Source organism: Trichomonas vaginalis, chromosome IV (assembly GCF_026262505.1).
Source record: "Trichomonas vaginalis G3 chromosome IV, whole genome shotgun sequence".
NCBI classification, from domain to species: domain Eukaryota; phylum Parabasalia; order Trichomonadida; family Trichomonadidae; genus Trichomonas; species Trichomonas vaginalis.
The window spans coordinates 8,734,823-8,802,406 of NC_067206.1; the positions used below are offsets into that span (position 1 = coordinate 8,734,823).

At 30.3% G+C, this 67,584-nt stretch overlaps 25 protein-coding genes and 2 pseudogenes across 27 annotated transcripts, besides 1 other annotated feature; 16 read left to right on the plus strand and 11 right to left on the minus strand.

Moving 5' to 3' along the window:
• Positions 1-1,585: 1,585 nt before the first annotated feature.
• TVAGG3_0054130 (calcium-binding protein family) lies at positions 1,586-1,750 on the plus strand (the record flags this gene model as incomplete). Its single annotated transcript, XM_001307795.1, has 1 exon — positions 1,586-1,750. One exon carries the CDS (start codon positions 1,586-1,588, stop codon positions 1,748-1,750), a length of 165 nt encoding a protein of 54 aa, XP_001307796.1.
• Positions 1,751-1,956: 206 nt separating this feature from the next.
• On the plus strand, positions 1,957-2,091 carry TVAGG3_0054140 (uncharacterized protein; the record flags this gene model as incomplete). Its single annotated transcript, XM_001307794.1, has 1 exon — positions 1,957-2,091. One exon carries the CDS (start codon positions 1,957-1,959, stop codon positions 2,089-2,091), a length of 135 nt encoding a protein of 44 aa, XP_001307795.1.
• Positions 2,092-2,305: 214 nt separating this feature from the next.
• Positions 2,306-3,492, minus strand: TVAGG3_0054150 (histidine acid phosphatase; the record flags this gene model as incomplete). The annotated part of the gene is made up of 1 exon (XM_001307793.2): positions 2,310-3,488. One exon carries the CDS (start codon positions 3,486-3,488, stop codon positions 2,310-2,312), a length of 1,179 nt encoding a protein of 392 aa, XP_001307794.2.
• A 399-nt stretch (positions 3,493-3,891) lies between these two features.
• Positions 3,892-6,339, plus strand: TVAGG3_0054160 (CAMK family protein kinase family; the record flags this gene model as incomplete). The annotated part of the gene is made up of 1 exon (XM_001307792.2): positions 3,905-6,307. The coding sequence occupies one exon, from the start codon at positions 3,905-3,907 to the stop codon at positions 6,305-6,307; it is 2,403 nt and encodes an 800-aa protein (XP_001307793.1).
• A 120-nt stretch (positions 6,340-6,459) lies between these two features.
• On the minus strand, positions 6,460-6,594 carry TVAGG3_0054170 (uncharacterized protein; the record flags this gene model as incomplete). Its single annotated transcript, XM_001307791.1, has 1 exon — positions 6,460-6,594. One exon carries the CDS (start codon positions 6,592-6,594, stop codon positions 6,460-6,462), a length of 135 nt encoding a protein of 44 aa, XP_001307792.1.
• A 330-nt stretch (positions 6,595-6,924) lies between these two features.
• TVAGG3_0054180 (uncharacterized protein) lies at positions 6,925-7,336 on the plus strand (the record flags this gene model as incomplete). The annotated part of the gene is made up of 1 exon (XM_001307790.1): positions 6,931-7,065. One exon carries the CDS (start codon positions 6,931-6,933, stop codon positions 7,063-7,065), a length of 135 nt encoding a protein of 44 aa, XP_001307791.1.
• Positions 7,337-10,132: 2,796 nt separating this feature from the next.
• Positions 10,133-36,057: a mobile genetic element.
• Positions 10,872-11,211, plus strand: TVAGG3_0054200 (uncharacterized protein; the record flags this gene model as incomplete). Its single annotated transcript, XM_051221120.1, has 1 exon — positions 10,872-11,211. A coding segment is annotated over one exon (340 nt), but the record flags the coding sequence as incomplete, so codon positions are not given.
• TVAGG3_0054210 lies at positions 11,800-12,469 on the plus strand (annotated as a pseudogene). The gene has a single exon. A coding segment is annotated over exon 1 (670 nt).
• Positions 13,700-14,359, plus strand: TVAGG3_0054220 (uncharacterized protein; the record flags this gene model as incomplete). The annotated part of the gene is made up of 1 exon (XM_051221121.1): positions 13,700-14,359. The coding sequence occupies one exon, from the start codon at positions 13,700-13,702 to the stop codon at positions 14,357-14,359; it is 660 nt and encodes a 219-aa protein (XP_051106107.1).
• On the plus strand, positions 14,423-15,292 carry TVAGG3_0054230 (phage tail repeat-like family; the record flags this gene model as incomplete). Its single annotated transcript, XM_051221122.1, has 1 exon — positions 14,423-15,292. The coding sequence occupies one exon, from the start codon at positions 14,423-14,425 to the stop codon at positions 15,290-15,292; it is 870 nt and encodes a 289-aa protein (XP_051106108.1).
• Positions 16,107-16,769, plus strand: TVAGG3_0054240 (uncharacterized protein; the record flags this gene model as incomplete). Its single annotated transcript, XM_051221123.1, has 1 exon — positions 16,107-16,769. One exon carries the CDS (start codon positions 16,107-16,109, stop codon positions 16,767-16,769), a length of 663 nt encoding a protein of 220 aa, XP_051106109.1.
• TVAGG3_0054250 (uncharacterized protein) lies at positions 16,967-19,279 on the plus strand (the record flags this gene model as incomplete). The annotated part of the gene is made up of 1 exon (XM_051221124.1): positions 16,967-19,279. The coding sequence occupies one exon, from the start codon at positions 16,967-16,969 to the stop codon at positions 19,277-19,279; it is 2,313 nt and encodes a 770-aa protein (XP_051106110.1).
• Positions 19,847-20,134, minus strand: TVAGG3_0054260 (uncharacterized protein; the record flags this gene model as incomplete). The annotated part of the gene is made up of 1 exon (XM_051221125.1): positions 19,847-20,134. One exon carries the CDS (start codon positions 20,132-20,134, stop codon positions 19,847-19,849), a length of 288 nt encoding a protein of 95 aa, XP_051106111.1.
• Positions 26,345-27,259, plus strand: TVAGG3_0054270 (annotated as a pseudogene). Its single transcript has one exon. A coding segment is annotated over exon 1 (915 nt).
• TVAGG3_0054280 (keratin-associated protein family) lies at positions 31,525-32,492 on the minus strand (the record flags this gene model as incomplete). The annotated part of the gene is made up of 1 exon (XM_051221126.1): positions 31,525-32,492. A coding segment is annotated over one exon (968 nt), but the record flags the coding sequence as incomplete, so codon positions are not given.
• A 1,859-nt stretch (positions 36,058-37,916) lies between the features above and the next one.
• Positions 37,917-38,132, plus strand: TVAGG3_0054290 (uncharacterized protein; the record flags this gene model as incomplete). The annotated part of the gene is made up of 1 exon (XM_001306806.1): positions 37,917-38,132. The coding sequence occupies one exon, from the start codon at positions 37,917-37,919 to the stop codon at positions 38,130-38,132; it is 216 nt and encodes a 71-aa protein (XP_001306807.1).
• Positions 38,133-40,353: 2,221 nt separating this feature from the next.
• Positions 40,354-41,544, plus strand: TVAGG3_0054300 (glycoprotein 38 family; the record flags this gene model as incomplete). Its single annotated transcript, XM_001306807.1, has 1 exon — positions 40,354-41,544. One exon carries the CDS (start codon positions 40,354-40,356, stop codon positions 41,542-41,544), a length of 1,191 nt encoding a protein of 396 aa, XP_001306808.1.
• An 846-nt stretch (positions 41,545-42,390) lies between these two features.
• Positions 42,391-42,525, plus strand: TVAGG3_0054310 (uncharacterized protein; the record flags this gene model as incomplete). The annotated part of the gene is made up of 1 exon (XM_001306808.1): positions 42,391-42,525. The coding sequence occupies one exon, from the start codon at positions 42,391-42,393 to the stop codon at positions 42,523-42,525; it is 135 nt and encodes a 44-aa protein (XP_001306809.1).
• Positions 42,526-42,842: 317 nt separating this feature from the next.
• Positions 42,843-43,644, plus strand: TVAGG3_0054320 (TFIIS zinc ribbon domain-containing protein; the record flags this gene model as incomplete). The annotated part of the gene is made up of 1 exon (XM_001306809.1): positions 42,849-43,619. One exon carries the CDS (start codon positions 42,849-42,851, stop codon positions 43,617-43,619), a length of 771 nt encoding a protein of 256 aa, XP_001306810.1.
• A 59-nt stretch (positions 43,645-43,703) lies between these two features.
• On the minus strand, positions 43,704-45,140 carry TVAGG3_0054330 (WD40 repeat-like family; the record flags this gene model as incomplete). The annotated part of the gene is made up of 1 exon (XM_001306810.1): positions 44,139-45,104. The coding sequence occupies one exon, from the start codon at positions 45,102-45,104 to the stop codon at positions 44,139-44,141; it is 966 nt and encodes a 321-aa protein (XP_001306811.1).
• A 305-nt stretch (positions 45,141-45,445) lies between these two features.
• Positions 45,446-46,101, minus strand: TVAGG3_0054340 (uncharacterized protein; the record flags this gene model as incomplete). Its single annotated transcript, XM_001306811.1, has 1 exon — positions 45,541-46,101. The coding sequence occupies one exon, from the start codon at positions 46,099-46,101 to the stop codon at positions 45,541-45,543; it is 561 nt and encodes a 186-aa protein (XP_001306812.1).
• Positions 46,102-46,452: 351 nt separating this feature from the next.
• Positions 46,453-47,049, minus strand: TVAGG3_0054350 (GTPase protein; the record flags this gene model as incomplete). The annotated part of the gene is made up of 1 exon (XM_001306812.1): positions 46,453-47,049. The coding sequence occupies one exon, from the start codon at positions 47,047-47,049 to the stop codon at positions 46,453-46,455; it is 597 nt and encodes a 198-aa protein (XP_001306813.1).
• A 665-nt stretch (positions 47,050-47,714) lies between these two features.
• Positions 47,715-49,433, minus strand: TVAGG3_0054360 (voltage-gated chloride channel protein; the record flags this gene model as incomplete). Its single annotated transcript, XM_001306813.1, has 1 exon — positions 47,715-49,382. One exon carries the CDS (start codon positions 49,380-49,382, stop codon positions 47,715-47,717), a length of 1,668 nt encoding a protein of 555 aa, XP_001306814.1.
• A 2,318-nt stretch (positions 49,434-51,751) lies between these two features.
• On the minus strand, positions 51,752-55,265 carry TVAGG3_0054370 (protein localization to nuclear inner membrane; the record flags this gene model as incomplete). Its single annotated transcript, XM_001306814.1, has 1 exon — positions 51,822-55,250. The coding sequence occupies one exon, from the start codon at positions 55,248-55,250 to the stop codon at positions 51,822-51,824; it is 3,429 nt and encodes a 1,142-aa protein (XP_001306815.1).
• A 68-nt stretch (positions 55,266-55,333) lies between these two features.
• On the plus strand, positions 55,334-56,414 carry TVAGG3_0054380 (uncharacterized protein; the record flags this gene model as incomplete). Its single annotated transcript, XM_001306815.1, has 1 exon — positions 55,499-56,377. One exon carries the CDS (start codon positions 55,499-55,501, stop codon positions 56,375-56,377), a length of 879 nt encoding a protein of 292 aa, XP_001306816.1.
• A 276-nt stretch (positions 56,415-56,690) lies between these two features.
• Positions 56,691-59,200, minus strand: TVAGG3_0054390 (regulation of response to stimulus; the record flags this gene model as incomplete). The annotated part of the gene is made up of 1 exon (XM_001306816.1): positions 57,207-59,057. One exon carries the CDS (start codon positions 59,055-59,057, stop codon positions 57,207-57,209), a length of 1,851 nt encoding a protein of 616 aa, XP_001306817.1.
• A 6,799-nt stretch (positions 59,201-65,999) lies between these two features.
• Positions 66,000-67,278, minus strand: TVAGG3_0054400 (spectrin binding; the record flags this gene model as incomplete). Its single annotated transcript, XM_001306817.2, has 1 exon — positions 66,000-67,193. One exon carries the CDS (start codon positions 67,191-67,193, stop codon positions 66,000-66,002), a length of 1,194 nt encoding a protein of 397 aa, XP_001306818.1.
• Between the last annotated feature and the right edge of the window lie 306 nt (positions 67,279-67,584).

Genomic DNA, 67,584 nt, shown 5'->3' on the forward strand with positions numbered 1-67,584 from the left:
TATGTTGAAAAAAACGAACTTTTATTATCTCTTCGAACTGTTTATCAATTCATGCTTTGGATCAATAAGATTTATATAGTTACAAATGACCAGTATCCATTTTGGCTCAATCTATCTCATCCAAAGATTAGCATTATTTCACATAGTCAACTCTACGGAGAAGGAAAAACGTCATTCAGCAGCAATTCGATACAATTCACATTGAATAAGATTCCAAATCTTGCAAACAAATTCATACTTGCGGATGATGACTGTTTCTGGACAAAACCTATCGAAAAATCTTTCTACTTTACAAAAAACAAATTAAAGTTCAGAATATTAGATTTTAAAGGGGATGTATACGATACATATGGTCCTGATGAAACTTGCACAGATGATAATGATAATTTATTGATATATCACAGATCTATCATAAAAGCATTGAACCTAGTCAAAAGCAAACGAAAATTAGCTAAAAATCCGAAATTTGGCCATTCCCATGTTCCAATACCTTTGACAAAAGAAATTTTTGAAGAAGTAATCCGAGAGTACAACGTATCTCATCTGAAAGATATCCAATTTAGGCAATGTGGAATGGTTCAATTTCAATCACTTTTCCTTTACCATGCATATGCTACAGGAAGATTAGAAGACGCGCATTTTGATTACTTTGCGTCTTTTAGAGGGGAGTGTTCAGAGCAAGTGATTTCCATTATTAAACGTAAGGCAAGGGATGCATCATACTGCTTAAACAATTGTGAGGTTCAATATTTTCAACAATTAATTGATTTTTATCCAGTATGTGAATACGAACTTAAATTTTAGAAAGATTTTGGAAGATATATTCTAAAATTCCAATTCAGAATTACGTATCATAATACAACATGATGCAATCAGATTCATGATATAGTTCAACTTCAAATTATCTTATTAGATTATTATCTATATTCTACTATTTTGGCAAAATACAATTTAATAATAAGAATAAACTATTTCTATACATTCTAAATGCATTAATGGATCAATTCGAATTGTGTTATGTGACATGCATATAGATAAGAAAGCATACATTATGACAATAAACACATTTAATTTGGCAATTATTGTTTAAATGTATATATATATATTTGAAATAAATTCAATTAAAGGTGCACTTACCTTGATTTGACATACCTCAATTTTTTTGACCCCGACAACATTCGAAGATATGATACAACATTATGCATTGAAATTCCTTATATGCATATAATATTAAATTGGAAAATGAAAATATTGTTTATTAATTGAGAATATGGCCTCACTAATGCACCCTTAAGGATGAGTTCTCATTATGAAAATGAGGTTATATCCGGCTTTATAGAACATAGTTGTGATATATGGTAAAGTTTAATATGAAAATCTGATAATAATGTATATGTTTTCCCTCTTCTTTTTGGAATATTTTCTCAGATATCATATATAATTTCATTGCTATTTCATAAAAGTTGGACGAAAAGATAGTTATATTGATGTGTTTTAAAATGCCAAAGACAAATTGATGTATTTTCTAACTTTGAATGGTGAATTACCCCTAAACAAAAAAATTTCCAACGAACATTATTCAAAAATGACTGAGGAAGAAAAGAAGAAAACCAAATTAACTCCTCAACAAATAATGGAAGCAAAAGACGCATTCGATTTCTTCGATCGTAACTCTCATGGTAAAGTTAGCGAAAATGAACTTGTTACAGTCATGAGATCTCTCCGACAAAATTCATCACAGAAATTTTGATTTAAAATCACGAATATCTTGTGAACACATTACAGTATATATATATAGTAATATTATCATTTATGAATATTCATACCTTTGATTTCAACGAAAATTCAAATTGAGAGTTGTTCACATTGAAAAAATCGAATAATTCAGAAAAATCGCCGCTGTGTAAATTTTTTGACACCTCTCTCATATTAAAGCAATCACATCATTTCTTGATAATGAGTAACAAGAGACAAGCAGCACATGGTAAGCAGAACGCCCATCAGAACCAGAAGGGCAAGCAAGCTGCACAAGCCGCAGCACCAGCCGCCGCTGCCACAGAGCAGAAGCCGGAAGCTCCAAAGGCTAACTAAACTAAATTAAACTATTACACACAATTGTAAATAAACAACTGATTAATATTCTTTAAATTCTTTCTTTTGTTTTGATAATAGTTTGCGGAATTACTTTTATTGATTAATAGCATTGGTTAATATTAAATTCAGTGTTTTCTTCAAAGATTTGATATCAAAAACAAAAAATAAATAAAATAACTAACAACTTTAAATACAAACAAATCTAATATGTGGCGTTACTGGTTTTCTGGTCTAATATCCATAGATTTCATGAATTTTTGGATATTAAAACCACAATCTTTCTTCAAGTCGGGCATTGTCTTTTTAGTGAACTCTGCCATATCTTTCAGAGGTATCTCAGTTCTTGAACCAAATCTCGGAGGCTTCAAAAGCTTTCCGTTATAAATAAATCTAACAATGTGTTCTCCATCTTGTTTCTTCCATAATTCCATGAGAACATAAGAACCATATGCTGGACCAACCTCTATGTCCTCATTTAAGTATGCCAAGAGGCCGAAAATGTTTCCATTATGGCCACTCCAATGAAATAGCCTTATAGAAGACATTCCATCAGCTCTCTTGATGAACTGGTTCGTAATCTCTGCAAATGGGAACGAAAATATTAAAGAATAAACTTTTTCGCTTGTAAAAATGTAAATTTGTCTTTTTGCCTTTGCAATTGCGTTTTCATCGAGGGCGTCTATATCAACTTCGGCTGGTAATGGTCTTCCATTGCATCTTGTAGCCATAACTATATCAGGTACAACTTTACTTTTGATATTAAAAATTTTTGCTGCATTTTTAACAGCTGTTTCGTTTTGAGGGAACAAACTATTAACAGCAGGGTCTTCTTTCATGGCATCTATATTCTTTTTAAGGTTTGGACAAACAGCCGAAGCTCTTCGAAATGGATCTAATGATTTATCAGCAACATGAAGAGTAATTTCGCTATGATCAGGATACAGTCCTTGTGCTAAGGCCATTGCCGAATGTATTGTTCTATGAGTTCCTGTAGATCTGATAAAATAAGTATTATTATCGTATCTCTCTGGTAAAAACTTCAAATCTCTGATATAAACATTTCTGATATATCTACCGAGGTTCTTTAGTGCAGAATGACCAACTTCAGTGAGTTGTCCGAAGTGACATTCGCCACCAAAAATTGATTTTCCGTATGCAACATGTACTTTCAAAGGAGACTGCTCTGGAATCGAATAATATCTATATTCAGTGTTTTCGCATTTCCAAATTGTTCCGTTCTGGTTGTAGCCGTGGAGTGGAGTTCTTGCACCGTGTCTTGTTAGGATTTGAATCTGCAACAAGTCGGCATTTGGGATAGGAGAGAATTTCCACTTACTTGGTTCGCACCAAGTAGCGTTAAAACAGTGAATAAAAGATATGAAAAGAGCTATCATGAAAATTTTGTCAGAAAATATTGTCAATTAGTCACTTTTTGATCTTTTGGATAAATTTTGTCTAATAATATAGCCTTTAATCAATAAAACTATAAAATGTAATGAAAAACAAATTTACTGTATCAAGTAAAACACACTATATCATTGAATGATCAAATTTGAAAAACATTTTAGATGGATTTCAATATCAATGACATAAAATGCTTTTAATCATTATATAAAAGATATACTCGAAATAAATAGTGCTTAACAAATCAAATTTCAGAAAATATTTTTTTAAATCTTTGAAAAAATCTCAATTTCTGGTTTGAAATCACTGGCTGGATTAATCAGTTCATGAATATTAACACGAATGAATAACAAATAATAAAAAACAATAACGAAAAAATTTCTATCACTTTTTTTCTTGTTTATAAATGAATAAATACACAACAATTAAGGTACTTGGCGAGGGCGGTTATGGAAAAGCTCTTCTCGTCGAGGCGAAGAGCGACAAGCAGAAGTATGTTGTTAAAGAAGTTCGCATGGCAAACTTGAAACCACAAGAAAAACTTGATGCGAAGAAGGAAGTCGATGTACTTCATGCTTTGAACCATCCAAACATCGTCAAATATGTTGAGTCTTTCCAAGAGAATGGAAGATTATACATCGTAATGGAATACGCTGATGGAGGCGATTTATCACAATTAATCGAAAGACGAGGAAGAAAATTACTCAGTGAAAGCGATGTTATGCACTACTTCATTCAAATAGCACTTGCACTCAAATACATGCATGATCGAAAAATTTTACACAGAGATTTGAAAGGACAGAACGTATTTTTATGCAAGAACGGAAAAGTCAAGCTTGGCGACTTCGGTATTGCCAAGGTTCTCGATAGTACTGCCCAATTATGCAAAACACAGATTGGTACTCCATATTATTTATCACCGGAGATTTGCGAAGGCAGGAGGTACAATTCGAAGACAGATATTTGGTCTCTTGGCTGCATTCTTTACGAGTTATGCACACTCCACCATCCATTCGATGCTTCAAACATGAATGCATTACTTGCCTGCATTATTCGTGGCAGATACTCTCCGATATCAAGCCAATACAGCTCAGATTTACGTAATCTTGTTAGCCGCATGCTTACAAAGGACACAAAACCACGTCCTTCCATAAATCAAATTATTATGTTACCATTTATCAAGAACCATCTCGAAGAATACCTCGACGATACACTCCTCAGGTACGAACTAGGCCATACCATCATCCATGGCCGCAAACCTCTCAAGGCTCCCACAATTATTCTTAATAAGGACGAAAAGAACAACAACGACTTAGCTCCCATACCAGAAGGTACTCCAGAGAAGAAGCAGCATCCACCTGCACAATCTCCACAGCAGCCGCAACAACAAAGACCTTTACTTCCATTCGGACAACCGCAAAAACCGCAACGTATCGATTACAGGCGTGAACACGGTCCGATTGTTTTACCACCACGCAAGAGCGATGCCGACAAAGCGAAGGAAGAAGCAGAGAGGAAAGCCAAAGAAGAAGCCGAGCAGAGAGCGAAAGAAGAGCAAGAAAGGAAGAAAGCAGCTTTAGAAGCAGAATTAGAACGTCGTAGGAAGCAAGAAGAAGAGGAGAAGAAGCGTGAATACGAAGCCAAGAAGCAGAAGATGCTTGAATACGAAGAAAGAAGAGCACAAAGGAAACGAGAAGCAGAAGAATTCATCAGAAAGAAACGCGAACAAGAAGAGAAAAGAAAACAAATGGATGAAGCTGCGAGAAAGAAACACAGAGATGAAATGATCGCACAAATGAACAGAAACAAAGAAGCAGAAGATGAAAGACGCCGCAAATTCAAAGAAGACATTGAAAGAAAGAAGAGAATTCAATTGAGAAGAGACCAAAAACCACAAATTGCTGCTTCAGATCCAACATTAGATCCATCATTCCCTCAGCAGAACCAGCCTGACCAGAAGAAGGAAGTCTTGGGATCCTTCTACCAGGCAAACAAAGAAAAACTTCCTGCTTGGGTAAACAAAAAAGAAAACGTGGCAAAACCGTCAAGACCACCACGTACAAAAACTCCTCTTGCAGAAAGACCTCCTTTCGATCTCGGCGATCCAACACCATCCATCCTCGAAGGCAAGCCTGAAGAAGAAGAGCCAGTCAAGAACTCTGTCGAGATCACAGCGGAAGAGCGCAGAAAGATCTGGAAAGAGAATTTGGCCGCTAAGAAACATAACGTTGCTGCTGCAAATGATGTCGTTGTTGGTGTCGAACCCGATGCTCCTTTGGATATCGAAGTAACACCAAGTATTGCCAAGTCTGATATCTCTGCTGAAGAAAGAAGAAGAATCTACAACGAGAACAGAAAAGGATACAAAGAAAACAGAAATAACCACTTGAGAAATGAACTCGACATGAAAATGGACAACATGTCAGAACCGCCGCCAAAAATTGAGGATGACGATGAAAGTGATAGTTTCGGATTTTCTGATAATGGTGATGACTTCAATGATGAAGAGGACAATGGAGAGGCTCTCGAAGACTCTCTTAACCTGGCTTGCTCTTTGAGAGACGCTTTAACTGTTGTCGAAGGAACAGATGATTCATTCGGTGATTCCGATGATAACGATGATGACGATAAACAAAATCAATCTTTGACAATTGATGAAGTCAATCAAAAATTGGCTTCCCTCGCATCATTCGATGATATTGAGAAGTACAGAAGAATGATGGCACAGGATGGAGCTAATGTTAGAGATATCCCTCCATGCATCTATATTTTGTTGCAGAAATTAGCTTGCTTAGAAGCAAATAATTAATAAGATTTTAATTTCTTCTTTGATTTGTAAAGTATTCAAAATTTTATTTGCTCAAATTATTTTTATACATTTTTTTTTCTCCTTTAAAAATCAAAACTAATTAACAATAGTTAAGTGTTTACTTACAATTGTGTGTAATAGTTTGGTTTAGTTTAGTTAGTCTTTGGAGCTTCTGGTTTCTGGTCTGTTGCAGCGGCGGCTGGGGCTGCGGCTTGTGCAGCTTGCTTGCCCTTCTGGTTCTGATGGGCGTTCTGCTTACCATGTGCTGCTTGTCTCTTGTTACTCATTATCAAGAAATGATGTGATTACTTTAATATGAGAGAGATGTCAAAAAATTTACACAGCGGCGATTTTTCTGAATTATTCGATTTTTTCAATGTGAACAACTCTCAATTTGAATTTTCGTTGAAATCAAAGGTACGGATATTCGTAAATGTTAATATCACAGCATTATGTAATTTGTTCACAAGATATTCGTGATTTTAAATCAAAATTATAATATCTGTTATCACAATACCATCTATTTTCATATTCATATGAAATTTATATTAGCAAATTTTTGATAAGTATTTTAAAAATTTTTATAGCGTTTATTTATTAAGTAATCAGATCATTTCTTGATAATGAGTAACAAGAGACAAGCAGCACATGGTAAGCAGAACGCCCATCAGAACCAGAAGGGCAAGCAAGCTGCTCAAGCCGCAGCCCCAGCCGCAGCTGCAACAGACCAGAAGCCAGAAGCTCCAAAGGCTAACTAAACTAAATTAAAATATTACACACAATTGTAAGTAAACAAATGATTAATATTCTATAAATTATTACTTTTTTACTCATGAGTAGTAGGATAGGATGGGCTTTGTGACTTTTTTTGTTACATCTATATATAGACGATGCATTAAAATATATTTATTTATAAATCATTAAAAAATTAACATTAATTTTAAAATAATTATTTTCATGAATAAAAGATTCACTACCATAATGAAATAAAAAATAAAAATTTTTTTAAAAAATAAACTTTAAAAAGAATTTGATGAGTTCAACATTGAACTTTAAGAAATTAATGATTATTTGAATTTATGATATCAATTATTTGATTCATTCTTTCTTCAATCTCTTCTATTCTTTTTGTTAAATCATCAATTTTCATTAATGAGGTGATTCTTGATTGAGGAATAGATTTCAAACTAACCACTCCTTTTATTTTTGAAATTTTGAATCCATCAACTTTAAACATTTTATTCAATTTACATGTTGTCAATTCTTCAAATAATTTTTTATTATTAGCATAATAGTCATTAAATTCTTCAACAGATGAAAAAATTTTTATTTCAGTAATTGGTTTAACAACGTTTATTTTTTGTTGAACATTTTCACTTTCATTTATTTCTTCCTTCTCTGTTTCATTTATTTTTAAAATTGGTTTCATTTATCATTAAATAAAAATAAGAATATAAGTGATGAAATATATTTTTTAATTAATATTAAATCAGAAATGGCGGCAGGATTCTTTAAAAAATTATGGGATGGAATTAAGAAAGCTGCGGGTTGGGTTCATAAAAATATTATTAAACCTGTTGCAAACTTTTTGGCACCAGTAGCGAAAACGGCAGGAACTATCATAGGTGGAGTATTAGGTACTAAAGCAGGTAATCCAGCGATGGGAGCACAAGCAGGTAACGCAATTGGTGGAATTGCTGAAGGAATACTTAATAAAATAGGGGGTAGATAGTGGAAAAATAAATTATTTTTATCTTAGTATCGGTTGAAGTCTTTGATAAACTTTTTCTCCTTTATTTAATATTTCTCTTATTGGGGCAGCTTTTGGTGTTATTGATTCAGCAACGTCACTAATTGCTTCTTTATTCTTAAATATCCAATTTGCTCCTTTCTTCATTGTTTCCCAAACTTTATGCGCTCCTCTTTTTACTTTATCCCACAGTTTCTTAAAGAATCCTGCCGCCATAGTTGATTATTTCATTAAAATTAAAAATTCATTTTCATCTTTTAATTTTGATTTTTTATTTATTAATAAATGACGACTAACTATTTGGTGCCAAACACTAAACCGATTAATGGAAATGTGTTTCATTCATTCGAAAAGATAAATGAAATATTCGCAAAGAATGACGGTAGAAGATATTATAGAGAACTTGAAAGTTCATGCTATGACTCTGATGCTCCATATTTTGATGATAAACAAACTCATTTAAGAATTACAAATACGGCTCATGATGTGAACCAATTAGGTGACACATATATTAAACGCAAAGTTAAAGCAACTCTAGTTTCAAATAAAGCTTTCACATGTGATGCCGCTTTTAAATGCATGCGTTTATTCGTTGGTTACAAATCATCAAATCAAAGCTTTAAACAATTAGAAGTAGAAACCGAAAGAGGTGATGCCGGTTATCTTCAATGGATTGCGCCCGTGAATCTTTCGCATTTGCAACATATAAACCAAAATCAGAAAGGAAAGTTAAAAAGTTTGTTCATTCGTTATATAATAATGTTCAAAAATATGATAACTCAGTATGTGGTAAATATATTGACCCTTCAGAAGTTTTCAAGAAAGCAAATGAAGAAGTTGATGTCACTTTTGATATGATTATTCCGGTAAATGATTTGTTAGCATTTCAGGCGTTCGATGATTATCCTAAATCATTTGGTGAAATCATTCTTAAATATTATGTTTTCAGGGATACTTTAGTATTTTGTCAGGTTGACCCGTTAAGAGTTGCTGATTTACAAAATTACGTTTATGAAAAGATAACTGATGAAAATTATGAAAAGATTATGAATCATGTTTATAAATATGATCGCAAATTCCAACAAATCGGACTTCCTGCCAAATTAATTACAAGCTTAGCCGCTACATCTGCTGACGCAACAGTTGATGACGTTATTATTTCATGCACAAAGATGGAAGTTTTAGAGGATAAATGCATTACACCAGGATACGGTTTAATTGAAGAATCAGTTAAAGCAATACCACGTTTATTCAGTAAGGAAGATCCATTCATGATTCCAGCTCAACATATTGACGTTCGTTCACTAAATGGAGGTTGCATCACTCCTGAAGGTATTAGCTCAGATTTCTCATACGCTCTTCATAATGTTACAGATGTTGTGTTAACATTTCCGAAGAATGCAATGCAAAGAACGGTTTTAGAAAATCCAATGCTTCGAGGTCTTCAGGTCACTATAGATTCCAGAAACTTCCCCGATCAAGCGATGACCACAGTGGGTGACATATTCTTTACACGTATGCTTCAAGCTTCTGATTTAGATGGAGTGAATGAATGCACAGAAGAATACGAGGACTCATTAACTAGACCACTGAATGATGATGATGGCACGCCATTAGCTAGAACATGGAAAGACCAAACTTCATTCTTATGCACTATTCCAGTTCAACGTGATGGAGCGGGTATATTCTTTGATGGATTAGAAACTTTCAACTCACAAGTTACAGTACAAGTGAAAGCTTATCCAATCATTCAGGGTGAAAATGACACTTACTGTTCAAAGGTGACAAATCCTCCTCAGGTTTGGTTTACTAGGACTACATATTGGACATGGACACCGGATGAAGGTTTGAAATATCATCCAACAGGTACACCACCACAGTATAGAAGTTCATATGATGAAATATTGATGAATAGAAATGTTTAAAATTATAAATTTATTTTTGATTAAATGGATTTAAATTCATCCACCCCTTATGAAGAATTAGCGGGAGTATATAATACATACGTAGATGATATGATTAATGAAGCATTGAGTGATAATAGAAATGCTCTATCTAAGGAAAAATTAATGAAAATTCCATATTCTGAATGTTACTTAAATTCAATCACTGCAGCAATTGGTAAACAAATAAAGGTAAAACATTAACGATATTAAAACAAATTATCATTATTGCTAACACTTCCCCCATTCACATGTGTTAATTTATATCAACCGTTCAGGTTCACCTTCAGATGATACATTTGAATCTTTAAAGCATTTAATCAAAATTCCAATTATTTATTTATCACAAGAAGAAGCAGAAGATTATTTAAAAAACTTTTTAATGTATAAAGAATTATATAATACAATCAAGAAGCAAGGATTAGAGGATAAAATTATTGATAAACAACGGGATGAATTATTTGAAACACTTTCTATTTCAAATTTTGATAGAGAATTTTTGCATTCACTCATTTTTCTAGATGATGCAGTGAAATCAAAACTAATAACAAATGAGAAATCATATTTTAATCAGTTATTAACTCAATGTCGACACATTCAGTGTTCATTCTTCATGGCTGTTCAATACTTCAAAGCATTAAGCACAAACATTAAATCAAATCTATCAACACTTTTCATTTTCAGTGGGTTTAGTCGTCAACAGTTGAACGTTATGCTTTATCAAGTGAATTTACCAATGAGCATTAATGAACTTTACACACAATATCAGCAATTAGGTGAACATGGAAAAATAATAGTTGATTTAAATAAAGGAGTGTTAAATTTGATTAACTTTTTATAATTAATTTTTATTTTTTATTTATAATTAAACATGACAGAAATAGCAAATCTTCTACAGGTTCCATTAAAACAAGGAACAAACAAAAAGGGTGCATATAATAGAACTATGAAAGTTCCTGATGGAATGAAAGAATTAGTTCATATTGTTGCTGGTCTTCAAAAAGATGTTAAACAAATGAGAAACGTTTTAACATTACCAGAAGCTCAAGCATATGCCAAACGTCATGGTCCAAATTGGGAAGCACACGAAGCAGACATTACGGGTCCAAATGGAAAACCTGATGGTATAAATGAAGTTTTCGTTACTGATGGTCAAGGTAATATTAAAGTCATAAATGGTTATAAATTAACTATATCTGATTATCCTAAACGTAAAGCATATAATGAACGTTATCCTATGCAATTTGATGAAAATGGAAAAGCTGTTAAACAATACATTGGAGAAGGTGAAAATGGTCCAATTAATTCATACCGTCATAATCCATATTCTTATTTCAATGAAGAATTAAATGCTATTGAAGAGGGACCGGATGGATTACCACGATATTCTAACCAGTTTGATGGTCAATATGCAAATATTAGACCTGAAATTTCAGCTAAGAAATTCTTTAAAGTTGCTTTATTCGATCCAGTTTTCGCAAATGTTAAAGATGAACTTAAACAGCAATTCCAACCAATTATAGTAGCAAGAATTGCATCAGGTGCTTTATCTCAAGCATTCAAAGATTTAATTAAGAAACCATTATATCAGCAACGAGGTTTAACTTATGATTTAGTTAAGGAATCAGATAAAAGAAAATTTGAGAAATCAATGATTATAAGAATGCAATTAATGAATATATTAAGTCTATTAATTTCGATGAAAATGAAAATCAACTTCATGAACAAATACAGGGAATAATAGATTCAAAAGTTCCAGCAAAATAAAAGTTTAAATATATTTTTTTATTCGATTATAAATGAGAAGACGTTTCACTAGTCAAAAGAACACTAACGCAAAAGCAGAGATTACGGTTGGTTATAACGTAAATGATGATAAATCACGAATTATTCAAAATGTTAAAGTTAATGTTAGCCCTGAATTAACAAGGTCAGCAACTCAACCAAATTTATTAACTCGTGACTTACCGAAAAAGGAGGAGAATGAAGAAAACCATGAGATGGAGACCCAATCATTTTATCTGAACCCGGTAAAGAACCGTTGAAATTCCCACTTATCCAACATACCCCCCGCCTCTTTCATCAAACATCGAGAACCCATATAAAATAGACATTAATTCAGAATTAATGAAAATTTACCGTGATATAATAATTAATAATTATGATTCAATAATAAATTTAATTGATCAATCCGGTTTAATTATTTTACCTTATGAATCATTAATTCACATTATCGCCATTCTTTGTGATGTTCAAGATTCAGACGTTAAGATTCAATTTTTCATAGATGATGAGGTTTCATGCTGCGGAACAGTTGCAAAAATAAATCCTATAAAGGATATTAGCACAATTAAGATATCAAAGAACGGAACAACAACTGAACTTCATTTAACATATAATGATATTTATAATAAAATAGTTGATGAATATAAAATATCACTTGAAAAATTCTTTGTTAAGGCTATTTAATATTCAAGCATTAACATTATCGAATAATAATCCTTTGAATCATAATCAATAATAATTGACCTTTCACCAGTTTCTATCGTTTGTTTTATTTCTTTTTGTTCCCCACTATCCGGATCGGTCATTGTAATTGTTTTTGTTATAGTATCAGCTTTATCTTTAACTTCAATCTTTTTTCCATCGGGATATTTAAACCAAAATTCCAAAAATTCGATATTGTCAATCTGTTCATATTTTAATCTATCAATTACATTTTTAATACCATCTGAAAATCTTATGAAATGGTCATTATATGGGTTTGATTGAACTAAATTTGAATGAAGTGAAATATAACCTGTTGATGAATATGACATTGACTCATATTTTCTGAAAACACTAAAATTTATAACATGAATGAATTTCTTATTCGTTGAATTTATGAATTCTTGAGGTAATCTTATTCTAGTTTTATTTATCACTGGAAAATAACGCTTTACCATATTTTTAATCGTAATAAAAATGTCAATTATCAATATTATTTCGAATAATAACTGTGAATTAAATTTAACAGTTAGCGGAATTTATAATGTTACTCTCGTTTCTGTGAGTGGTAAATTTAATCCCATTCTTTTAGACCCTTCAGATTATATATCATTTATTAAAGATGACCTTGAAAAAACGTATGATATGTATATAAATAATGTGATAACGAAATGGGATATTAACATGATTTTAAGTTATTTAAATGAATCATTTATCGTATGGTATGAAGAAAATTTTAAATCAAAACCTGATAAACTTTTTGAACTTGATGAAATAAATAACCTTATTAAATTCCCGCTGAAAATTAAATTTTGTACTCCTCATTTTCGTTCATTGTTGGGGATATTAAATTTTGAAAAAGATGTTGGGGATGTTTTGTATTCTGACACTGGTTCCAATTTCATTTTAATCAAATGTGATAAAGTTAATACCCCAATGAGATTTTCACATCAAACATTAGACCCTAACTCTTACCCATCAATACAAAACATTTTATCCATCAACTTAAACACATTTTCTTTATCATATCCATTTCAATTATCTGGGAATTCATTTATTCTTCATTCAAAAGATTTATCAAATATTAAATTTAGAATAACTGACCTATTTGATTGTGATTTAGAATTCATGAATGAAATATTATGGCAATTTCAAATAGAAAAAATAGCTGATGAGATAACGGATTAAATATTTATTTTTAAATCATAATAAATGATTAAACAACAGCAACCACAACAACTTAAGGCACAAAACACCCAGGTCCTTCAGACCATTACATACGCCATATATGCATATAATTCAAAGACGGCAGAACAAACGCAAATGTTGAAATATGGAGATTTGGAGATAGTATTGAAAAATGACCGTTTCGAATTCGTTTGCAAAGGTGGTGCAGTGATATCAAATATAAAAGAAATTTTATTTATGAATTCAAAAATTAAAGGAATAACGGATGATATAACATCAATTCCACCAGAAGAACAGAGATATTACGCATTAAATGCATTTCCTAAAGTTTTGAAGATTGGAAGATTTAATTTAAATGAGGAATTCATAGAAGGTTTCCTAAATGACATAATGAAGAAGGCAGATAAGGAATATGTGGATGAAAAAGATAATGAAATTAAAGAAAGGGTTGAATGGTATCATGAATGGACATCAAAGATTTTAAAAACTAAAGCCGATACAGGATGGGTTTCAGGATGTTTAGACCTTAAAGCGGATAAAACATATGTTAACGATGAGTTAAATAAGAAGGTAGATAAGGAATATGTGGATGAAATATACCAAAGTTTGATAGGAACAACGAAAAATATTGAAACTATTGTTGGGGATGTTTCTGTCTATGAAGAAAACAAATATTTTAGATGAGAGTTTGTACACTCCTTAAAAAATGGTACACGGTGTAAACTCATTCCGAAAAATAACAATGAAATGTATGTAGGCTATATAAAGAATAATGGTACACAAGTTAAAGTTCCATTAGACAACAACTGCTACTTAAACTTATATGGAGACGAACAAAAGAAATATTTAAGAGTTTATGAAATGGCAGGTATGACGTTGGCTGACCCAGCTCCAGCACCATATTATTATGACTATGGAGATGACGACAGAACACCACATGTAGATGAACAAAAGTTAACATTATATTTAGATTATTATAGATATAAAAGATATAATGCAATAGAAAAAACGAGAATAGTATATTATTATACAGATGACAGAAATAAATATTATAGTCAAGATTTTACCTACCCTGAAAACATAAGATTATATTATAAAAAATATTCTGACACAAACCAGAAGAAACCTGAAATAGTTGCACTATATCTTAAGTTCAAAAGAGACAATCCTATAATATCTCATATGTTTGATTTAATGAACCCAGTAGGTTCTATTTATACATCTATGGAAGCAAGAGGTCCTCAAGTAATGTTTGGTGTTGGTGCATGGGAACAAATAGTCGACAGGTTTTTGTATTGTGCAAACTCTTCAAAGGAAACAGGTGGAAGTAAAACAATTTCAGGTGAAAATTTACCTGCACACAGTCACTACATAGATTTAAGTACATCTCAAGCGGGTTGGCATAAGCATAGATATTGGGATTGGTCAGGAATGACAAAAGGTAAAGGATATGATGTTAAAGATGATGTTAAGTTTGCTATAAATTGTTACTGGGATGACACTCAGGGAGAAGGAAACCATACACATTTCGTTTCAGGATATACACAAACAACGGGACAAAGTAAAGAATACATGCCACCATTTATGACTGTATTCGCATGGTATAGAGTTCATTGAACGGCATAATTTAAATTTTTATTTTTATAGAAATGACAAAATTAATTAAGCCAACTATTTCTAAATTAATGATACCAATGAAATCATTTCATGGAGTACTTATCCCAGGTTCTTCACAATTAGCCGGGGTAAGTGTTGTGGCTCAAGGTGGAACATTAGCGAATCCATTCAAATTATTAACTAAAGATGAATTTAATAAAATGACCCAAAAATAAATGTTTACGTTAATAAGGAAGGCAGTTATGAATTATTTTTGAAGAACTGAAGGTGTCACCAGGTCATTTAACTTCTCTGAAAAAGTGTGACAACATGACATTTTGACAACAACACAGGAGGAAGGTATTTATGAATTATTTTTGAAGAACTGAAGGTGTCACCAGGTCACCAGGTAATTTAACTCATGACATTTTGACAACAACACGGGTTATTCAATAATGACTTATTTTTGAAGAACTGAAGGTGTCACCAGGTCATTTAACTTCTCTGAAAAAGTGTGACAACATGACATTTTGACAACAACACAGGAGGAAGGCAGTTATGAATTATTTTTGAAGAACTGAAGGTGTCACCAGGTCACCAGGTAATTTAACTCATGACATTTTGACAACAACACGGGTTATTCAATAATGACTTATTTTTGAAGAACTGAAGGTGTCACCAGGTCATTTAACTTCTCTGAAAAAGTGTGACAACATGACATTTTGACAACAACACAGGAGGAAGGCAGTTATGAATTTTCATGTATTTTCTCAAGATAGAAAAATAACGTTAGTTTTATTTTTTCTAACTTTTTATTTTGTATGTAAGAACAGTAATGTCGGTCGAAGCAAAAACATTCACTAACAAATCTAATGGTGAAACATTCACAAAAGGCACTTATAACGGTATTGAAGTCTTACGTAGAGACAAGGATGGTTACATTAATGCAACAAATATGTGTAAGCAGTTTAGGAAAGACTTTAGAAAGTTGTTGGAAAATAAGTCCTGGGAAGAGGATTATAAGGCATTTTGTGAAGAATATAGCAACCGTCTGAATTCCGACGGTTGCTTTTTATACAAAATTCATGCAGGAATTCCTGATGAAATCAAACAGGTTAGAGGAACGTATGTAGACCCAAGACTTATAAACTATATAGCAATGTGGGCTTCTCCAAAATATTGCATAGCAGTTGGAAAAATTATGGATTCCATAGACAAGAAAGTTCATGAGAAGTTAGATGAAGAAGAACTCGAAGATACAGTAGAGAATGCTAAACCTTTGTTTGAAGAAGAAGTTAGAAAAATGTGCGAAAAACAATTAGAACATGAACGTGAGATATGTTATGGTTATAGAGATTCTCCATACGAACTAGACCAATGGGAACAAGAAAATTTAAAGAGAGAATTTAGAGAATATGAACTCGCTAAGATAGCATTAGAAGCTGCAGAAAAGAAGTTAAAAGCTTGGGGTCGTTTTGTACAAAAATATTGTGAGTAAATGTTTTCAGGTTATTCAATAATTAATTATTTTTGAAGAACTGAAGGTGTCACCAGGTCACCATGTGTCACCAGGTCATTTAACTTCTCTGAAAAAGTGTGACAACATGACATTTTGACAACATTTACGAAAATTTGATGCAGTCCAAAAATAAAGTTAGTTTTAAAATTATTTTTATTTTTTTTATTCCTATATAAATGACAGCAACAAACAACAACAGCAACTTTATCGTTTCTGATGAAAAAGTTATTGATTCATTAGCTGAGGAATTAGTTGTGGCAGAAACTAAAACCCTCAACGAAAGAATTGGTGAAAACAGGATTGATTTACATAACTACCTCAAATATGATGGAGGAAGAGGAAGGAAAACTGGTATGGCTTTATTAGTAAATAAAATTTCAAATTTAACGATTATAGATGTTGATATCAATAAATCGTACAATGATGAACTTAAAGAAACAGTTAGAAAAGACATTTTATCAAAACTTTCGGATAAAGATGTTATCGTTAAAACCGCATCAGGAGGTCTTCACATTTATTGCAACACTAATTTCTTCTATTCAACCTCAAACAGAATGATTAAATGTTATTCTTGCAATGATTATGATATTGACATAATGACTTCAATGGCTGATTCAAAGCGTTCTTTAGTGGTTATGGCTGAATCAAGAGTTCGCAAGAATGCAACAGAACCAATCAATACATACTCATTCATTCGTGGAAGTTATGATTCAACATTAACTAGAACAGTGAATGATATATTAAATGATTTGAATATTAAGGTAAGAGTTGAACAGAAGAACGAAGAAATAAAGAGTATAATGAATGAAAACAAAGATGTAAACATTGACGATAAACTTGCCCAGAGCATAGTTGATGGCATCAGTGATTTTGAAGTACATAATGACGGTGGAAACATGAATTTGGAAAAAGAAGTTACATTATTCACACTGTTTCAAGCAATTAATTCGTTACCTAATCATTTAATTAATGAAGCATACGATAACGTTTATAACTTCTGCAGTTTAACAGAAAATGCTAAAAGTAATTTTGAAAAAGCACGTAGTAGATATGCACATTTAATGACTTCTCCATTTGTTTTAGTGAAGATTCTAAAACTTTATCAAAAGGAATATTATGATGAATATGTTTTACCTTTATTACGTAAGCCAAAAATAACATTTGATATCAAACTTGATGACTCGTTTTTGATAACAGATATTAGACGCAAGGCTGAAAATCATCAGTATAAAAACAGTTCTGAAGTAATTGAGGATTTATCACGTGTAATCCGTTTTGTAGATTGTGGAAATAAATATTTCATTCAAAAGGACTATAATATTCATGATAAAATGAATCAAATATCATTCGTTCTTCAATCAAACATGAAAGAGTCACTCAAAATGATTAAATTATTTAAAGAAGAAGGTAAAACAACAACAGCATGGGATGTACTACTAAATCAATTATCCTCATTAACCGTTAAGGGTGTTTGCTTTAAATCTGATTCTCCAGATGTTTTCTCAACGTTTCAGGGTTATAAATACAACGTTCTCGAAAAGCCCGATTACTCAAAAATTGAGATGTTTATGAATTTCATTAAAGAAGCCATATGTGATAATAATGATGAAGTGTATAAATACCTTCTCGGCTGGATTGCATCAATGATTCAACATCCTGGAATCAAGAATGAAACAGCAATTATTTTGAAAGGACTTCAGGGAACAGGTAAAAACAGATTTACAGACATTATTTCTGAACTTCTCGCTGGTTATTCATGTAAAAACATTACTGAAATAAGTGAGCTAACGGGTAATTTCAACTCAGTAGTTGAAAATAAAATATTTCTTGTACTTAATGAACTCAAGAATGTAGGTGAAGACAGACTCGCAAACTTCAACGCTTTGAAATCAATTATAACGGATAATGAGATTAGAATTAATGAAAAGAATCAACCCAGAAGAACTGCTCAGAATGTTGCAAACTTCATTTTCGTAACTAACAACGTTTACCCTGTCAAAATTGAAGTTGGAGACAGAAGATACGTAGTTTTAAGAGTTAATGGTAAATTCAAGGGTCAATTTGATTACTTCAAGAATTTGATGAATTCATGCACTAAGGAATTTTATGATAATTTACTGACGTATTTTATGCAATATGACCTTTCATCATTTAATGTACGAATCATACCGATGACTGAAGCCAAACAAGATTTAATTGAATTATCAACAAATCCTTTAGATGTATGGATAAATACACATTATGATGAATTGTGTACAGGTATGACGTGTAAAAATGCTCTATTCTGCAAACCATCAGACATGAAAGACAAAAACTTTCAAATGAGTATTAAGGATAAATGTGATAGGAAACAGATAAGAATAGATGGTAAACAAACATGGTGTTATGTTTTGAAAGAAGAAATGAAAGGATTATATAAACAGGTTGAACCAAACGATAATGAGGAATCATTTACTGACGATGAAATACCTGTAAATGAGGCAGTATAAAGTATGATTGGAATTTATTTTTGCATTCTCTTGTACCTGTTGTCAAAATGTCATGTTGTCACATTTTTTCAGAGAAGTTAAATGACCTGGTGACACATGGTGACCTGGTGACACCTTCAGTTCTTCAAAAATAAGTCATTATTGAATAACCCGTGTTGTTGTCAAAATGTCATGAGTTAAATTACCTGGTGACCTGGTGACACCTTCAGTTCTTCAAAAATAATTCATAAATACCTTCCTCCTGTGTTGTTGTCAAAATGTCATGAGTTAAATTACCTGGTGACCTGGTGACACCTTCAGTTCTTCAAAAATAATTCATAAATACCTTCCTCCTGTGTTGTTGTCAAAATGTCATGTTGTCACAAACTTTAGAACGGCATAATTTAAATTTTTATTTTTATCATAAATGAATACCCCACAAGCTCAAAATTTACCACGAATCATAACAAGGGAGGAAATGATAAAAATGATGCAAGAATATGTTAAAAATAACAAACCACTAAAATTGAGAAAATGCGGTTATGCAGTAATGATGGAAAGAGAGATGTTGTCAAAGAGGAATAAAAATTAAATTTGGATTGAGTTTAAAAATTCATCTTTATTAAATTCATCTCTTCCAATCAATTTATTTATTCTATTAAATTCTTTTATTTTTGCTTCACTCAGTTTAAGGATTGAACGGTAAGTTTCTAACTTTTCGATTATTTCCTTATCGTTTTCAATTACTTTAGTTTTATGGGCATCAACCCCACCGCATTGTGGCTTCTTTTTGTAATAGCATATTTTTGATTTAATTCTGTTTAGTTTCTTTTTATATTCGTCGTCTGGACTCTTGACTGCTTCGTTGTCACTCATTTCTTACGAAATAAAAAAAATTAAATATTATTTAAATATAATGGAGTAATAAAATAAATCGGAATTTCTATTAATTTATTGTCAACTTCAACTAATGCATTGCCGTTAATATATCTAACAAATTCAGCTATTGTGTCAAATCTTCGTCTTCTTTTTGTCATTGATTTATTAGTTTTTCCATAATCGAGATGAATCAAAACTTTATCCCCTTGTTTAAAATTCATGAGCCCCGAATTAATTTGTTCACGTTTCACATCATTCAACCTTTCCATTTGCTTTCTAATATATTCCCATTCTTTTGAAATATCATTTTTCATTTTCACTGGTTTCATGTTTATAGTTCTATGCCATGTATTATTGTAATAATATACTAACTGTTGTATGATGGAGTCATGATTTCCATCCCAGTATATCTGACCGTTAACCCCTAACGCATCTCTAAGAGTTCTCATTACCGCATCAACTATTTTATTATGAAACGTATATGGAGAGGATGAAAAGAAAAAATTAATTTGTGGGAAATAATGAGTCATAGTTACCTGAAATCCTTTATCACCATCACCCCTTATATTATCTACTCTTTCATGATCTAGTAAGTATTGAATAGCTCTTCTTGTTTCCTGTTCTGTTTTCCCTTTCACTGGAATGCAATATAAATATCTAGTGTTAATGTTAATGGCAAATAAATAAGTAACTTTTCCTTTTGAATATTCCAGATGATCGATTTCGTATGAATATGGATATGGTGCAAATGAAGGGCGACTAAATTTTTCCTTTAACGGTTGAATTTTCGGGTCAATTGGTTTATTTAATATCTTGAAATCCTTTTTAAAATCTTTTTGCTTCTTTAATGTTTGAAATGGATATAATAAAGTGAATGATGAAGGATTAACTGAAGGAGAAGGCGGTACTGTCGTTGGAGGTTTTAGTGTTGCAAGTGGTTTAATTTTATCTGCTTTGATTTTGGATGATGAAGTTTTGGAATTCATTCTTCCTTTCATTAATTCTGGATGTATTCTATTCATTTGTTTTAAATATGCTGTATATAAAGGTTTGATATACTTTCCCGCTTCGAGTTTATGTTGAAGGATGAATTCCAAAAGTTGATCTTCATTTAAAAGTCGGGCTGAATATGGTTTAACTAATGAATCATAAATTAAAGCTTGTGCTTCATTTATGGTCTGAAGAACCTGGGCGTTTTGTTCCTTTTGTTTTTGTTCCTTCTAATAAAGAATCCTTACATTTTTGAATAATTTATTTTTTATTTCGTAAGAAATGAGCGTCAAAACTAACGACGTTAAAAAATTAGGATTCACAAACGAGGAAATAAAGGATATATTAGATGAGATGTGTTATGAAGTTAGTAAATATTATTTAAGAAATTGTCAAAAATTTGCCGAGTTATTAAATGATTTAGATTATGATGGAAAAATGAATAAAGATGATGTTATAAATTTCATATATCTCACATCTGAAGAAGAAAAACCTAAAGAACCCGATGTTTTCCCTGAATATTATGAAGAACGAATTAAAGATGATGATGAATACGATGAAATTGAAATTGAAAGACTGGAAAAAATAAGAGATGAAATAGATGAAAAAATTAAGGAATTAAGAGAAGTTGAAAAATATAATGAAAATGAAGTAGAGGGTTTAATGAATATCCCAGCTTCAGAATCAGAAGTACAGAAATCTCATGAAGAAAGATATAAAAATTATGTCTCAGAATCAACACAAAATTTATTAGATGGTGAAATAGATGAAACACTTTCAGAAGAAGGTACTAAATTTATTTGTAAACATAAGTTACAATTTATTGATAATGAAGAATACCCTTGTATCCTACTTTCACCCCCTCTCGATTCTGAGAAATTCAAAAAAGCTCTTAAAAACGTGACATATGCAACTAATACGATTAAGAAAGAAGATCATGATATTTACACAAATTATTATTTAAATAAATGCACAGGTGTTGATAAAGTTTTTGATTTATTAGATAAAATATCAAAAGAAACCATTGGAACCTATAAAATTTTGTGTGATTGTGGTTTCATTATTGAAGATACTAATAATGTTTCATATGAAAGAACAGCACCGAAGGAAGACGAAGTTGAAAGGTCTATACCATTCGTTATTAAGAATATAAAAGATATGAAAACTTATAAACATTATATTTATTCATTTATTTCAGAAAAAATGGAAGCAACCCATAAAACATCTTCTCATCATTTTATAGCTATTCATACATTCCTTTTCAAAGTTGTGAAATTAAATAAGACAGGAATTCGATTTAATGTATCCGGATACGCATTCTTGAGTAAATTAAAATGTATTCGTCACGTCGCAGATGATAAAAATTTATGTGTTCTTAATTCATTTTATGGGCTTTAAAGAATAAACTTTATTTTTATTTATTTTTTAATTTTTTATTCTTACATAAATGAACAAAAACGGAACCGCTAAAATGAATGATAATCAAATTAGAGCAGAAGGTAGAAGGTTATTTAAACGCTTCTATAACATTCCTGATGGTGTTAATCCTAAAACTCGTAGAAGTTATTTAAATGAAGCAATAGATGCATATGAAGGGTTTGACATTTCATCAGAAAGTGAGAGATTAGCGAGAATGTTAAATGTTAATATTGATTTCTATTATTGTGATCCTCAACCAGAAGACGTGGACATAAATAAGGTAGACTTTCCATTACTGGATTCAATAATGATAGATCCAGAATTTGAAACAGTAAATATTTTATTAACACAGAGTCCATGTGGAAAACTTCACGCTGACAGAATAACAGACGTTGAAGCACTCACCGGCTATAGAGTTTGTCCATATTGTAAAGAAGAAGTTTATTCTATCCGTGATGATCCAGAAAGGAAAAACAAAGAAGATTTTTAAAGCATTGTGAGAAATGTAAAGAAAATAATGGAAGATTAATTCAAGACGTTCAGTTGCAAAAGACACAGCAACCATATGCACCACATATTACGAAACAGAAGATATATCAGTGGTTATTAGTCACAATTTGCAGGAATATTATCAACCGACAAGATATTATATTACTTTTGACTTCGAAACATTAGAGACTAAAGAAGAATTACAACTTTCTGAGTGTGCAACTTTAAACGCTTACTTAAAACCATTCATGGTATCATCAACGGTTAAATTAAATGATAAAACATATACGAGGAATTTTTGCTTAACTTCGAGTGATTCTTTTATTTCTGATTGGATTGAGTTTTTATTTTCAACCTGTTCATTAGTTGCTAAATCAAATATTGAACAATATGAATTAATGAAGTCGCAAACGGACTCTTTGAGTCCTGAAGGTCTTTCAGACCAAACGGCGGGGACTTTGTCTCATACATTAAATGAAAAACAGAAGGAAGCATTTAAAGAACTTCTAGATGAGGAATTCAATAAAGTGAATATCATAGGTTTTAATTCGGGAAAGTTTGATTTAAATTTAATTCTTCGTGATTTAAACACTGCAAAATGGAAAATAAAATCAATGCTGGGTTCATCTTCACAATTTAAGCAAATCATTGTAAAGAAAACAAACGTTCCATATGAATTGAGATTTATTGACATCAGAAATTATATAGCGGGTGGGACATTAGACCAATTCACTCAAGATTTCGGAAACAATAAATCACGTGTTAAATCCTTTTTCCCTTATCAATTCATCACATGGGAAAATTACGAAGAAGAATTATATAAAGAGGAACCATTCACGAAAGATTCATTTTTATTCAGCATTAACTCAAGAAACTATATCAGATAGTGATTATCAAATATATCTCAATGATGCTAAAAATTTTAAGAATAGATTAGAATATTTTATTCATTATTGCAATAAAGATGTTGAAATTATGATTGACCCAATTGATAAAATTATTGAAGAAACATTTGTTTATAAAATTGACATGCTTCATAATCTTTCTTTATCATCGAATGCTTCAATGATTCGTTACGCTTTAGCATATAAAGACTTTAATCCTAATGAAAAATATCCTGAGGAAGAGATAGAATCAAGTTTTTGAATTAACGAAAAAGTATTGGAAATATAAAATTGAATCATATAAGAAACAAGATGAAAAAGCAGAAAGGGATACTAAAAATAATGTTTCAATGGATGATTTTCAATACTATCACGATTTAATCCTTTCATCTAAATGCAAAATGTGTGGTAAAGCGTTACATATGCAAATAAACCAACATTAGATAGAATCGATAATGAAAAACCACATACCAAAGAAAATTGGTCAGTTAATGGTTGTTATTGCAATGTCGTAAAATCAAATAAAGATGAAGATGTTCAACGTTTAAGAATCAATTTAAGAAATTATGCATTAAAAAATAATTTACCAATGACTTTAGATTCAGTTGAAGCTTATCATATTCTCTAATGGAATTACTGGTGGTTTATCAAATGTTCAACATAGAGTAAATCTTTAAGGAATCACGCCACATTAATAAACTTTCATATAGTCCAGAAACTAAAACTGTATCAAATGAGGACACCCCAACATTATGACTCATTTCGTTGGTGTTGACTTTAATTCATTATATCCTTCATCATTTTCATCTAATCCTCATGATTTCATTCAATATACTGACCATAAAATGTATATGCCGGGAAGATTGAATGGTGTTATCATTTGTGATACAGCAACAAAGAAAGCAAAAGCACTGGGAATAATTAAGAAGAAAAATATATTCGTGGCTGAAGTAAAGGGTCACATTGATGAAAAATACATTAATGATTACATAAACTTTTTACCGATAATAAGAAACTTAGATATTATCACAGATAAAAAAAACAATTGGCAGTTTTATGTATAATTACATGAAATCAAACAATCTACCAGTTGACCAAAACAGAGGAAATTAAACTCAGTTAGCATCAACACACAACCAATATCAACCATTTTCTTCTTATTATCTTTTGGTATCTAATCGACAGATTTCATTTTATCATTGATGACATTCAATCAATTTTAACATTTACGAAAACACTTGTTTTAATGAATTTGCGAACAAATTTATGAATGAAAGACAAAAGGCTGAATTAGAAGGAAATAAAGGAAAAGTTTATTTTGCAAGATTTCACTTAATGGATCATATGGTTACGATGCAATGAATACACAAAATTACGCAAAGACTAAAATAATGAATGCACAGAAGGCACGCGTTGCATGTATGTCAAATAAGTTTAAAAACATAGAGAAATAGGAGAGGATACATATCAAGTGATGCTTAAAGATAGATTTTATAGATGTGATACATGTTTACAAGAGGCATTCTTCACTTTAGATAATGCTAAATACTGGTATTAGTTTTCATTTATGATTTTATGTATAAAAATGCTTGAATGTTAATCGTTTTCATTTCATTGAAGGTGATACTGATTCATCTTATTGGGCTATTGCTGGCGACAAATCTTCCTAACACTCAAGCATTTCAGGCGATTGTTACCGATAAAAAATTTTATGATAAAAACATTTTCAAATTCGCACCATTTGATTTCTTCTGTTTTGATGAGAAATTTAAACCTAAATTAAAGAATAAAGCTGAAGAAAAAGCACATGAGAAAAAATTATTGGGTTTAGCAATTGAGAAACAAGGTGATAACATGGTTGCTTTATGTCCTAAGTGTTATACATCATTCAACGGTTCAATTGATGGAAGTGATTTTAAAAAGATTTGCACAAAAAATGAAGGTGTTAGTTTAAGACAAATAAGCAATTAACACCTAAAAATATTTGGATATAATAAATGATAAAGTGATATTTGATGGTCAAAATATTAATTTACAACTTAAAAACGGGTCAATGACTCGCTTAACAATCGGTAAGACTGCATTAACAGGAGCACACCTAAGGCTGTATGTTGTGAAAATGGATGTTGTATGCCATTTATTTAATACAATTTAAAATTTTATTTTTAATGAAATGCCACAGAAGAGACAAAAGGAACCAAATCGATTTATACCAAATGGTTTTAACTTTCAGATTCCAAATAATCAACCACAACGAATTTTTTAAATCCCATCACAGCATCAACAGCAACAACAACCGCCACCATTTGATACCGTTTTAGAAGAAGGAACCGTTAATGATGGGATTCAATATGTAAATAATGGTTTTGATACTATGATTCAAAGAGGTGGGCACCCTTAAAACATTGATTTTATTTTTATATAAATGGATAACGTAGATTTAAAAATTTTAATTGCTGATTTAGTATTTAATCAAAATTTTCTTAGTTATTATGAATTAAAATCATATCTCCAAAAATATAATAATAATATAACGGGTGATGATATGGAATATTATTATCCATATTATAAAAATGAAATTTTGAAATATCATATAAAATAATTTCTGAAATTAAAGACAAAATTAAAAATAATGAATATACAAAGGGAAAAACTAAATCACAACTTAAACAGTTGAAAGATTTCAAAAATAAAGTATTAACAGAAGAAGATATTGATGAATTATATAAATTATATAATCCTGAGCCGCAAAAGCCAAAGGAACAAAAACAAAAGGTGCAAAACACCCAGGTCCTTCAGACCATAAATGAAGCACAAGCTTTAATTTATGATTCATTAGTTAAACCATATTCAGCCCGACTTTTAAATGAAGATCAACTTTTGGAATTCATCCTTCAACATAAACTCGAAGCGGGAAAGTATATCAAACCTTTATATACAGCATATTTAAAACAAATGAATAGAATACATCCAGAATTAATGAAGGGGGGAATGAAATCCAAAATCAAAGCAGATAAAATTAAACCACTTGCAACGACAGTACCTCCAACGACAGTACCGCCTCCTCCTTCATTCCCCCCTTCATCATTCACTTTATTATATCCATTTCAAACATTAAAGAAACAAAATGATTTTAAAAAGGATTTCAAAATATTAAATAAACCAACTGACCCAAAAATTCAACCGTTAAAGGAAAAATTTAGTCGCCCTTCATTTGCACCATATCCATATTCATACGAAATCGATCATCTGGAATATTCAAAAGGAAAAGTTACTTATTTATTTGCCATTAACATTAACACTAGATATTTATATTGCATTCCAGTGAAAGGGAAAACAGAACAGGAAACAAGAAGAGCTATACAATACTTACTAGATCATGAAAGAGTAGATAATATCAGGGGTGATGGTGATAAAGGATTTCAGGCAACTATGACTCATTATTTCCCACAAATTAATTTTTTCTTTTCATCCTCTCCATATACGTTTCATAATAAAATAGTTGATGCGGTAATGAGAACTCTTAGAGATGCGTTAGGGGTTAACGGTCAGATATACTGGGATGGAAATCATGACTCCATCATACAACAGTTAGTATATTATTATAATAATACATGGCATAGAACTATAAACATGAAACCAGTGGAAATGAAAAATGATATTTCAAAAGAATGGGAATATATTAGAAAGCAAATGGAAAGGTTGAATGATGTTAAACGTGAACAAATTAATTCGGGGCTCATGAATTTTAAACAAGGGGATAAAGTTTTGATTCATCTCGATTATGGAAAAACTGATAAATCAATGACAAAAAGAAGACGAAGATTTGACACAATAGCTGAATTTGTTAGATATATTAACGGCAATGCATTAGTTGAAGTTGACAATAAATTAATAGAAATTCCGATTTATTTTATTACTCCATTATATTTAAATAATATTTAATTTTTTTATTTCGTAAGAAATGAGTGACAACGAAGCAGCCAAGAGTCCAGACGATGAATATAAAAAGAAACTAAACAGAATTAAATCAAAAATATGCTATTACAAAAAGAAGCCGCAATGCGGTGGGGTTGATGCCCATAAAACTAAAGTAATTGAAAACGATAAGGAAATAATTGAAAAGTTAGAAACTTACCGTTCAATCCTTAAACTGAGTGAAGCAAAAATAAAAGAATTTAATAGAATAAATAAATTGATTGGAAGAGATGAATTTAATAAAGATGAATTTTTAAACTCAATCCAAATTTAATTTTTATTCCTCTTCGACAACGTCTCTCTTTCCATCATTACTGCATAACCACATTTTCTCAGTTTTAGTGGTTTGTTTTTTTAGCAAGTTCTCGCATCATTTTATCGTTTCCTCCTTGTTATGATTCGTGGTAAATTTTGAGCTTGTGGGGTATCCATTTATGATAAAAATAAAAATTTAAAATTATGCCGTTCTAAAGTTTGTGAAAATGACATTTAGACAACAGTCCCGGAAATGATTTGTCATGACTTCATCGTAATGAGTGTAAATGACCCAAAAATAATGTTTACGTTAATGGTTTTTAGGTTATTCAATAATTAATTATTTTTGAAGAACTGAAGGTGCTACCATGTTACCATGTGCTACCAGGTTATTTAACTTCTCTGAAAAAATGAGACAACATGACATTTTGACAACAACACAGGAGGAAGGTATTTATGAATTATTTTTGAAGAACTGAGGGTGCTACCATGTTACCATGTGCTACCAGGTTAATTAACTTCTCTGAAAAAATGAGACAACATGACATTTTGACAACAACACAGCAGGATTAATGCAAAAATAAATTCAAATCATACTTTATAAAGCATCATTTACAGGTATTTCATCGTCAGTAAATGAATCCTCATTATCGTTTGGTTCAACTGTTTATATAATCCTTTCATTTCTTCTTTCAAAACATAACACCATGTTTGTTTATCGTCTATTCTTCTCTGTTGTTGACATATCTGTCTTTATATTCCGGATAAAAAATATTTTATAAAAACTAACTTATTTTCTGACTTTCACAAAAGACCAAAAATAAACGCTTTACATGTATTTTTCAGCAACTTCGTCAAATAATTTATAGCTTTATATATCTCATCTACTTCAAACGTTTTCCTTTCTTTCATGGGAGCACCATACCTTTTTCTCAAACTTTTCAAGTAGTTCTGTTCTGCAGCTCTCATATCATTAACGAACACAACCTTGACTCTATTGACTGTGAGTCATATCTTTGAGTTATATTATATGTTTTCCTATCTTATATCTCTTTGTATTGAAGTCCTTCGGTTTCTGAACGATATAAAGTAAGCCTTCACTGCAACGTTCTGAGTCGAATGAACCATAAGTTATGAAGTTATATCCACAACTGGGTCTAACCATAACAAAACTATTGGTATAAGACTTTTGTCAATGAGATATGCTGTAGTTCATAGAATCTTACCGATATCATAAGCTCAGGATTTCTTGTCAAAATTTTCTGAGTTGAAGCATTTCTAACCCAGTCGTTTGTTTTCTTTCCAGATGGAGATATAATGTCTGACAAAGAATATTTGTTGTATTCTTTGAGTATCTTACGTTTAAATCACCTATTCTAACCACTTTGGTGTCATTGTCTATCTTTCTAACTGTTTCAAACTCAATGTTTGTCATTTCTGTTCTTACATACAAAATAAAAATAAAGTTAGTTTTATTTTTGTTGCTGAATTCAATAAAAATATATTTTAGGTGAAGAGGTGAGATTTCACCAGTTTTCTCACCTAATTTTTCACCCCAGTTATTTTATAAGCGTTTTACATGAATTGTACGATGTATATTTGAAATTCTAAACAATTTCGTAGCTTCTATTTCTTCTGTCAGTATGTCAAAAGTTTTAACAATGCCGAAAGTTTCTTTTAATACTTCTCTTGACATCAGATAATATAGGAAATCGTCAGCTGTTGGATAGTTTTTGTTCAGAAATGCTAACATGTCCATTTTATCTTCTGCTGGTTTCTCTACTTCTTCTTTAAGTCAGCATAGTCGTTTTCTCATACGTTCTATCTCTTTGACGGAGTAGTTATATTTCTCATTGCTGCTTTACATTTTGAACATTGCGATTCATTTTTGCGTTATACATTGAAATTTGACCTGCTAGAACAACTAAGGCGTCAATGGTTTCTTTAACTCAAAAGTTGTTGGTTTTATTTGTCCATTCCATATTTTACATCTTTTATCTTTATCTCTTATCTGCCATACACATTCAGCAACTAATGAAACAAAGTTGTCGTATGTCTTAAACTCCCAGATTTATATATGTCAGAGATGTTCTTATATACCATGTCGAATCTTTGTTCATAACTTTTATGGTTGCAATGAAAACCAAGGAATTCATAGTTTACTTTACGTATGAACTTCTTTATTTCTACTGAATCAGTTGGTTTCACTTCTATTTCATCGAATTCAGGAATAGTTAGTTTTGCTGCTGAATTTCAGGCAATTTGGGTAAATGGTCAATAATGTCCTGCATGTCATAAAGATACTGTTCATTTGTTTCATCTTTCGCACTACAGTCTAAATTACTTGTTAAAAGTTCTTGCTTAATTCTTTGTATTTCTGTTTCAAAAGTATATGAAGAAGGAATAAAGCTTTTCATCTCTACCAACATTGACGTAGGATTCATGACTAGCGAGTTTGGTGCTGTAGTTGTTTGAATTGTTGTTGTGCCGATTGTTGAAATCATATCTTTTATACAAAATAAAAAATAAAAATAAAACTAACTTTATTTTTTCTATCTTAAGGAAATTCATGAAAATTCACGAGAAAGCAAAAACAATCTGAGCCGCTAAGCGGTGAGGGTGAAAAAGGAGGTGAAATCTCACCTCTTCACCTAAAATATATTTTTGTCTGATTTACACTCATTACGATGAAGTCATGACAAATCATTTCCAGGACTGTTGTCTAAATGTCATGTTGTCTCATTTTTTCAGAGAAGTTAATTAACCTGGTAGCACATGGTAACATGGTAGCACCCTCAGTTCTTCAAAAATAATTCATAAATACCTTCCTCCTGTGTTGTTGTCAAAATGTCATGTTGTCTCATTTTTTCAGAGAAGTTAAATAACCTGGTGACATGGTGACATAGTGACACCTTCAGTTCTTCAAAAATAATTCATAAGTGCCTTCCTCTTGTGTTGTTGTCTAAATGTCATGTTGTCTCATTTTTTCAGAGAAGTTAAATAACCTGGTGACATGGTGACATAGTGACACCTTCAGTTCTTCAAAAATAATTAATTATTGAATAACCTGAAACCATTAACGTAAACATTATTTCTGCAGTTCATCCATTACTTCATTACCTAATTAATTACAGACATAAAATATATTTAGTTCATTCGGTAAGCCTAAACCCTTTGGGTCAAGTCTCAAGTATGTTTATTGAACTCGGTAAGCCTGCAAAGTAGGCTCAAGTATGTTTATTGAACTCGGTAAGCCTGCAAAGTAGGCTCAAGTATGTTTATTGAACTCGGTACCATGCGAATACAGTCACAAATGGTGGCATGTAATCTTTACCCGAGCCTGTTGGATTTGTTGTGAAAGTGTGTGAATGATTACCTGTGGTTCCACAGAAAATACCTGTGCTTGAATCTACTGGGTCAGTTGTGATATCATATCTATTCATTCCCCATCTATCCGAACCCGCTGCAAGATTTATATAACCTCTTTTTGTTATTGAATGTGAATGATTTCCTGTTGTGTTTGTCGTTCCTGTATGAGTGTGCGGGGGTAAGTTTGCTTCTTTAATTTTCTTCGAACCTCCTGTTTGCTTTGAATATCTAGCACAGTATAAGAATTTGTCTACAATCTGCTTCCACATACCAAAACCTAAAACTTCTGAAGGATTTGTTGAGTTCATTGACGTATAAATAGAACCAACAGGATATAATGTTTGAAGTATTTCTGTCTTTAATGTTTGAAGCTCTGTTTTGTCAGCTTTCTTATTTAATTCATCGTTAACATAAGTTTTATCTGCTTTAAGGTCTAAACATCCTGAAACCCATTCTGTATCAGCTTTAACTTTAAAAGTCTCAAATGTCCATTCATGATACCATTCAACCTTTTCTTTAATTTCATTATCTTTTTCATCAACATAAACCAAATTTGCCTTCTTATTTAACTCACTATCCACATATTCCTTATCTGCCTTCTTCATTATGTCGTTTAGGAAACCTTCTATGAATTCCTCATTTAAATTAAATCTTCCAATCTTCAAAACTTTAGGAAATGCATTTAATGCGTAATATCTCTGTTCTTCTGGTGGAATTGATGTTATATCATCCGTTATACCTTTAATTTTAGAATTCATAAATAAAATTTCTTTTATATTTGATATCACTGCACCACCTTTGCAAACGAATTCGAAATGTTCATTTTTCAATACTATCTCCAAATCTCCATATTTCAACCTTTGCGTTTGTTCTGCCGTCTTTGAATTATATGCATATATGGCGTATGTAATGGTCTGAAGGACCTGGGTGTTTTGCGCCTTAAGTTGCTGTGGTTGCTGTTGTTTAATCATTTATTATGATTTAAAAATAAATATTTAATCCGTTATCTCATCAGCTATTTTTTCTATTTGAAATTGCCATAATATTTCATTCATGAATTCTAAATCACAATCAAATAGGTCAGTTATTCTAAATTTAATATTTGATAAATCTTTTGAATGAAGAATAAATGAATTCCCAGATAATTGAAATGGATATGATAAAGAAAATGTGTTTAAGTTGATGGATAAAATGTTTTGTATTGATGGGTAAGAGTTAGGGTCTAATGTTTGATGTGAAAATCTCATTGGGGTATTAACTTTATCACATTTGATTAAAATGAAATTGGAACCAGTGTCAGAATACAAAACATCCCCAACATCTTTTTCAAAATTTAATATCCCCAACAATGAACGAAAATGAGGAGTACAAAATTTAATTTTCAGCGGGAATTTAATAAGGTTATTTATTTCATCAAGTTCAAAAAGTTTATCAGGTTTTGATTTAAAATTTTCTTCATACCATACGATAAATGATTCATTTAAATAACTTAAAATCATGTTAATATCCCATTTCGCTATCACATTATTTATATACATATCATACGTTTTTTCATGGTCATCTTTAATAAATGATATATAATCTGAAGGGTCTAAAAGAATGGGATTAAATTTACCACTCACAGAAACGAGAGTAACATTATAAATTCCGCTAACTGTTAAATTTAATTCACAGTTATTATTCGAAATAATATTGATAATTGACATTTTTATTACGATTAAAAATATGGTAAAGCGTTATTTTCCAGTGATAAATAAAACTAGAATAAGATTACCTCAAGAATTCATAAATTCAACGAATAAGAAATTCATTCATGTTATAAATTTTAGTGTTTTCAGAAAATATGAGTCAATGTCATATTCATCAACAGGTTATATTTCACTTCATTCAAATTTAGTTCAATCAAACCCATATAATGACCATTTCATAAGATTTTCAGATGGTATTAAAAATGTAATTGATAGATTAAAATATGAACAGATTGACAATATCGAATTTTTGGAATTTTGGTTTAAATATCCCGATGGAAAAAAGATTGAAGTTAAAGATAAAGCTGATACTATAACAAAAACAATTACAATGACCGATCCAGATAGTGGGGAACAAAAAGAAATAAAAAAAACGATAGAAACTGGTGAAAGGTCAATTATTATTGATTATGATTCAAAGGATTATTATTCAATAATGTTAATGCTTGAATATTAAATAGCCTTAACAAAGAATTTTTCAAGTGATATTTTATATTCATCAACTATTTTATTATAAATATCATTATATGTTAAATGAAGTTCAGTTGTTGTTCCGTTCTTTGATATCTTAATTGTGCTAATATCCTTTATAGGATTTATTTTTGCAACTGTTCCGCAGCATGAAACCTCATCATCTATGAAAAATTGAATCTTAACGTCTGAATCTTGAACATCACAAAGAATGGCGATAATGTGAATTAATGATTCATAAGGTAAAATAATTAAATTGGTCAATTAAATTTATTATTGAATCATAATTATTAATTATTATATCACGGTAAATTTTCATTAATTCAGAATTAATGTCTATTTTATATGGGTTCTCGATGTTTGATGAAAGAGGCGGGGGGTATGTTGGATAAGTGGGAATTTCAACAGGTTCTTTACCAGGTTCAGATAAAATGATTGGGTCTCCATCTCATGGTTTTCTTCATTCTCCTCTTTTTCGGTAAGTCACGAGTTAATAAATTTGGTTGAGTTGCTGACCTTGTTAATTCAGGGCTAACATTAACTTTAACATTTTGAATAATTCGTGATTTATCATCATTTACGTTATAACCAACCGTAATCTCTGCTTTTGCGTTAGTGTTCTTTTGACTAGTGAAACGTCTTCTCATTTAATCGAATAAAAAAATATATTTAAACTTTTATTTTGCTGGAACTTTTGAATCTATTATTCCCTGTATTTGTTCATGAAGTTGATTTTTAGCATTTTCATCGAAATTAATAGACCGAATATATTCATTAATTGCATTCTTATAATCATCTGATTTCTCAAATTTTCTTTTATCTGATTCCTTAACTAAATCATAAGTTAAACCTCGTTGCTGATATAATGGTTTCTTAATTAAATCTTTGAATGCTTGAGATAAAGCACCTGATGCAATTCTTGCTACTATAATTGGTTGGAATTGCTGTTTAAGTTCATCTTTAACATTTGCGAAAACTGGATCGAATAAAGCAACTTTAAAGAATTTCTTAGCTGAAATTTCAGGTCTAATATTTGCATACTGACCATCAAACTGGTTAGAATATCGTGGTAATCCACCCAGTCCCTCTTCAATAGCATTTAATTCTTCATTGAAATAAGAATATGGATTATGACGGTATGAATTAATTGGACCATGTTCACCTTCTCCAATGTATTGTTTAACAGCTTTTCCATTTTCATCAAATTGCATAGGATAACGTTCATTATATACTTTACGTTTAGGATAATCAGATATAGTTAATTTATAACTATTTATGACTTTAATATTACCTTGACCATCAGTAACGAAAACTTCATTTTACCATCGGTTTTCCATTTGGACCCGTAATGTCTGCTTCGTGTGCTTCCCAATTTGGACCATGACGTTTGGCATATGCTTGAGCTTCTGGTAATGTTAAAACGTTTCTCATTTGTTTAACATCTTTTTGAAGACCAGCAACAATATGAACTAATTCTTTCATTCCATCAGGAACTTTCATAGTTCTATTATATGCACCCTTTTTGTTTGTCCCTTGTTTTAATGGAACCTGTAGAAGATTTGCTATTTCTGTCATGTTTAATTATAAATAAAAAATAAAAATTAATTATAAAAAGTTAATCAAATTTAACACTTCCTTTATTTAAATCAACTATTATTTTTCCATGTTCACCTAATTGCTGATATTGTGTGTAAAGTTCATTAATGCTCATTGGTAAATTCACTTGATAAAGCATAACGTTCAACTGTTGATGACTAAACCCACTGAAAATGAAAAGTGTTGATAGATTTGATTTAATGTTTGTGCTTAATGCTTTGAAATATTGAACAGCCATAAAGAATGAACACTGAATGTGTCGACATTGAGTTAATAACTAATTAAAATATGATTTCTCATTTGTTATTAGTTTTGATTTCACTGCATCATCTAGAAAAATGAGTGAATGCAAAAATTCTCTATCAAAATTTGAAATAGAAAGTGTTTCAAATAATTCATCCCGCTGTTTATCAATAATTTTATCCTCTAATCCTTGCTTCTTGATTGTATTATATAATTCTTTATACATTAAAAAGTTTTTTAAATAATCTTCTGCTTCTTCTTGTGATAAATAAATAATTGGAATTTTGATTAAATGCTTTAAAGATTCAAATGTATCATCTGAAGGTGAACCTGAACGGTTGATATAAATTAACACATGTGAATGGGGGGAAGTGTTAGCAATAATGATAATTTGTTTTAATATCGTTAATGTTTTACCTTTATTCTGTTTACCAATTGCTGCAGTGATTGAATTTAAGTAACATTCAGAATATGGAATTTTCATTAATTTTTCCTTAGATAGAGCATTTCTATTATCACTCAATGCTTCATTAATCATATCATCTACGTATGTATTATATACTCCCGCTAATTCTTCATAAGGGGTGGATGAATTTAAATCCATTTAATCAAAAATAAATTTATAATTTTAAACATTTCTATTCATCAATATTTCATCATATGAACTTCTATACTGTGGTGGTGTACCTGTTGGATGATATTTCAAACCTTCGCCCGGTGTCCATGTCCAATATGTAGTCCTAGTAAACCAAACCTGAAGAGGATTTGTCACCTTTGAACAGTAAGTGTCATTTTCACCCTGAATGATTGGATAAGCTTTCACTTGTACTGTAACTTGTGAGTTGAAAGTTTCTAATCCATCAAAGAATATACCCGCTCCATCACGTTGAACTGGAATAGTGCATAAGAATGAAGTTTGGTCTTTCCATGTTCTAGCTAATGGTGTGCCATCATCTGCATTCAGTGGTCTAGTTAATGAGTCCTCGTATTCTTCTGTGCATTCATTCACTCCATCTAAATCAGAAGCTTGAAGCATACGTGTAAAGAATATGTCACCCACTGTGGTCATCGCTTGATCGGGGAAGTTTCTGGAATCTATAGTGACCTGAAGACCTCGAAGCATTGGATTTTCTAAAACCGTTCTTTGCATTGCATTCTTCGGAAATGTTAACACAACATCTGTAACATTATGAAGAGCGTATGAGAAATCTGAGCTAATACCTTCAGGAGTGATGCAACCTCCATTTAGTGAACGAACGTCAATATGTTGAGCTGGAATCATGAATGGATCTTCCTTACTGAATAAACGTGGTATTGCTTTAACTGATTCTTCAATTAAACCGTATCCTGGTGTAATGCATTTATCCTCTAAAACTTCCATCTTTGTGCATGAAATAATAACGTCATCAACTGTTGCGTCAGCAGATGTAGCGGCTAAGCTTGTAATTAATTTGGCAGGAAGTCCGATTTGTTGGAATTTGCGATCATATTTATAAACATGATTCATAATCTTTTCATAATTTTCATCAGTTATCTTTTCATAAACGTAATTTTGTAAATCAGCAACTCTTAACGGGGCAACCTGACAAAATACTAAAGTATCCCTGAAAACATAATATTTAAGAATGATTTCACCAAATGATTTAGGATAATCATCGAACGCCTGAAATGCTAACAAATCATTTACCGGAATAATCATATCAAAAGTGACATCAACTTCTTCATTTGCTTCTTGAAAACTTCTGAAGGGTCAATATATTTACCACATACTGAGTTATCATATTTTTGAACATTATTATATAACGAATGAACAAACTTTTTAACTTTCCTTTCTGATTTTGGTTTATATGTTGCAAATGCGAAAGATTCACGGGCGCAATCCATTTGAAGATAACCGGCATCACCTCTTTCGGTTTCTACTTCTAATTGTTTAAAGCTTTGATTTGATGATTTGTAACCAACGAATAAACGCATGCATTTAAAAGCGGCATCACATGTGAAAGCTTTATTTGAAACTAGAGTTGCTTTAACTTTGCGTTTAATATATGTGTCACCTAATTGGTTCACATCATGAGCCGGATTTGTAATTCTTAAATGAGTTTGTTTATCATCAAAATATGGAGCATCAGAGTCATAGCATGAACTTTCAAGTTCTCTATAATATCTTCTACCATCATTCTTTGCGAATATTTCATTTATCTTTTCGAATGAATGAAACACATTTCCATTAATCGGTTTAGTGTTTGGCACCAAATAGTTAGTCGTCATTTATTAATAAATAAAAAATCAAAATTAAAAGATGAAAATGAATTTTTAATTTTAATGAAATAATCAACTATGGCTGCAGGTATATTTAAGAAACTGTGGGATAAAGTAAAAAGAGGAGCGCATAAAGTTTGGGAAACAATGAAGAAAGGAGCAAATTGGATATTTAAGAATAAAGAAGCAATTAGTGACGTTGCTGAATCAATAACACCAAAAGCTGCCCCAATAAGAGAAATATTAAATAAAGGAGAAAAAGTTTATCAAAGACTTCAACCGATACTAAGATAAAAATAATTTATTTTTCCACTATCTACCTCCTATTTTATTAAGTATTCCTTCAGCAATTCCACCAACTGCGTTACCTGCTTGTGCTCCCATCGCCGGATTACCTGCTTTAGTACCTAATACTCCACCTATGATAGTTCCTGCCGTTTTCGCTACTGGTGCCAAAAAGTTTGCAACGGGTTTAATAACCTTTTTATAACCCAACCCGCAGCTTTCTTAATTCCATCCCATAATTTTTTAAAGAATCCTGCCGCCATTTCTGATTTAATATTAATTAAAAAATGTATTTCATCACTTATATTCTAATTTTTATTTAATGATAAATGAAACCGATTTTAAAAATAAATGAAACAGAGGAGGAAGAAATAAATGAAAGTGAAAATGTTCAACAAAAAATAAACGTTGTTAAACCAATTACTGAAATAAAAATTTTTTCATCTGTTGAAGAATTTAATGACTATTATGCTAACAATAAAAAATTATTTGAAGAATTGACAACGTGTAAATTGAATAAAATGTTTAAAGTTGATGGATTCAAAATTTCAAAAATAAAGGGGGTGGTTAGTTTGAAATCTATTCTTCAATCAAGAATCACCTCATTAATGAAAATTGATGATTTAACAAAAAGAATAGAAGAGATTGAAGAAAGAATGAATCAAATAATTGATTTCATAAATTCAAATAATCATTAGTTTCTTAAAGTTCTATGTTGAACTCATCAAATTCTTTTTAAAGTTTATGACTCCATTGATTCCATGAAATTAAATATTCTTTATCATTATATTTATACCTCATTAGCTTATTTTGGCTTTCATATTCATTTAATAATTCACAGTCTTCATTTTTAAATTGAAGTTTAACCCATTCAGGATTTAAACAATGTTTAATTAATCGCGGAATATCTGACATCATCTATATATAGCTTCTTTTATAAAAGATAAAAAATAAATTATTTTAAAATTAATGTTAATTTTTTTAATGTGTTTAGTATATAAATATTTATTACTAATTTATTTAATAATGTCGCGCTTTCTTACGAATTAAAAAAATAAATTATTCAAAAATGTAAGACATGAATTTTTAAAGTTTATTTTATTCATGAAAATAATTATTTCTAATTTCTTTTACTCTCTCGTACATACTAGATTTAAAGAATTCAGAACTTTTACCATAATCTCCTAAATGTTTTCTTATCTTATTGGTTTTCCATTCATTATATGAAACTGTATAAACTTTATCTTTATCTTTGCATCTTTCATCACTTCCAATATATTTATATTTCAATTTTGATTTATTGGTTTCATATTCATTAACGTTTAATAATTCACAGTCTTCCTTTTTAAATAAATGTTTTATGTATTCAGGATTAACAATTCTATAATATTGCTTCCCTTTAAATCTTTGAATATAAACAGGAACACCATCCTCTAAAATTCGATAATCTATTTTATCTGGTTTTACTTGTTGGGTCATTTATGTAAGAATAAAAAAATAACTTTAATTTTTTTAATGGTTTATAAATATATTTTAATGCATCGTCTATATATAGATGTAACAAAAAAAGTCACACAACCCATCCTATCCTACTACTCTCAAACTCTATAAAACACCATATAATCTATATCACTTGAAAACACTTTTCATCAAAATGCCTATATGGGATCTTCTTAATGTTTATATGCTTATGTTTTGTCAAAATTCAATATAAGTGTATAAATGGAACTGCTGAATCATTAAGATTTTTTTTGTTTTAAATATTAAAAATCAACATATATATTTTGATGCATATATCTCTTAATTTCTTCATTCTAATCTAATTTTTCATCATTCAGAAAACTACCAATATTTTTTTAAAATTAAGAAATTGCAGAACAAAAATTAAATATAATTCGTTGAAAACCATATATATATTAAAATTAAGAGTATTCCTCATTATTCCTTATGATATTATCAATACTGTTAGTATTGACCGAGTGGATCTAATAAACAAATAATCTTTTTTTGAATTCCTATTTTTTCCCAATTCAATTTAATTGTAATGTCATAGCATATATTAGATTTAGGGCATAAGAATCATTTAAAATACTCGGATTTGACACATACGTTCAATTTAAATATGCCACACAACAATATTCAAAAAGCCTTTTATGATCTTTATACATTTTTAATTTTGATGACATCGATATTTCATTAATTGAATTAAACCGTTCCATATATTTTATTCATGCTCTCGTTACTAAGTACCATATGCATTGAATCTTTGACAACAGATCTCTCTGAATGCATATATCAAGACTTTATTGATCTATCTCAAAGGGTTTCAGGATCTTTTAAAGTACAAATTGAAAAAGGAGGAAAATTATGTTATATTGGAACATATCTTATAGCTGGTCTATCGGATTATCAAGTTACAACAAGATTTCCTGATAAAACTGGTAAATACGGTGAAGAGCAAACGTTTAATAATCCTTTTATTATTAGTCATACAACACCAATAAAAGAGTATTATTTACCTCTTTCCAAAGTTAAATGTTCAAATCCAGAGAGCACATGTAACGTCCAAATTCTTCCAATTCTACCTCATGTTGAAGGTAAAACAACTATACGATTCGTGAATACCCCATTAAATCTTAATATTGATCTACATCACCATTCGGTATTTTCCACAATGAAAAAATTCAATAAAGAAGTTAGATATTCGATGGAGTTTACAAGTACAAAAGATGCTGATAGATCAAATGGGAACTTAAAGGTGAATATGGAATCATTTTATCTCATTGGCAATTCAAGAAAGAGAATTACATTAACAAAATCAGAAAGGGATAAATATACGTTTCCTACTTTCGCTGATTTAGCAGAAGTTGGTTCAAAAACATTTCCTGCAAATGAATTAATTCTTCCACTTGATCCAAGAAAATTAATTAATGATATTTTTAATTTAGATGACCCACCTGCCGAAGGTGCCCATACTCGTGTCACTTCACACGCATATTTAGATGGAAATTATACGTTAGATGTAGAACCAGTTCCAGAAGCAGCAGAAGGTGAAGATGATAAAGTTAGTTACTTTAAGGATGATAAGGAATACAACCTAACCCAATATTCAACTGTTCAAACAAAAGAAGAAGCATATCAATACACATTAACAACTCAAAATTCAAATGGCCAACCTCCTGAAAAGAAAAGTGATGATAATCAAACTCCAAAAGAACCGACAAGAACCCCCGAATCTCCAAATGACTTGAAAGAGAATAACTCTAAACTGGGAGGTGGAGCAATCGCTGGAATTGCTATTGCAATTGTAGCTATTATAACTATAGCTGCATTAGTTGGGTTTTTCGTTTATAGGAAAAAGCAAAACAAAGAGAAATCTTCGTCATCAAATAAAAATGATGACGAGGAAGCAAAAGTTTAAATAAACATTATCTTTTTAAGTTAACTTATCAACAAATCATATGGCAATAATAGATTATTTGATATATTTATGCAAATATTTAGACTTAATTCACTGATTGCGTATCATTATGACAACATCTTCAATTAATTTCACAATACATTTCAAATTTGAAAAACTAGAATCAAAATGAATCAAAACTCCATTGAATTGTGGTTGGAATCACATTATTTATGATTGTGAAGAGCTCATAATCCTAAGATAGATGGAAGATAATACTTATTTTGAAAAATTAAAGACAATTCATTATAATTCCAGAATTAATAAAAATAGACTAATTTAAGTAATATTAAATTAATTGTTTACTTACAATTATGTGTAATATTTTAATTTAGTTTAGTTAGCCTTTGGAGCTTCTGGTTTCTGGTCTGTTGCAGCTGCGGCTGGGGCTGCGGCTTGAGCAGCTTGCTTGCCCTTCTGGTTCTGATGGGCGTTCTGCTTACCATGTGCTGCTTGTCTCTTGTTACTCATTATCAAGAAATGATCTGATTACTTAATAAATAAACGCTATAAAAATTTTTAAAATACTTATCAAAAATTTGCTAATATAAATTTCATATGAATATGAAAATAGATGATATTGTGATAACAGATATTATAATTTTGATTTAAAATCACGAATATCTTGTGAACAAATTACATAATGCTGTGATATTAACATTTACGAATATCCGTACCTTTGATTTCAACGAAAATTCAAATTGAGAGTTGTTCACATTGAAAAAATCGAATAATTCAGAAAAATCGCCGCTGTGTAATTTTTTTGACATCTCCCTCATATTAAAGTAATCACATCATTTCTTTATAATGAGTAACAAGAGACAAGCAGCACATGGTAAGCAGAACGCCCATCAGAACCAGAAGGGCAAGCAAGCTGCTCAAGCCGCAGCCCCAGCCGCAGCTGCAACAGACCAGAAACCAGAAGCTCCAAAGGCTAACTAAACTAAATTAAAATATTACACACAATTGTAAGTAAACACTTAACTATTGTTAATTAATTATTTATTATTTTAAAATCAGTAAAATATGTTATATGTTCTTCTATGATATGCCTAATGGAAGGACATACACGCTTAAAATGGAAACAATTTAATTGTAACTTATTTTTCGGATTTCAAATATGATCGATTAAGTATTTTTCTGTAAATTTCTATTATTTTTGTTACAGTAACAAGTACCAAAAACAACAGCAATGAAAAAACACAAGTTTATTTGGAAAATTTTTTTGTCACTTTTTACTGTCCCGCCATTTAGTCAAACAAAATATGAGTTCTGCTGAAGAATTATCATCGTTAACAAAAGTTCTCATGCAATCAAAGGCGAAACCAGATGATAATGCATCAAACTTAATTTCCGCTTTGGATTCTCTCATAGATGGCACTTATACTGACGAGAAAAAGTTTAAACTTTTGTCAATTTCACTCAATAAGATAAAAGAAAACTCTAAAAACCAAACGATTATTGATAAGGCTACAGCATTGCTCGAAAAATATTCAGGAAGCGCTAAACCAGCAGCTAAAAAGAATGAAATCGCTCGATCAAGCTCAACAGAAGATCCAGACAAGCGCTCACAAAAGCGTCGCATCATAAGAAATGTTCTTAAGGCACATGGCCTCGCAGAAGAAACAGCCATTGAAATTTCAAATAAGATCGAGGATGAAGTAAACGCAACTAAAGTCGGCAACGATTACGATGAATACATCATCTACCTTCTCCAAACAATCGACAATAAGGACAAACAGTTCAAGATTATTGAGAAATTAAAATCCGGCGCTTTAACAGCCAAAGATTTTGTTAACGCTCCAAAGGAACAATTCATGACAGAGGAAGAAAAGGCCGCAGCAGCCGAAGCTTTTCAGAACGCTATGAATAAGATTTCTGTTCCTCAGCCAAGAAGAATTCCATCTGGACTTTTCCAGTGCCCAAGATGCAAGGGCAATAATACAACACACGTGGCTGTCCAAACTCGTGGTGGCGATGAACCTATGACAAACTTTTGCGAATGCTTAGATTGCGGTCTATCATTCAGAAGATAAGTTTGTAATATAATAAATGTAATACTTTTTTCCTCTACTTAGAAAAAAATTAAAAAAATTTCAAATTTTATTAACTTAATTTTGCTTTATTTTATCTCTCCACTCTCCACTCTATCCTTTATCACTACCTTTTCTTAAATACTGCATTTATATCCATACAAAATTTAATATCAAGATATTTCCAATATTTTTAAGATCAATAACACCTAAAAACATATGAATTTAGTTGCTTAGCTTGAAAAAATATGTAATTTAACTTTGATTTTCTAGTTGTTGTCCTGAAAATTTGGTCTCAAGATATTTAAGATTATTTTAAGACGAATAACACATAAAAACATATCGACTTGATTGTTTGGCTTGAGAAAATAAGTAATTTAACTTTGATTTTCTAGTTTATATCGTGAAAAATTGAAATCAAGATATTACAGCATTTTTAAAGACCATTGTTCATTGAAAAATACAAATTTTGAGTTTTTACTTTATAGTATAGATAGAAAAAGAAAAAATATATACAATTTATTACATTTGTCCCATAAGCATTTCTGCTATGCCAGTTCTTGGGAGTTCCACATCTGGCATGGACTGTAAAGAAGCAACTACTAAGTTGTCTCTATCAAAAACTGCTAATTTTCCATTCCATATCGTAACCAAGTTAAAAGTATTGTATGCAACATGCGAGGCCTGATCGCCAATCTCGCCAATAATAGAATTCAACACGCAAAGTACTAATTTGCCTTCTTCATCAACAGCAAGATAAGATATTAAACCTGTTCCTTCTTCAATTGCTAATGGCACAACACGAACAAACTTTCTCTCCATATTAAACGTTTCGACAACATGAGTTGATGATAAAACTGCAACTTTTCCATTTTGAAGTGTTGCAAGGCATCCGTATCCTTCTCCAAGGGGATACAATGAACGCACAGGCGATGGTAATTGATATGTAGATGTTTGGTATGATGATGTAGAAATTGTATATAATTTCGAATTTTTATCGCCAAGAAAAGCGAAAAATTGAGAAGATTCGATGGTAGTAAGTCCTGCTTTCGATGTGAATTGGTATAAGTGTTGACCTCTCTTTCCCCAAAGATTGCAAACGCCATCTTCGCTGATACTAATTAAATAGCAGCTTGAAGAGTCAGAATCTGCATTTTGATGAACGTGAGTTACTTCAGTGCTATGTGCACGAGCATCTCCGACTGCATGATATGATAACATTAATGAAAAATTCGAATCAAATTCTGATATTTGTCCAGTCTTGAAACCTATTACCCATCCACCAGTAGATGTTGCACAGCATGACGTAGGCTGCATGTTTAGCTTTCTTGTAAATGTTTGGCCTTCATAGCCGAGAATAGAAACAGTTTTATCTGATTTTAATACGAGAACTGAAGTATCGTTGCAAGCAAGAGCAATAATACTTTCATCTGCATCTCCCAATATATATTTGGGGTAAATACTCGAAAGGCTTGAGTTTGCACCCATATGATCTTTTTAAAATTTTTAGGATCGACGATAGAAATCCAAAGGCCTCATAACATGGATTTTTTTTTTCAATGAGGAAAATTGAGAATAGGAATTGTCATATTATCTATTCTTCTTCGCAGATATTTGTGCGAAACTATGTGTCGTTAAAATCATATTATTGTTTGAATCATTCAAAATTTCCTGAAATTTCATTTTATTTGGATCATATCATTTAGTGTACTCTGAATGTAACAAGCAAGCTAAACGAATACATCATCAATTAGCCTAATATAAGCTTTGATTGCTTAATTTCATCAATTGTGATAACAATAAGACATGCAACAGCTAAGAATTTTCATCTTGAAACTCCAATAATGCATTTATTAAAATAACTAAATCAACAAAATAATCCATAAATTTACCAAATTGATAATAAGCACAAAAAAATAAATATTTACTCAACATTCTCTTCTTCTTCAGCAGATCTAAATAATGCATCCTGAATCATGTTAATTTGATCATGCATTTGTGTCTGTTCTTTTCTCATCTCATGAACTTCTGTGGCAAGATTTTGTACCAAATCAAATAAAGCTTGGAAATCGAAATCCGCATGACTTTTTTCTGATGAACTATCAGTTGATCTAAATCGAGGTTTAAGCTGAATTTTTGATTGCTTTGTAGATTTTTTACTGGTTTCAGAAGTAACCGATACTTCTGATTGCTTCTTTGATCCTGATGTTTTCGTAACAGGTCTCGGATTATACGTTTTTCTCTGAATTCCTTCTATTGCATCTAATTTACTTTCTATTTCACTAGATTTTATAAGTAATTTACCAACGCGCTTATCAAGCATATCAAGTAATGCTTCAGTATCTGTTGGTTGTTTTGAATATGGAGATGTTGTTGAATATATGCCTTTTTTTGCCATACTACGACCTACCATTCCTTCAAGACGATCCATAACGCCTCTTTGTGAATCGTTTACTGAACTAGTTTTTTTCCCTGATTTCTTCATTCTTGAATAATTGTACGTTTATTTTACAATTTTTTCGAGCATAAATATTGGATGCTTTTAGCTATCTCCAGATACTTATGTACCATATGTGAATCATTTTTTGATCTAGGAATGAGCATATACCAAAGATTATTTTTCATTAAATTTTATTGCTTCTATGTTCCTCCAACATTTAGGTACTTGCAATAATACACTTAACTACTTCAGTTTAAAATATCATTGTACTCTAAATTAAACGTGATTTCAGCATTTTGAATTAATATAGATAAAATGTCTATGGTTAAGTGAACACAAGGTATAAAATGGCATTTGTAAAGCATATTTAAGAAAGAAAGTTTTATTTTAGTAGAATTAACAACAATCTCCATTATCTGACTTCTTTTTAGGATTAGAAAGTGAAACATATTGAACTGGAGTTAAAGAATTAGCAGCTATAATCGAATCAACCATATCATTATGTATTTGTTCGATATTTATATCATTTTTTGCTGAAGCTTTAAATGGTTTCAGGCCATGAACACGAGCATATTGTATTATTTCGTAATCACCTACAGCTTGATTTGGATCATCTAATTTATTTCCGATTAGATATATAATTGGCGAGGTAATTGCATTATTATTAATATTATTAAGCCAATAGTCTAGACTTTCAAAACTAGTTCTATCTGTTAGGTCAAACATTAATAATACTGCTGAACAAGATCTGAAATATGGGGCGGTAATACTATGATACGCTTCTTGTCCAGCAGTGTCCCAAAGGTGTATCTTGTATTTTTTCTTTCCTCGTATCACATCTCTGCATGCAAAATCAGCTCCTATGGTTGGTCCTGCATTAAATTCGCCAGATTTTGAACTCCATCTCCAGAGGAACATTGTCTTCCCAGCATTATGCGGACCAGCTAAAATAACCTTTAAAGTCGCGCTTGCTTGTTGTTGATTTACAATCATTCCTGTATAATCATATTTGAGATGACTTCTTATTTTTTTTTCAAAAGATAAATGGCCGTATAAATTTCCAAATCAATGAAATCTTGAATGCTCGGCATTGCTTATCAAGATCACTCAAGATTTCGGATAGGAAATTCAGATCACAAAAGTTATTTCATGAACAAAATTGAATCCGATAAATAAACACACAGCAATTCGGATTTCATTTCATTGATTGAATATTGAATAGTTTATAAATGTAAATCCTAAAAAAATTGTGAGGAGTTTGATCCAACATGATGATAATGGCGTTACTGTAAAGCTTCTATACATCCTATTTAATAAAATTTCAAGAAGGATAATAACTTCGGATGTTTGAAGTTAATTTGTAACAATTTTCTCTGGTAAATACTCGCAATATGGATTATTTCTTTAGGAATAATGAAGTCTACTCTTAACTCTAATATATGTGTGACTTTGAATTTTTCATAATGAATTTTAGCTTTGAATAATCTGCATTTAAAAATTAAATTGCCAGGTTCCCGAATGATGAAAAATATGCAATTTACATGTTGATACTAAGAGAACTGTGCTTCAAAATATTTCATATATATAAAGAGAAAATCAGAAATGAAATATTACATTATTTTTAAAACAATATATAGTTATAGATGATTATAACAAAGTTAGAATAACTTTGACATTTGTTCTTCAGCAGATTCTATTTCTTCTGATGAGCATTTGAAGAATACTTCATCTCCGTCAATGATTTGAGTGTTTTCAGTAGGGAAAATAGGTGTCTTATCTCTTAATATATGAGTTATGAGGGTTCCTTCAGGAAGAATGACTTCTCTGACTGTCAAACCACAAACCATTGATTCAAGTGTAACTAAGAAGGAGAATTCTTCGAAATCTTGCAGCTCATCTTCATCTCTCTTTTCGACAAGAGCTTCCATAAGTTTTTCGTATAATGGCTCAATTCTCATTACTTCTGCAATAATGTAAGCCCAAGCAACAGCTGTTGTTGGTCCAAGCCAGCCACAAAACTGCATTGTGAATTCAACTGGTAAAATCACTGCAGTTAGTGGTGCTCTGACGACTCCTGTGAAAAATGAAGACATTACCATTAAAACCATGTAAGTATATCTAGTTGAATCGTAACCGGCAAGAACCATTAGTTTTGCAACCAATCCACCCCACAAACCTCCGATTGAAAGCATAGGAATAAAGATTCCTCCTGATGCTTTAGATCCGAAGCAAATAAGGATGGAAATGAATCTAATAGCGAAACATGTAGCGATTTCCCATACTTTCAATTCGTTATTCAGTACTTTCTTTAGAACAGTAGCGCCTCCGAAACCTGCATCTGGGAAAAATGTACAGAGAACGACGGCTAGTACTTCTGGAATTATAACGTAAAACTTCATTGGAAGGAATTTCGCATACTTGTATAAGTTTCTTGCTCTTCTAATACCTAAATTAAATAACGCACCCATAAATCCGCCTGACAAGCCACAAAAGATGGCAACTAAGAATGTAATTATGTTGAATTTTTCATTTGCGATATCGTTAATAAGCATGATTCTTGGATGGAAAATTAGATGTGTAATAATTTGTGAAACTGATACGCATATAACGGAAACGAGGATAATTTGTGTTGAGAATTTTCGGTATACTTCTTCTAAAGCGAAAATCAATCCAGATAGAGGAGCATCAAATGCGACTGCCAGACCTGCTGAAGAACCAGCTGCAACTAACAGCATATCGTGAATATGATTCATCTTAATAAGCTTGGCGAATCCGTATCCGATGCAACCACCTAGATATACTGATGGACCTTCAGATCCTAATGAAAGACCTGAGAAGAGGCTGGATAAACTGACCACAAACATAGCTGGTAAGGAAATGTACCATGTGAGACCAAGGTTTCCACGAGCGACACTCTCGATGTAAGGGATTCCACTTCCTCGAATTTCGCTGAACCACTCCAATGCTAATCCAATACCCAAACCGATTAATATATCAATGAAAAATGCAAGTGGTAACCATCGTAAATCTTTACGGACAAGAGAAAAGAGGTATTTAGATTTATCGACGAGTAACTCTGCAAGAAATTGATATGTTCCTATGATACCACCGCAACATACACCTGTGGCCAATCCAACTGCGACAAGAGGGAGGAATAATTTCTTGAGAAAAGTAAAATATTGTTTTCTCCTTTTATATTTTTTGGTTTTTTGAGGGATTGCTTCCTTCTGTGATTCAATATCGACATTGCTATCTGGTAATTCAATTGGATTTCCATCATTAGCAACATTATCGTCAACTTGTGACACTTCTGGATTTTCAGACATTGAAATGGATTTTTTTATCGTTTATTCAATTTTGTATAGTTTCACAAAAAGATACTATTTTCATTCCACTCTATAAAATCAGTAATTAAGAGATAATCAATACGAAATCATCAACTATCACTGTCAAATTTCAAGTGCCTATTTACATGCGTTCAATAAATTATCGATATTTAAATTAATATTCATTAAACGTATTTAATTTTTCAAAAATTGATAGGAATTCACCATCGTTTTGGAAAATAAATTCATTAATTTGTTTACATTACATCAGAATGACTTGATCAAATTCATTGCATATTTGATTTGTAAACAAACTTATCAAAATTGAATGAGCAAAATCAATATCTTTCAATTTTCTTCAACTGATGTAACCAATAGCGTTAAATATCCTAACACTTTAAATATACCAAATAAAATCGAATTTATGGTTATTCAAAAATTTACCCGCATTTCACATAAAAATCTTTTCAATTTCAATAATGAAACGGAATCATAATTAAAAAAAATCTCAAAATCGATCTGATCCGCAATGATGAATTAAAAATTAACTTACTTCCTCACCCCTTCTAATCATCTTTTATAAGTTTTTCTTTCGGAATGATTCTTTTAAATTAATTTGTTTATATAAATCAAATTTACATAGAGATATAAATATAATAACATTGAGTATTGCAAATAACACTTGGTTACAAAAGAAATAAAAGAATATAGGTTAGCAATTGCTCCTTACCCTTTTCTTCATCAAGTGGGGCACAATTCTTATCGTAAATGTCGTGAATTTTTTTAGCCTTGCACCTAGGTTCAAGAAGTTGATTAAATTTACAATTTTATTATTTTCGGGATCCAAAATTGTATAATTATTTTCAACAAAGCCATCATAGTATGAATTTTCTATTTTTATTGTTTTCCCTTCAGTCTCAGACCTAAAAAAACCAGATTCTTTACCAACTCTTGCTGTATTGGAATAAATTGCGCATCTGGTAAATATTGCATTACATTGTAATCTTGCACCATATTCTTCATATATATTTCCAATTATATTAGTAAATTCAACTTCAAGATCTACTCCATTGTAATCACTACAATAAATAATGACAGAGGTCTGAACAGAACTACTAGCCACATTATTCGCAATTGTGCAAAATTGTACCTTTGCCCTAGTGAAATTATTCAATATAAATGCTGAATATTTAGGCATAATCAGCTTGGAGAAGTTTGTTGTTTTTATATTAATATCATTTTGCATCCATAAACTATTGGATGGATTAGTATTAAAAGTTTCAGATATAGTAGTTTCGAAAATTGAGTGTTTTGCATTTCCTGAAGATGAAATAATATATGCATGATTGCCTAACCTTGAGGAGCATTTAATAGAACACACTCTATTTTGATGAATTTGGCCGAGGCATTCAAATCTTATGGCACCACCATTTTCAGTACTTGATATAGAATTAAACATACATTCTTCAATTAATATGCTCGCGTTGATATCATCACCTGTAATACTGATTACAGTGTTTTGGGAATTTTCAAAATTGACTCCATAGCAATAATAGTATTTTTCATTTTTAAATACATTTCCGGTTTCATTGTCGAGTATATAGTCTTCAGGAAAACCAGTGATTTCATAATAGCCTGAATGAAATTTTTGAACATTGCTTCCAATTGAGAATGATTTGTAGCTATTGATTGTTTTCCATATACATGATGGAAGATTATAGCGATACACACTGAAAACCTGTTGAAAAAGCATAATTCCAAATTACCAAAACTTTTCTGTTTATTTTCAGAATTTGAAAAATTGAAAACATATTAATAGTATAGAATGCAGATGGTTTGAAATTATGACTCATTTTTTCAATAAAATTTTTGAGAGCGCATTGAAAATGGACGAAAATTTGTGAAGATTATTTTTATAGTTTTTAAATGTTATTGGCTACATATTAAGTTAAAAATATATCCATTGAAGAGTTAAGCCAAGATCGTATAGTTCTTGGGTGGATTTCATCTCATAAAATTCTAAAAAAAATCCAAGGAAAAATCTTTTCTGAAATTCTCAGCATAAATTATTTGATAAATTTTATTTGTGAAGATTAATATCACACACAAGATGCAAATATCTCACACATATTTCAGGCTTTTAAAATATAATTTTTCCAATAATTTCTCCGTTGTATAAAATTGCTAATTCGGCATTATATCTCCGCATATTTGGTATTATGACTATCTATAGGAATATACAGCAATTGGTCGTAACTTATATCCCAGTTAATTTTAGTTTGAATTTTGAAAAATAGATTCAAATTCTATATTTTATACTCTCTATTCTCATACATAGAATATCATTCAAAATGCAGAATAAAAAATGGCTTAATTCTAGTTTATTTTATACTCAATTAAATTTTTGCTAAAAACTAAGTTCAATTAATACAAATAATATTACAAACAATTTAGTATATTTAAACAATCATTATAATAAGGTGCTGTTGTTGTAGATTCTGATAAGTACTTTCTCAACTTATTTTTATCATTTTCTGTTGAAATTTTCGTTATTTTTGCAACTTTTAATGCAGAATAAGTGAAATTAGATCTTATCTGCATAGAAATGTTTCTGTTCTCAAGCAGTTTCATATAAATTTTGAACATTTCCTTACTGTCAAAACCACTTTCTATCATCAAATTTGTAGCCCACAAAACATCAAATTTTCTATTCATTTTATATTCTTCAAAAACAGGTAAAACAATTTCAACATTGAATATATCTCCTTTTGTACCTAAATCCTTGCAAAACTCGACAACTTTCGTTTCGATTTCTGTTTGCGGCAATTTTTTTTCTATCAAAAAATTCGTCCAAACTTGACTTAAAACCTTGTTTTTGTTTTCAACAGGATAATCATTAATCAACATTAAACACAAGTCCCAAAACTTCCTTTTCGTTACTAATTCAAGTATATGCTGCATATTTCTTTCTTGAATAATAAAACGTGTCCGTTGACGATAAATTTTCGTCACTTTTTCAATCAAATTCAATTTTTCAAACTCATTCAAATAATTTGTCAAATTAAAACTTTGGCAAATTAAAAGACCTTTTTCAATTAATTCTTCTCTTTCTGTAAGAGTTAGAACATTAGAACTCAATAAATTAAGAAGTTCTGAGACTGATTCTGGAATTTCTTTTCTGTTGAAATAAAATTTCCAAATTTCTTTTTTCAAATTTTGCGTTTTCAAGAAATTCAAAAGAAATGGAGTAGAAATCATCAAAAGTGAAGTGAACATAGTTTGATCCGACATCAATTTTTTGTAGAGACAATAATGGAATAATTCATCATCGAACGATAAAACCTGTTTAAGGTTATTTTCATCAACTTTTTGCAAAACTAAATTATAACAAAAATAAACTTTATCAAACATAGATCGACCATTTTCATCATATTTGTTACATCCATTTTTATACCATTTTAATGCAACTTTGTCAATGTCAACAACCATCACTTTTTGTAAAATAACCGTAACCGCTTCATTGAATTTATTCAATCTCATTAAATTATTGAAAACATGTTTCAAATCGAATTTCCTATTGATATTTTGGAGAATATTTTGAACGATTCTTTCGATTTTTCCATCATTTTCATCTTTTATTGTCAACAATTCCGAAATTGACATCAAAACCTTAAAATCTTCAACAGAGAAATAATTCGGAGTTTCTCTTATAAATCTGTTTCCAAGTCTTGGATTTTTCATTATCATTTTCCAACAAAATTCTCTCAAACATTCAAAAACGGTTTTGCCAGACGATAAACTACAAAATGGAAATTTTGTTAATCTATCGCGAATTGATTTATCTTCTATTTGTTCTAATATTTGTTTGAGAGTATCTCTTTTTTGTTCTGAAATGATTGATAACAAAGTAAAAGTTTCACCGAAAAATTTGCAAAATTCTGTAAATTTTTGCAAAAAAATCAAATCAGAATTCAACAAAATGAGTTCTTCTTCGTTGCAGACTTGTCTCAACAAATAAACAAATCTTGTCATCAAATCTGACATTGTCTGCATATGGTAAATTGATTTTTTGAAGTTAGCTTTGTAATAATCATTTACTTTAAGTTCTTTTGTTATTTCGTATCCATTATTTATATCTTTCCATTCGAAAACAGGATAACTCCATGGAATTGCCATGTAACATCCCAACTGATACAAAAAACAATTAGATGCAAATGTCAAATTCTTAAAAGTGACATTTTGTAAACTGTCACGTATTGAAAAATTGTCAAAATTTTCAAAATCATAAGAATTATAAGAATTAAAGAAATTTGCGAAATTGTCACTTTTCGAAAACACGTCACTTTTTGGCAAAATGTCAATTTTTTGTAAAGAATTTTTTGCCACCTGAGCCAAAGTGAAGAGAACCATTTTCTGGATATCCCAGCCGTATATTGTTGCCAGATGAACAGCTGTTAGACCAGCTTCACAAAAATATTTATGTTCAAAGAAATATTTTGATAATTGGTCGGTGAAATTTCCATTATTTTGCACCAACAAATCATATAAATCATCAGAAGCAGACTTAAACTTAACAGTGAACAAAAGACTACTCGTAACAACATTTATAGCCCACGGATCATGTATATTCTGCCAAAATGAACTATGTCTAAAAGTATCAGTTAAAATTGTCCTGACACTGTGAATTTTCGTGGAAATAGATAATCCTGTATAAGGAATAAATTCACAATAACATGTTTCGCATATTTTTGATGGATTTTGGAGATCAACCTCGGATTTAATGATATATATCTTTGATTTAGTGAGAATAACTGTTCTTCCGAGTTGCGAAACAGCTTCTATTGCAGGACCTCTGAAATTTGGTGGCGGAGGACGACTTTGAACAATTTCCATTGATTTTTTTTTCGAAATCGGATTAAATATCTCTCCAATGTAGTTTCTTTTTCCTGATTCAAAGAAGACAATGAACCTGATGACTTTCGAATCTGATTGTGGAACAGGAACTATTGAAATTATCTTTTCTTTTTTGATTGAATACAAATCAAAAAATTCTATTGCGTTTTTTTGGCCTTTGACATAAAAGAATCTGATGTTCGAGGCCGTATCTACTGATGCTAACAGTTTCGTAGTTTCATCATAAACAATTTTCGAAATTGGATAATTTATTTGTAAAAATTTTGGAAAAAGTGACAAAGTGAACTCTAAAATACAATCAGGTATCGGATTTGTTGTAAATATTCGTGAATAAATGCCAAGATCATCAATAATAATTGAATAAACTGATCCGTTGTCTGAACCTGCGAAAATGGTATCAAGTGATGATGCAGTAAGAGCAGATATGTAAAATCCGATGTTTTTGCTATAGTATTTTGGTGGCTCGGGTATTTCATTTTCATCTGGTAAGAATTGATATGATTTATCGTAACATAGGTTAAGATCTATCTTATAAATGTAAAGTGAGTGTTCTGTGCCTATTAAAAGCAGTTCTTTCAGGAGAAAAATGGCCGTAATTATTTTATCGAACAGTAACATATGATAATTCGTAGATCCTTTTCTCCAATAGTAGAATTTGTTATCAATAATGCAATATTGGAGGTTGATTTCGGTAAATATTCCAAAGTATAATCTTTGTCGAGCATTTTTTGCTGCAAGAATTATATCATCGGGGTGATTGTATGTTGTTTGATCCATTGTCATTAATTCTTCAAATGAATTAGCTTCATTATACTGTTTTTCAGCATTATAATTTGGAGGACCGAGGCCGCATCGATCAGGAATTAAACTACAAGTATCCTGAACCTCTTGTAACTTAACCATGATATCAGTATAATCAATATCAATGGCTGATGTTCCATTAAGGAACGTCATTTTTTTGTACTTTTTTCCCACTAAATTTTCCAAAATCATCTCAAATTTTTCTTAAAACAACTTCGAAAATACAATCAACTACAAGAGTACCCACCGTTTTGATTGATTTCAGAGCAAAATTTTACAATTTTATAGCATATTTTTCATCAAATACAGTTTTGACCATAAAATATTATAGTATAGCATGAGTACAATCTAATAAATCACAATTTGAACAATTTTGGTTCCTCATAAAAAAACTTCCAAAAATGACTAATAGTGCCGATAAGAACGAGATAATTGTCGAGATAAACACACTACTAGCCACTTTGGATGATGTTGATGTTTCTATGCTCATAGATGACCTTTGTACCCTTAAATCTTACAAAATATCAGATGATTTAAAAGAAATACTCGATTTTTATTCAGACAAAACAAAAACTCCTCTTCAAAGTCAGATTGCTGATCTGCGTACTGCATCTACTTCGTTAAATATTGAAAAACAAATGCAAGAAGTTTTTCAATCTTTAGAAATACTTAATAGTTTAACAAGCACATTATCAGAAGAATCATCATCCATTTTAGTATCTTTTATTGACAAATTGAAAGACTTACTCTCAGATCCAAATAATGTCAAGCAATTTTTGGAAACAGAAGACAAAATGTCAAAAGAAATCGAGAAGATACGAAAGAAAAAGAAGAAAGAAAGCATGTGGGATGTATTCTACAATCAATATCTTGATACAAAGAAAATTGTTAATCAATTACGCATAATATCTAATGTCAAGACTAAGATCTTGCTCATATACAACCTGTGCTCCAAGTCAAGCGGCGTTTCTGAAAAGCCGACAGTTCCAAAGAAAGAAATAACAATTTCTTGGGTGACAAACAAAGATTCCAAACTTGAATTCCCACAAAACAACATTATACGAAACAAAATACTAAGGAATTTATCAAATACTAACAATCATTTGCAGCCATACGTAGAATTAGAGTTTGTTATGGGAGAAAACAGGAGATTGAGAAATATCTTAGCTCGTCCTGACTTAGAAGTAGATCCTCAAGAAGCTCTTGACGCAAGACAAGAAAATGAAAAATTAAAACAGAGAATTGCTCATCTTCAAAGCCAACTACAAGATTCTAAGTAACTACTATTAAAAATAAAGTGTTTGTATACTATTTTTTATAATATTCTTTCATTTTTCTGGAAATCATAATTTGATATTTGAAATTTAGATTGAAAATGTATTTTTTTCAAAGTATCTACATCTTTAATGATTTATAGGCTATATTAATGAAGACATTATTGGATTAAAGGCAAGTTTTATCAAAATGTTATGGATTCATCACCTGAAATCTAATAATTTAGAATTTACCATGACTAAAGAAACATTAATATGCTGATTATTACTTATAATAACAAACAAAGAATTTTTTATTTTAAAGGAGAATAAAAACAGTGAATTGAGATAATGAAACAGGAAAATCGATTGATCTTTTAATTGGACAACTAAAGATTTCGCAAGCACGAAGCGATAGTTTAGATAGTCCACTTGAAATAAGAATTTCTCTAAATGATTCTGATTTGTTCTGGTAGAGAACACCACATCTCAAACTCGAGCAGTTTCTGAAAGCATATTCTCCAATACTTTCTACGCTCGAAGGGATACTTATCTGTTTCAGTCTGATGCATGATTCAAAAGCACTTCTTCCAATAGAAACAACACTCAAATCAACAAAAACAACAATCTCAACATAAACACAATTAATAAAAGCTCCTTCATTAACTGTTAATAGTCTATGATCGAAGCTAATATAGTTATCTTTGCATGCAGGAGCATGAATGTATACATTAGAAAATGAAGAATCAAATATTGTGCTGTTTACGCATGCAAAACCTTGGCTAACAAAGTTACTTATATAAGATAAACTGGAACAATTTTCAAAAACTCTTGTTAATATTTCTCTCAAATTACATTACGAAGCTATTTCAACTCTTTCTAAATTGATACAGTTACTAAAGCATTTCGATGACAATATTTCAACACTATCAGGAATAGATAATTTCCTTATTGATGTTCCACTGAAACATTCATTTCCAATCGTCAAAATGTTTGAAGGAATATCAATTTCTTCCAATCCGATGCAATCTTTATAAAGCATTGTATCTAAGATCTTAAATGATGCTCTTTTGTTATCAAATGAAATATGACTGATTCCAGAGTTTATGAAACTACTTGAACCGATTTCTTTGATGTTAGAAACAACATTAAAGAAACCCAAAGATTTGCAATTTTCAAAGCAATTCGTGCCAATAGTAACAGAAGCAGAACAACCTTGAAATGAAACTTGAGACAAACTTAGACAATCTTTAAAGGCATAATTATAAATTCCTAAACTTTCAACTTGAGAAGATATTGTTATTCCTGGAATTGTTGATTGTTCGAATGATGATGGTCCAATATATGAAACATTTTGAGATATAATCATGTTAGAATTAAGTTTTGTTTGATAGAATGCTCTAAATCCAATTGATTTAAGCATTGGAAAGCTTGGAATTGTAGTTAAACTCGTACAACCATCGAAAGCATTATTTTCTATGTATTCAAGTTCTGAAATTCCATCGCAAACAATTGTTTTTAGTTTGTTTTTCTGTTTGAAAGCAGAGTTCTTTATTGTTTTAACTCTGGAAGGAATCGTAATTGAAGTTGCAGCAGAATTGAAGCACATAATAATAGAAGTGTTATCAGATTGTATCAACAACATTTGGTTATCCAAATAAAGAGAAGAAGAACTACTTAAAACAATGTTAATATTAAGAGGAAAGGCATTTCCTTCAATTGTTTTAATACTCTCAGGTAAAACAACTTTTGTTAAAGAGTAACAGTTAGCAAAGGCTCCAGTGCTTATTGTTGTTACTTGGCTTGGAATTTCTATTGATGTCAAACCAGAGCCATAGAAACAATTGATTGAAATTGCTGTCAAATTTGGAGGCAAAGTTATCTGTTTTAAGTTTGTCGTATATTGAAAAGCATAATTATAAATATATTTGACTGTTGGCGGTATTGTAACTGACGTGAATTGGGCAGAGGTAAAAGCTCCTGCTGTAATATGAACAACTTTTGAATTGATTTCATAAGATTCTGATGCATTTGGGGCGTAGGCATGGATTTTTGTATAATCTGGTGAATAAATTGCAGATCCATCTGTTTTAAAGATATGATTGTTTGAATGAACGTAAATATTCTTTAATGTTAAAATATTATTAAAAAATGGGCCGGAAATTTTTGTAACGGATTCTGGAATAGTTATCTTAGTTAGGCTTGTTGACATGAACACATGTGATTCCAAAGTTGCAAGCTTAGATCCCTCTTCAAAAGTGACCGATGTCAAAGTTGATGAATCAGAAAATCCTCGCTCAGCAATATACGTTACACTAGATGGAATTACTACCGATGAAATTTTAAGCCGTGAAAACGCGTATATACTAATATTTTGTAATCCATTTGGTAGCAAGAGAGTTGTGACTGATGAACATCCTTGAAATGCATATGAGTCAACAATTATTAACTGTGTGCAGGGTGATAAATCAATACGGGATAATTTAGTACATTGATAGAAGGAATAAGGTCCAATTTTGGTGAGTTTTGGATTAGGTTGGAATGAAAATGATTCCAAAGTATCTTTGGAATACATAAAACAGTAATCACTGATGGAATTTCCATAAATTTGAAGACATTCGCTTGAAATAATAAGATTTGGATAAGATAAATCAACTCCTCTGAGGACTTTACCAGGATCAGAGTAATATTTATCAGAAATTAACATTCCTGCCAGATTAGTATCTAAGGATTCATCAAAAAAATGTCTTTAAACCACCAGAATGTATATTCATCAACACATGCTCTAGAAAAGGAAAATCATATAAAATCAATGTTTCATGAGGAGATTTTAGTGAATGTTGATTATCATACAAATTGCACGTGACTACAAGACAAACAGTTAAAATACAGATGATATATTATATGTGCTTTCTTATTTATGATATTATTGGACTGACAAATTTAATTTTTTGAAAAAGTAGCTTATCAAGTTATCATTTCGGAAAATTCTTCGATTATACAGATTTAATTAGGGCTGTACAAAATCGAGAAAAACATTGCCGTGCGGTAATATAGGGTCAAAAAAATCGACTTACTACGGTTGTAATACGAATAAATACATATATTTAATTATTTTTATTTACATAATAATTGTTTGAAGCTCATATTCCATCAAATTTTTAAATAAAAACATTAAAATGTTGAAAATGTTCATATATTTTAATAGGGTTTTGGCACTTTATTGAGGAATTACTACATACATAGTCGAACTGAACTTGATATTTTGAAATTTAAATTATTTATCAAAATTAAAATTTAACTTGAAATTTATAATTATTTAGTCATATTTTGCATAATTCTAAGTAGATTTTGTAAAAAATCAAGAAAGAAAAATTTTAACGTGCTTTATTTTTTCTTTTTTATAATAATACATATTATTATATAATTAACATATTCATAATGTTTCACCCTTTCAAAAATATAATCCTCCTCCTCTCAAATATATCATACCGAAATGCATCACTAGCAAAAGTGACATTTGGCGCCAATTTTAAATTAGTGGATTTTGTGTTTATTATTTAAAAAATATAATTGATAAAATATAATTAACATTAATAGAATAATATGGATAAGATTTGATAAAAAACAATCATAAATTTTTTTTTGGGCGCCATATAGAGAACTATAGTCTGCGAGGTACTGATTCTATCTATGTACCTCGCAGACCATAGTTCTCAGCCAAAATGGCTGAAAATTGCTCACAATTGTTGAAATTGTGAGCAATTTTTAGCCGTTTTGGCTAAGAACTGGAGGGTATGAGTACTATAGCATGTAATAGTATCTCACACCCTCCAATTCTTCCTATGGCGCCGAAAAATTTTTGGTGAAATGCGACGACATTTCACCAAAAATTTTCGGCGCCATATAGAGAACTATAGTCTGCGAGGTACTGATTCTATCTATGTACCTCGCAGACCATAGTTCTCAGCCAAAATGCCTCTAAAATTTGTATACCTATAAACTCAAACTTCAATATATTCAATTTTATTTTTATAATTAATTTAAATATATCCATATAATTCTAATGTTTTCTTTTAATTTAAAAAAATAATAATAATAATAAAAAATAAAATAAAAATAAACTTTTCTATAATATTTATAAAGCTGATTTGATATATAACACATTTAGCTTAACAAAATAACTTAGAAAAATTGCCGCGCAAAATAAGAGTAAGTATCACTTTTTTGTCACTTTTCTAGTGATGCATTTCGGTACGGAACACTTTTAAATAGGTTGTTCTCGTATTTCAAATACTATTCCCAGATTTATTGTCATCAGAATATTTCCAAATTTTTGCCGATTTACAAAAAAATGATTTACAAAGCATATTTTTTAATCTAAAAAATTCCTAAAAAAAGGAACCGGTGTGCGGAAACCTCGGTAAATTACCGCGGTTCCCGTTGGGACTGCCATAGATTTAATAATCTTTTTGCATCATAATTAACCAAAAATTATAAAAAGTGATTTGTAAACTATTGAATTTTACTTCCCATGTGAACTTCCCTTTTCCAAAAAAATTTAATGTCGAGTTATTCAAGCTCCACGACAGTTTCTCCTACACGAAAAAGGGTTTCAAGCACAGCAGACATATCATGGATGAAGGATATTGGAGTTTCTTTCGACGATGAAGGAATTCCCTCATTAATTCAACCTTCTCAAAATATTATAAAAAATTTCAATGAGTTTATCAAACAAAAATCGAAAGTGGAAGTAATCATGAAGATGAACTCAATAAGGCCATACTTTGTTGATATCCATAAATGCATTCATTGGTTCAAAAAAGGTCAAAATCAAAATTCATCGTTATTCAAAATCTTATTTACGACAGAAATCATTAAATACGAAATGTACAAGATGACAACAGAACTATTCGAGCTAACAGAATATGAAACAGATACAAATTTAATCAGAAACATTACAAATCAAATAATTAACGAAATCTCATTTATAAACTTCGAAAATAACAGTGATGAATACACAAATTTCATTTTCAATTCTATAAAATCATCGCATCCTGTTGCGAAATCCATTCTTCTCAAGTCAATCTTCAATATTTGTTCTGATGAAGAAAAAATTTCGGATTTTTTGCTGAATTTAGTTGAAGAAGAACCAAAAATGACATCAGACGTTTTCTTTTTGATCTCAGAGACATCAATGTCAAATAATTCAAAAGAAAAGTTTCGTTATCAAATTCTTGTCACTTTTCTCGCATCATCAAAAAGTGACGAATTGCCAAGTTTGATAACTTTTCTTTTAGAAGTTTGTGACAAGAAGAATGTGAAAGAAACAGTCTCAAATATAAGGAAACAACTGAATCTGATGGTAGAAAACCTTGATTTAGAAACAGATTGTCAGATATTTTTGATAGAAATATTTAAACGGTTTCTATCGTCAACGGTTATTGGAAATGAATTTATTCATGAATTTCAAGAAGAAAAGAACCTCGGAGTATTCGATTTTTGGATTTTGTTCATCTTATTCTTTTATTACAAAATTTATCAGAAAAAATTGAATGATTTATTTTTGTCACTTTTTAGTAATTCACAAAATCGTCGTAATTTACAAAAATCAATTGAAAATCACAGTGAATGCTTGTTACAACTCCAAAATTCATTGTCAGATTTTGTTCTTTATTTGGTCAGTTCACCAAAATTGAATTTATTCAATTACGGTTTATTTTTGACAAAAACTTTATTTGATGAATTCAATAGTGTCACGTTTTTACAAGATATTACATCATCTTTGTTTATTTCTTTTTCTAATTGTTTGTTCCAAAAAGAAATGTCACTTTTTATATATGATTTATCACATTTACATCCAGAGAAAATGGAACTTTTTATTCCAATTATAGAAAGTTTTGTTTTCGTTAACAATGATTTGGAAAAAGAGGTTTTTACTTTGCTTGTCAAAACGGTTATTGATTTATCGTTCAAGGAGAAAAGTGACATTGAAAAGAACTCATCATTCGTTATTAATGTTACGAAATTGATATCGATGCACAACGAGAATTGCAATGAAAAAGGAATTATTTCAGCTTGTTTTGTTTTTGCCAAATTTTTCAAATTTTCTGATGTGTACAAAAAGTTTTTTGATGATATTCTATTCTTAATACATGAAAATGACAAAATGTCCATTCTATTTTTCGATACATTAACAGATCAATTAGAAAATTGTCAGGAAATGTCAAATTTTTTATTTGACAAATTGAAACCATTCATTTTATCGGTTTTTGACAAAAATGAAGTGAATTTAAGAAATGATTTGATGAAGAAAAATGATGGCTTTGATTTCAATTTAATTGTCAAATGTTCTTCGATGTTGAAATGTTTCTTGAAAGCTGGAAATTTATTAAAGAAAAGTGACATTTTTAAATTGTTTGAGAACAAAATTTACAATTGTGACAAAAATGATGTTAAAAGTATCATTTGTATTCATTCTATTACAGTTGAATTGATCAATTCTTTTTGTTTATCACAGAAAGATTTCTGTTTGAAATTAATGACAAATTTGAAAGATTATGAATCAGAAATTTGTCATTTGCTGCAAAATCATCAAATAGAAATTGATTCTTTTGGTATTTTACCAAATAAAAAAATTAAACCGAAAGAAATTATCTCAAAATTAAGACAATTTGACAAAGATATTCTGAATTTAATTAAATTTTGTCAAAATGACATTTACATGGCAAAAAGAATTTTAGAAATTGCGATCACTTCTCTAAATGAAAATGATATTGATTCAATACCAGCATCATTAGTTTCATTTTGTTCTGAAAATCTATTTGATGCAAATCAGGAAGAAATTAATGATTTATTTTGTGATTTTCTTTGTAAATATTTATCGTTGCAAAAGAAAGACGATAGATTTACGATGTCACTTTTATTACTTAAGAAAGGAAAGAATGAAGAAGAAATCATCAAAAATATTTCAAATATCAATGATTTAGACTTGAAATCCAAGATAAATTCATTGAAATTGATGTCAATAATTGTAAAAATGTCAAAAAGTGATACAAAAGCAGAAACTGAAGTAATTCATTCAATATCACAAGAAATACTTAAAAACAAAATAGAAAACAAGAAAGATGCTGAATTTGTCTTTAGAACTTTTTTGGAATCATCAAAAACAGTTTTATTTGACATTTCTAATTTCGTTAAAAACTTTGCAAAAAGTGAAGAAATGAAAAGTGTCAATGAAGAAACAATTATTATCTTTTCAAAAATTTGTTACAAGTTTATTTATGACAAATTAAAAGTGACAAACAAGAAAATTGACAGTCAAAAAATTCTGACATTTGATGAAGATTTTTTGTCAGTTTTAAGAAATAGATTTGAGAAATTGATACTGCTTAATATTTCTTTGATAAAAATGCTTGAAATATACATTATGAAAACCAAAAAGAATGAAATTCAAAAGAGAAAAGTCATTATAGAGATGAACACAAAATTTTTGGATTTATTTTCATCAAAATTGGATTTATTTAAATACAAAGAAGAAGAAAAAATGTTTTTGAGTTTGAATCAATTGATCAATGAGTTAAATTCAGTTGTTGATAAAGTGAAGAGATCTAATTCGAAATCATTGGATTTCTTACCAACAGCAATTCGCTGTATCTCTTCTATTTCATTCATTCTGAAAAAACTTAAAGACTAAATATTTATTTGTTTTATAATTCTTTTAATCGCATCTTTTTTTGTAGCAATACACTTTTTTTTTTGAAAAATGTGAAGTTGGATATATTTTTTCCATCTCCAATAGAATAATTTCGCATATGTCTTTCATATATATATATAGTATCGATAGATATGACACATACTCATAAATATTGCTATTTATGTAATTATGGTTAGAATTGCATTCCTTTTTCCAATAAACTCTTAAAAAAAACGAGTTTTGCTTTCTCATTTTTGCAAAATGTTATTCACTTTTGGGGTAGGGATTTTGGGACTCTTTATTTTTTAGAAATAAGAAGCTTTATTATTTCTTCGAAAAGATTAAGGCGTGCATTATCAAGAGGAGTGTATTCACCAATATTTCTAGCTTTTATATTTGTACCGTTGGAAACAAGATGTTTTGCTATTTCTTTGAAATTATTATCGATTGCTAAATGAAGAGCGGTGTTTTCGTTTTCATCTTTAGCATTGATATCTGCACCATTAGAAATAAGAAGTTCTGCTATCTCTATGGAATTAACCTCAGTTGCAAAATGAAGAGGGGTGGAATTCCAATAATTTTTAGCATTAATATCTGCACCATTTGAAATAAGATATTCCTAAAATGATAAAATATCTTAACTTTTTACAAAAAGTGGATCTATATGATTTTTCAATGAATTTCCACTTGAACCACATTCAATTGCAGTTTTTGCATATGACTACGAAAATAACTTTTTAAATAAGCAATTCCAGAAGAAATTTATTAATACAATATCAAATTTATTCAATGTAGATATGGGATATTATCCTGATCTGCATGTCTTTACAAACATGCCTAATTCAAACAATTACATTTTTGATTAATGTTGCCATGGGTATTAAGCTTCCAGAAGAATTCAATCCTAATGGAGGAAACAACCTTACAATGATATCGGATCGGTTGAATTCCCTAATTCATCATATATTTCATATTCTAACTTATGTAGAATAGAATTAGCAAGTATATAATGATGGAACACGAAATATATATATAATGATGTTCCAGAAAAATACAAGAATTACATTAATACCGTTTAAAAAACAACTGCCGATTTTAGTCCAATTTTCTGGAAGAAACAGCGATGTTATATGCTCAATTATAGCTCCGATTCTTATTGCTTCTGGTTTGACATTAGTAATTTCAACATTAATTGTAGTTCCAATCATAGATATCCAAGGACCAATTAGATCTTATATGGTTTCATTTGACTTACAAGTATTAACATATTAGATTGATACATTTGACTTTGTCTTTTGGATCATCGAGGTTTTTATTGTGTGGGCCTTGTTTATTATAACAGATGTTAATGTTTTCTAAGACAGCAAGTGTGTTTCATTCTATATCCTTTTCATAAGTGGCCCATCTTTGATTTTATTCATTTATGCAGTTTCTTTAATATTCAATTCAGTAGATTCTGCATCAAAATATGCTTTTACTCGTGATTCAATTAAATGTAACACTTGTAACAATGGATATGAATGATCTACTTAACTCTTTCATGAAAATAAGATGGACAGGATATATTTATTGCCTATTCCCACAACTTCTCATATATATTTCAATCATTGAGCACTTCCATTTCTATTCTCTCCTCCAAGGAATGAGTCCTCATTATGAATAAAATAATAGTAAAAGATTATTGGAAATTCTTGAACTTAATAACCACACGGAAATTCCGATAAGAGAATTATCTGAAGGAGATACAAGAAAATCAGTCAAAGCTTCACTTTCAACCAAAAAACCAACAGCAAGAATTTACAACGTTCCTGCAATATAATTATCTCTTGGATTGTATAATTGTTATGTCATTCAATAATATTAGTTTAGAAAGAAGATCTAACAAACTAGATGTATTTTACAAACTTGTCATTACCATCCTTCTTGTCATCCTATAATTATATACAATATTTATTAAATTTTTACAAAATCACCTATAAAATCAAAAATATTAATTTGTAAATAATTCGTATTACTGGAGTTCTCTCCTGTTTGAGTTAATTTGAAAGATACAAAATATTCATTTGTTTGAAGTGGAAATTCTTTGATTTCTCCTCTATTAAATTCATAATATTTATCACTGTTTAATACAATTGTTGTTCCATCTTCTTTGATTCCTTCTAACTTCCATCTCCTCAAAAAATGAGAATCATTTTCTACAACTGTTGATTGCAAGATATAAAACATCGGTTTTAATTTATATCCTTTGAGATCAGCTTTTATCCATGAATTTGTATAACTTTGTGTATGGAAATTAACATCATTTCGATAAGAATTAATATTTGATAAACTACCATCCCTAATTGTTGAAGCTGATAATTCCATTTTAATTACTTCTGATGCCTTTACAAAGTCATAAAAATTCATATAATTATTTGATATAGTGATTTTGGTTTCAGTAAAAGGTTTTTCGAATGATAAAATAGATTGATTTGAGATTTCAAACTTTTCTCTTAGATATGAATGATAATTCTTTATTGTTTCATTATATATAGTAAGAAGAACTGATTCAAATGAACGCTCAATAGAAAAGTTATAAATCTGGTCTAAAATTTCACTAGAACAAAAGGATAATTTGATATATCTAAATAAATCAAATAATGCGTTGTTCATCTTGCAGATCTCTAAAAGTAATAAGGCTAACTTATCTTCATTAATGATCTTTAACTGTTTCGAGCTAAGGATTTTTTCACAAAATTCATAACCATTTTTTGCGAAATTTTCAATGATATCATTGTCAGAAAAGCAATATAAGTGTGATGAAATGAATTCAATGCACTCTTTTTCTGTTGAAGTGTCATTTTCCAAAACCGAAATTTGATATTTCTGAAATACATTTTCTTTTGTAATATATTTGTCTAATTTAATATATTCAATATATATTTGGATCAAAATTTGGTTCCCAAAATGTTTTCCGATTTCAAAAATATCGTGATAATGATCTTCATCTTCTGGAAATTCAAGTTTTCCTGTTTCAAGAAACTTTGAAAGTATGTCAATTGAATCTAAACATTTTATATTAAGGTCTGTTTTATAAGAAGTCAATATTTTATCCTTAATGCATTTATCTCTGATTAAATCTGAAAAACAAACAGCCGAAGACTTCATCGTTCTGATTTTTTGACCATTAATTATAAGATTTAATAGTCCACATTCTGTAAGAATACCAACACGTGTTAATTCATGGCAAAATTTTGGAAATTGAACCATAAAAATGAAGTGAAAAAAAAAATCCAACCTTTGAGAAATACTGATTTGGAAAATTATATTAACAAAAATATTGGATGTTCAGTGACTTGTATAAGATTCCTTTTGAATTACAAAATGAAGAAATTTTAATAAAAAACGTTTCAAATTCAAAGTTAAAAGGGTCGTTAAAGAAACTACAATATAATATATTCAACCAAATGAATTGAAAGACTATAAATATTCGGACTTGAAAGAATTTCAATGTGTTCTCAAAATTGATATGGGGGTGGGCATGATAAAAATAATCATG